The sequence below is a fragment of the Lygodium microphyllum genome, chromosome 21 (assembly GCF_053477565.2).
Source record: "Lygodium microphyllum isolate KBCC chromosome 21, Lygodium_microphyllum_v1.1.10, whole genome shotgun sequence".
NCBI classification, from domain to species: Eukaryota; Viridiplantae; Streptophyta; class Polypodiopsida; order Schizaeales; family Lygodiaceae; genus Lygodium; species Lygodium microphyllum.
In genome coordinates, this window is record NC_141155.1 from 43,423,547 (window position 1) to 43,495,635 (window position 72,089).

The 72,089-nt window shown below is 40.0% G+C and overlaps 1 protein-coding gene and 1 pseudogene across 1 annotated transcript; one reads left to right on the plus strand and one right to left on the minus strand.

Moving 5' to 3' along the window:
* Nucleotides 1-9,404: 9,404 nt before the first annotated feature.
* LOC148017943 (cytoplasmic 60S subunit biogenesis factor REI1 homolog 2-like) lies at nt 9,405-11,580 on the minus strand. Its single transcript, XM_087661527.1, has 3 exons — nt 11,347-11,580; nt 11,013-11,256; nt 9,405-9,601 (listed from the first exon to the last, which is right to left on the minus strand). The coding sequence occupies exons 1-3, from the start codon at nt 11,578-11,580 to the stop codon at nt 9,405-9,407; spliced, it is 675 nt and encodes a 224-aa protein (XP_087517653.1).
* Nucleotides 11,581-22,962: 11,382 nt separating this feature from the next.
* LOC148017944 (putative E3 ubiquitin ligase SUD1) lies at nt 22,963-39,757 on the plus strand (annotated as a pseudogene).
* Nucleotides 39,758-72,089: the final 32,332 nt, after the last annotated feature.

The window sequence follows — 72,089 nt, forward strand, 5'->3', positions numbered from 1 at the left end:
TGCGTAAGGACCTGCCAACCTCATTCCAAGAATTTGGCCATTCCCTTGTGATCCAATCACAAGATCATATGACTCCACACTTGCTGCGCAAGTTTCGCATCAAACTATGAGACTTATTCTACTCATTGAGTGGAGTTACGAAACAATTTGTTCCAAATTACATTGGGCTCACGTCGTTATTCCTAGGGTTCCAAGTTCCATCTTGTAAGATTCTTAGGGACGAACCCTAGTTCACTTTCCAAATATGTTTCACTGTCCCTACATTTCGGTGAAAGTGGACAAGTATTTAGGCCGGGTATAGGAGTTTCAGTTTTAGCAATACGTAAAGATTAGGTTACGTATTAATTCCTAGTGAATTTCTTGGAATTTAACTCATTCTAAACGAGTACTCCGGGGTTTAGGTGTTTAGATTTGTGCCAATTTGTTTAACACTTGAAGATAGTTACGTTAACATTTCATAAACACATGACTCATTGTCTATGCATAAATTGATTTTTCAACCTTAACTTTAATTAAGGCTAGTTATAGGTTAGGTTAATTCAACTAATCTTCCTATAACTTGCGAACAAAATTCATGCTAAACAAGCAAACTTTTACTTGATAACTTATGCAGTTGACAACCGATAATTGCCTAGTGTTATGCATCGTAAGAATCATTTCATGCCTTACACTTTCCTAAGGATTCCTAGCACTTTCCATGGTGATTCAATTTGCGAAGAGGATATGGGTTAATAATGCGATATGCAGTTTATACTTCCATGTTTAAATGAGGTATACTATTTTAATTCCGTTCTATAACAATGGACAATAATCTAATTTTAATTCACTAGAAATGCATTATTGCGGCCTTTATTTTTCTAGTTTATAGAAAATATTAATGACTAAATTCCTCCATCGTGAGCTAATTTTTCTAAAGCATTTAAGATGAACAAATGCATCCTGTTTCCAACAATTATCCTTTGCACGATTGAGTTATAATGATACCAAATAAAAATGATGAAGGAAAACATGGACTTGGGGTGAGATGTCCACGTGGATGCTAGGAGACGATCCTCCTGCGGCTGCGCCTTGGGTTTTCTTAGGAGGCATCGCGAATGTAGCCTTCCCGTCGTGGATGCAGCTTTACAACTCCTTTTTGAAATTCCACCATGGCTCCCTTTTGCAATAACTTGCACCGTCAGCCGAAAGCAGCTTTAGAAGGCTTCCTTCTTGAAGTAAGGATTTCGAAAGGGGGTGTTTCAAAATCTTTTGCGAACAAGACCCATTAAAGCCATGGGAAAGGCTTAATGGCCTTAAAAAGACTCGCATGAACAAGGAATAAAAGGGTGTAGAATCCCTTACGAGGGCTTTTGAGTAGGAAAGGAAGGTGTTAAAAGACCCTCATCATTCTCTTTTCTTTTATGTGTGGGGAAAAAAACAAGGTATGGGAGAGCAAGATGGGTTATTTTTGCAAGGCCTAAGGGGGCCCTTAAAAGGATTTAAGATCCGGAAAGGATGAGACTGTAAGGCAACATCTTTTGGTGGAAAAAGGACTTATAGGCCTTCAAGGTGAAATTTGAGGGGGAAAAAAGGGCTAAGGGGGGCCCTTAGGGGGGAATTCCAGGGAGAAAAAGGGGTAGCCTTAAAGGCTAAGGGAAAGGGGGCCTAAGGGAGATTTAAAACACGAGGGGGGGGGGGGGGGGGGGGGGGGGGGGCTGGAAATAAGACCTTTAAGGTCAACTTTTATTGGGGGTAAAGGGAGCTTATGAAGCCCCTTAGAAGCTTCCCCTCAAGAAGCTTCTAAGCTTTTGAGCCACATTGGGGGGGGGGGGGGGGGGGGAGGGGAACACAAACGCCGATTGGGCAGCGTTTGACGGTTGGGGGCGCAGACTGCGAGGGCAGAGGGAGATGCTGTTCTGGCATTCGGCGGCAATCAGCACCTCCTCTCCACTCACGGCAGGAGCAGCGAATCACCGACCTCGATTTCTCTCTCCCTTCACGATGCTACAGAGCCTCCTCCTATGGCATTGAGGCTAGCCTCCTCTCCTTTCCGCTTGCATCCCCCCCTCCCCCTCCCAATTTAAATAGGTAAGGGGAGGGGAATCCTCCCTCTCGTACGTGGCGACGTGCATGGCTACAAGCTTTGGCAAGCTCCAGCAAGGAGCTTGCCCACCTTACTAATCCTCTCTTCCTCCAGCTCGACAATCGACTGGAGGAGAGGGAAAATAATAAAAAAATTTACTTTTATCCAAAGAAGAATTTCATTATCTTTGTTGGGTAGTTCACGCATGCCTACGCCTTGGAGATATTACATAGTAGTAGTAGTAGTAGTAGTAGAAGAGGAAGTAGTAGTAGTAGTAGTAGTGGTAGTGGTAGTGGTAGTGGTAGTGGTAGTGGTAGTGGTAGTGGTAGTGGTAGTGGTAGTGGTAGTGGTAGTAGTAGTTTTTCTTATTTTCTTCTTTGTTGTTGTTGTAGTAGTAGTTATAGTTGTTGTTTTTTTTTTTCTTCTTTTCTTGTTTATATGTAGTGGTAGTGGTAATGGTAGTGGTAGTAGTATAGAGAGAGAGATGTTTTGTTCAAGGAAATTGGTAGTAGAGAGAGAGAGATGTATTGTTAAGGAAAATGAGAGAGGGAGAGGAAGAGAAAAAGAGAGAAGGAACGAGAGAGAGGGAATAAACATACAACATAATGAAGAAAGAGAAAAAGAGAGAGAGATGGAAGGAGAGAAGAGAATGAATGGATAAAAAACAAAGAGAGAGTACTGGCGAGGTCTGATGAGGTCCGATGCGATACCACGAGATGGAAAACACTCCGACATATTAATTTGTGGGTGGGTGGAGACTTTATATACGTTAATTTTGTTGAGTTACAAGAGAAGAAATCCCTTCTCAAACAATTTAAGAAAGAAAAAAAGAATGATAACAAAAACTAATTGTTTGTCATAACGTTGACCAAATGGAAAATGATGAAGGTCATGATGTTCAAGATCGCGAGGCATATCTTAATCAATGTGTCCCATGTCCTTGCTCTCAATGTAAGCTAGAAATTAGACGAAAACATCGATTGTCTATAGAACACGTACGACGCTTCGGTGAGTTTCAATCTTAGATCATTGATCAGGCAATCTCAAATTTTGAGCAAACGGTAAGAAAAGTGTATATCAATCATGCATTTTATTCGCAAGCTAATTGAATACCATATATAAAAACATGTACAAAAACATTGGGTGTGACTAGCAAATTTTCTATCTAGGGAGGTGACGTCTCGTCCCAAGGAGGAGTGCACCCTTTGTGGCCTTAGAAGAGTTCGTGGGTGTGCAATGGATGGAGTGCCTAAGCCAATCCACCACTTGGAAGGTACTACCCAATCTATACCATCAATACTAGAGGAGATAGGCACTACAAGAGAAAAGCCCTATAGATGCGCATTGTACACGTGAAAAAGCAGGCGCGTTTATAGGCGCATGTATCAGCACGTCTATTTATGCTAGTATACAGAACGTGTCTATATATCCGCGTTTATAAACGCGCCTATAGATGCAAAAATAAACACACATATTTTTCATTTCTCATAAATTCCCTAAATATATGACCGAACCTCTTAACAGCTAGTATTTGTTTGAATACATTACCAACTTTACTTCTTTTTGAGTATTATAAATATACATCCAATCATTCAAAGCTAATTATATATGTGTGATTTCATGCCCTACATACATCCAATCATGCCCTATACAAATGTGATTGGATTGGATGTATATATGACATAATTACACCTAGATCATAAGGACATGAGATACATGTATATGATCATAAGGACATGATATACATGTATAGGGCATACATGTATAGGACATGATATACATTACCAACTTTACTTCTTTCTGAGTATTACAAATATACATCCAATCATTCAAAGTGAATTATATATATGTGATTTCATGCCCTATATACATCCAATCATGCCTATACAAATGTGATTGGATAGGGCATGATAATTGGATGTATATACGACATAATTATCAGAGAAGTGATTGATACATGCACATGTTGCATCTATTGTGCACTTAACCTAGCCATGGCTAAAACTTATAGATCAAAGGTTGACTTGTGCATGTGCTATATATATATATATATATATATATATATATATATATAGAGAGAGAGAGAGAGAGAGAACTGATCAATACACTCACATGTCTCATTTGTTGTGCACTTAACCTAGCCATGCATAAACTTATAGATCAAAGCTTAATTGGTAATTCAAGGGAGTACCCTCACTTTTTAGGGTAAGCAAGACATGCATGTCAATTCATAGCATGAGTAGATTGATGTAAATCAGTTGGCTTGTGCATGTGCAAGATAGTCCAATCATGTCAAGGTGCACTTATAGCTCACATATAATTTTAGATAAGGTGGACCACATGTAGCCAATGTGCACATGTCCTCTTTTCATCATCTTTAGCCAGTGTGTCCACTTGTTGGTGACTAAAATAGATCACTGTAAGGATACTTTGCAATACCAACAAGCCAACTACAAATCTCTTATCTATGAAATGTATAAGTAAATTAACTTGGTTAATTTAATGAGGTTAAGTTTTCCTTCCATGGACAGTGTGGTTGGCTATCTACTTCAAGGTTATGGGAACTTGCAGAAGTCATTGGAGCATCCTAAAAAGGACGATACTCTAATTACTATATCAAGTCACTTCATGTACATATCTTTGATTGATTGATGGATAATATGCCTTTCTCTATCTCTTTCATATACACCTTCATTGCATTATCTCTCTCTAGCTAAAAACTATTCGTGCTTTATCCACCTATTGATACTTGCATGGAATTGCAAGTGGGATGGTCCCACATATGTGCCAATTGACTTGCCAATGTGTTATCTCTTATCCTCAAGCTTTGTTGTATATGTCACCACATAGGTCAATTGATTTGCTAGTGTACCATCTCTTATCCCAAGATTTTCTATATATTTCACCAGTATTCTCAATCAAAAACATCATAATAAGCATATCTTGCATTAATCAAGTAGATTGGTCAACCCAACATAAATGAAATTGTATGAATAGCAATGTAGATCAAGATCTTAGCTTAAATCAATGACACCTTTTTGCACAATATAAACTGTTAGAGTTTAACTACAATATATAATGCCTGCAAATAAGAAAGAGGCTTGATTTGTTGGACCACTATGCACATACAATCTATATATGTCATATTCCCTAAATGCATGCATTGATACTTACAACATGGAGGCAAACATTTTGATATTGAAAGACTAAGAAAGTCATGTCATGTTGATCCAAAAACAACCAAAAGCTAGCATCTAATCAGTTTAATTGTTCCTGTGCGTATGTCAACGCGTATAATAGGTATTATCTGCGCATATATACGCGCAATTACACGCGCTTACAGACGCGCTATGCAAATATTAAAAAAAGTTAAAAAAAGTTGTGGCTTTCTTTTCAAACCTGTGCTTTCCTACGTTTTTTGCACGTTTTCTGCAGTTCGAGCTCGACATCACTACTCATGTCTATCTATCACTTCATGAAGACAATGAGGGAAGGAAATAAGAGTAAAAAGAGAACAGGAGAAAAGAAGAGCCAAAGAGTAAAGAACAAGAGCCAAACAACAAGGAAGAGAAGAAGATTCAAACAACTTACCAAGGGAAGGGAGAAGGAGGACAAGGAGCTTACAACCTAGCCGCCACACACCGGAACAAGCAAAGAAGGTGAGTTCTACTTCTCTCTCTCAATCTTGTTTGCTTTCTCTATCTGTTTGTCTCTCTCTCTCTCTCTCTTTACATGCTATAAACTGTCATCTATGGAGGTTTTTTTGCGCGTTTTTTAACCAAGTTTGAAAAAAATGGTCCGACTGTGCGCGTCTGTTAGCGCATCCATATGACAATGTAGACGCAGGTATAGACGCAGAAATAGATGCGCTGACAGACGCACACAGAGACATAGATATAGACGCAGCATATAATATGTTTTATCTGCACAGGGTAATATGATTTTTCTTGTGTAGATGTGGAATCCTAGATCCTCCAGCACTGATCTTGAGTTGGAATGCATGAACAACACCTTAGCTGAGTTTTCTAGAGGTGTTAGTAGCTTTTTTGGAGGTTTTCCAAACAATGAGCAATTCATGGGGGAGATGACCAATTATCTTGGTTGCCCTCCCACTGCAGAAGAGGTTTTCAGTGTGATGTCTGGGATACCTATCACATCTTTGCCTAGCACTGCCGCACAAACACCAAACCTTGGCACACCTCTACTAACAGGTACTCCACGCACTATGCATACACACAGATCAGCTGATGCACAAGGATTAGCTGAAGTCATCGAGTGAGGTAGAGGGTAGTGCCTGTCGAGGGAGGAGGGAGAGTCATGCGGGAGGACGAGGAGGTCGAGGGCTTTGTGGGGGTTGCCTAGGAGGTGGCTCTCGATCACCCTCACCGAGAAATGAGAGAGGTGAGCCTTCACAAATGTACTACTCTGTCACTGATGTTGGTGGTATCTTGCATGACTCTGAGGGGAGGGAAGTGATAGCCTACTTGAGGAGTGTCGTGCATGCCACATACAAAGATTGCATGATTCTCTTCAAGCACAAAAAAAATGGTTTGTGGCAAGAGGTGCTGCGGGTAGTACATAGAAGGTATCCTAATCTCGATAATTCACGATTCTCAGATGATTGGGGACGGTTAAAGGTGAGAGACGTGCTTCATAACAAGAGGTCTCACCTTATGACGCGCGCCAAGGAGTCACTGTGGAGACAAGAGCAGGGGCGCCTTGGATATGGCCAACCACCCAATTGCCACCGTAGGGAGTGGAAAGAGTCCAAGAAGAGAGCAGCAGAGAAAATGACAAGTCACCAGCATGCAGAGGCGCGACGTATCCAGATGGCAACCATGGGATCATCGCATTATGGATTGGGTGGCAGGGAGTCATGGGAGGCTGAGTTTGTAAGTATTATTTGATTTTTTTTAAAAATTGAATTTTGTAATTTGTTTCACTTCATTATGTAGTGTGTTCTAATACATTGTATGTTCAAATTATTTTATAGTATCATATCGTTGGTAGGATGCCTACTCCTAGAGAGGTAGGCTACCATCGAGGTAGGCTACCATCGAGGGACTCATCACGGAGGAGCAATATAATCATGCCATGAGGATTCCACCACCAGAAGAGGTATGTTTTATTTTTTACATGAAAAGTATAGGTAACTCTAATTTATTGTTTGTAATGGTATTTATATACCTTAATCCTTTATGTAGGCGAACCCTGATGCAGTTGAGGATAGCGAAGGGGGGACTAGCAGTAGTGGTGGCGGCAACGACAGCAACACAGGCAGCAGTGGTGGTAGCAATGATGATCCTCTTCTGAGGATCCGTAGAGGAGCCCCATGCATGCATGCCTCCCCTTGGCTTGTAATTTTCATTTTTGATATGTATTACTTTCAGCTAGTGCTTGCGACCATGACCATGCTTGAGGTCACAAGACTAGAACTCATCATGTAAAAACGTTTCATCTATATATATGAAATTTTGTGTTCTATATACATTGTTTTGTTTTCAGTATAAAAATCTTCGAAATAATCTTTCTCTGTTTTCCCTAAGCATACAATTTGATGTTGATGGGGAGAAAAAAACCAGAGAGCATGTGGCTTGCAAAGCCACATGCTCTCTGTTTTTTTTTTCATATCTATGTTTTGTGCGTCTATCAGCACGTCTAAATTGCAGGATAAATGCGCATCTATTCTCATCAAAAACTTGCAGAGTAAACGCTTTTTTAGATGCGTAGATACACGCATATATAGATGCACAATATGAATATATCCACTTTTTTATAAATATGATTATATATTTACGTAGCGCGTCAATACGTGCGTCTATATGCGCGTCTATATGGGCGTGTAACTCTGACTATAAGCACGCTTTTAGACGCAAAATTGTAGACGCAGCAATAGACATGGTAATAAACGCACCCAACATTTTTTATCACAGTTCAAATATTGTGTCTACAAGCACGTCTATGGAGCCTTTTTATTGTAGTGAGGCAGCCCTCCAGACTAGCCTACAATCTTGGAGCCTTAGATGGAGGCAATGATCGATGCATTGATGCCCATGGATGTCTAGACTTCTGATTCCCTTAGAGAGGAAGCATCCATACCATTATATGATGGGTGCCGAGTATCTCGCCTGAAGACACTGCTTGCACTCCTAAGTGTGCAAGCAAAATACAGGTGGAGCAATGCGAGTATGAACGAGTTGTTTAGGTACCTTGTACGTATGCTTTGTTGATTTCTTTTTGGCACTATCATAAAAAATATTTGTGCTTTTTCAAGGTGTTTTATGATTTTTTTTCAGGTTACTAAAGTATCATATATTACCATTTGCAAATACAATGCACGAGTCTCGTAATGATGCACGACATGTTTTACAAAAGCTTGGCATGGACTACAACAACATCCATGCATGTATCAACGATTGCATATTGTTTCGAGGAGAATACGAGACTGTGGAGACATGTCCAAAGTGTGGTGCTCGCAGGTATCGACATGACTTGCAAGAGCAAACCATCCCTCAAAACATTCTTAGACACTTTCCGCTTATGCCCCGCATAAACCACATGTTTTGTACGTCCCGCATGGCGAGCTTGACAATGTGGCATGCGCAGAATAGGTCCACAGATGAAGTTCAACGAATACCACCGGATTCATGCGCATGGAGCCACATTGACTCTACCTTCCCAGGCTTTGCCCGAGAGCGAAGGAATCTTCGGCTTGGTCTTGCTATGGATGGCGTGAACCCATTCAGTCTGCGTTGTCAAAGGGTTTTCGAAAGCAAAGTTGCAACCACAGAGGTTCTTGAGAAATTCCAAGATAGAAGATCAATCAAGCAAGATCAGGCTATGTAGCAGTAAACTCCAGACTCTTCATATTGAATGCAAAAATTGTTGATTTATCATGTATTTGAGAGATTTCTCAAAAGAAGAAGATTTAGGAGTCTGTTCCTAATTATTGCTTGAATCCAAAGTGCAGGAAATCTAGATTTGAAAGCAAAGAGGAGGCACTTTAAGACTCCAATCGTGCAAGATGTTTTGCAAATTTCCTCAATCCCAAAGGTCTTCAAATGCAAGCGCTTACTTCCTTAGGTGTTAGAAGAGATTATGATGATGACAATAAATCTCATGTCACTGTTATACCTTTCTCAATTTGAAAAATTCTCATAGCTCAAGACTTGCTTGACCCTGCATGCACCTTTACTGACAGATTGTGTGGAAGAAAGTATCTTGGGCACAGCCTCTTAGAGCATCAAAGATCCATCAGCACGATTAGCGAATCATAAACACATTCCAAAAGAAATCAATGGAATAATGTATCCTTCTTTTAGAGTCAACGAGCCTCCATACATCAGACCTTTGCCTCAGTTCTTGCCTTTCGATATTCAGTATGTGGCAACAAGACACCTGAATTCTCATGATTGATCGCAATCTTGTGAGAATGCATTTGTTCTTCACAACTAGCACCTGTTATATAGCCCTCATCAAAATCAGATGCAGCTGATATCGGACAATTATAAGTAGCTTTATCGATTTGATCCCAGTATTCTGATGTTAGGAGACATTGGTTTAAACGTCAGGGCAATGTGCTACCGCAATAGCAACCGTTTCAACGGCAAGAGATTAAGCCACCGTTGATCAGAAGTCCAAAATGAGAGCCATATGTTGCGGATTTTATGAGTCACCCTGGCATCAGAGAGGGCATCCACCCACATATTGACAAAGCATTCCTGCCTGTCCTTTGAGCTTGACAATAACCAATCTAGCTCTTAGGCCACCTTGTTTGATTTATGTTGCTGTGCTGCCCGTCTCATGTTCATGTCCTCCACATTTAATGCTGCAGGATATCAATCCTATCAAAACATACATTGACTGTGACTAGTTCACAACTGCCTGGTCTCTACTTCTCACAAGCAAGTCGCCATCATGTTCATGTCCTCCACATTTAATGCTACAGGATATCAATCCTATCAAAACATACATTGACTGTGACTAGTTCACAACTGCCTGGTCTCTACTTCTCACAAGCAAGTCGCCATCTTGTGTAGTGCTATCATCAGCATAATTAGATTACCCATCTTTTCCTGATTAATCTTGCAATCCAGAATTCATTTGCAAGCAAACACCTTCTACACTCAGGACGATTCCTTGACCCTCCAGAAGGTGAATATAGACCTAGAGCTTGCGCTTTTCCCTGGTTGGACTGCAGAAGTCACAGATTATGGACTGCATCTCTAAACTTCCCTTGTCGCAATGATAGAGCGGGCACATCATTTAAAGGACGATTGTGTGTTCCTGGAATATTGCAGAGCATGATCTCCAAGTTAGTTGATTCTTATGGCATTGATGACAGAGACCATCACACACGAAAGCCCACCAAAAGGCCCCCCTTTATCCTACCTGTGCTACCACTCTGGTTTTTCCTTTAGTGAATGTCTACAAGTTTGGTTGGATGGCAGTTGTGTACTCAGAATCCCATTGCAGTGATTTACTCCCTCTGAAATAATAGAACTCATGCACTCCTCCATGCTGCCCTTGTTGCAGGTTGTTGAGCTTTTTTCCTCTCTCACCGACGTTGTTTGAATTGCAAGTTCTACCTCTTCAATGTTTTCCAAGCTGCTGGTATCTCGATTGAACCCCCCGCCTTGAATGCCAAGATGGCCATCTTTATGAAAACCATGTTCTCTCTTTCCAAAAAGCATGCTAACTAAGCATACACATGATTAGTAAAGATCTCTTTCATAAAAGTCAATATCTTCAATAGCTATAACACATGGTAGGCATGCTTGTCCATAATTGAGTGAATAAAATGCATAAAAAAGCCTCCACTTGAGTATTTGCAAACTATGGAATTCCATTTTCCTTGCATCGACGCCATCTGAGTACCATATTGAGATGCATATAACTATTGTCCGGACCCTGTTCCCCCCAGGTGGCCTACAACGCGCCACTTTCTAACCAGAAAAGTGACCCTTCCCACAATAGCAGAATTCCCGAGAGCCTAGAATTTTGGTGGATTGCTTTTCTCCCATATCATGTCGAATGACCAATTCTGAGCTCCCACTAAGTGCCAGGGGAGTAGTGGTTTCATCTATAGCCACAATTTGGGAATCCTCTTGAAACGTATAACTGCTACTGAAATCATAAAAGTCCTCTAACTCCTCATCTATGCCCCCATCCTCATATCGTAGCTTACAATGGCTCTTTGATATCATATTCTTTCAAACTGCCTCCAAACTTTGGAATTGTTTTCCTCAATCATCACAATAGAAGCAAAAAAAACCCCTTCTCACCTTCAAGACAAGATAATTCAGCATTCCACGAGGATCTTTGAGAAATTCTAAATCTGGAATGAAGAAACCATGTTGTTTGTGCATATGCTCAACACAACCTTCTATAGAGCCATCAGGTACAACATCACAAAAGAAACATTGGCTTGCATTCCAAACACCCATCATCTCATCCTCAAGTAACACACTTCTATCCCCTCTATTCTCTGCTGATTCATCAAGGCTCTCATAACCCATCACCTCATCACCATCATCACCAATTTCCTCCCACTCGTCACTTTTATCCTATTCTCTGATAGATTGCCCTTTGCCATGATCTGCCCATACAGAACAAAATACAAACACAAGGAATAAGTATGTACAAAGTAACAAATGTCACACACACAACTTTTTGGTGGATTTCACACCTCTGATGCACAGCAGCATGACAGCGCTCAACTTCTTACAGTGTGTGGTCTATAGCCCTTGTAAACTATAATATCCCTCCATGGCTTTCTATGAAGAAAGGACATCTCATTCTTAGCTTGCTCATTCCCGGCCGCTACAAAGTCAAAAATATGGATGTTTATATTTGTCCATTAGTCGATGAGCTTAAGATTTTGTGGGAGGAGGGGGTCACCTTGCAAAATATGAGCAAGTGGGATGGTTGATGGTCCGCCAATATTCGAGGCATTCTCATGTGGACCATGGATGACTTTCCGAGATTCGGAGAGTGCTCAGGTGAGTAGGCTTCCGTTCTCATTGATAATATCTATCGTAGCTCGTTCAAGTTTGTATTAACTAGATAGAGGTGTTGGGACAGCTCTAGTTACCTCATGTTATTATACATGTCCATTATGTGGGCCACAGTTTGACTCTCGAAGGTCAGGAACCATGAAGAAGATGGTATATCAAGGGCATGCCCCTTTCTTGCCAGATGGTCATGAACTCAGGGAAGTTTTTCTTAGACAACCTCGAGTACGTATGAATGTCCAAAGCTGGTACGAGCTGAAAATGGTCCACATGGAGTCACATCCAAACGGAATGCGACGGTTCTCAATTTTCTACGAGTTACCAGATTGGACCCACTTACAGATCCACCAGTTGTTGGATCACATGCATACTTTCAAGAACGTGGGTAGCTTGCTATGGGACCACATCACAGGAAAGAGAGACACTATAGGGGCACAAATGAATTTGAAGGAGGTAGGCAAGATGGAGGCGCTTTGGCCGCAGTCGAGTGCTAATAGTTGCTTGCAGCTACCTCGCACTCCTTGGGTTTTGTCCATTAAAGAAGAGCACATTGTGAAGCAAATAGTCAAGTCTATCCGCACTCTGATGGGTATGATGCATTCTCTCAACTCCACGTTTTCTAAAGACGACCAATTATTAGGGCTAAAATCCCACAGAAGGAGATTAAGACATCCTCTATTGAATCAGCAAGGTGGGGAGCAGTGGAGACGGTCTATCTTTTTGAGAAACACCTGCCTACCAGCATACTCACGATACAAATCCACATTCTTGTGCATCTTGTAGATGAAGTGGAGATTGCTGGACCTATCCATTCGTGATGGATGTTCTTCTTAGAGTGCTTCATGAGAAAGGATTTGTGCGACAATGAGCTCGGCTAGAAGGTTGGTTAGTGTCTGAGGCGTTAGTGCATATTTCACAATGGCTACCAATGGTGGATTCAAACAACAATATGCTATAGTCATTGAAGGACGATGATAGACTGACCGGAGATGTGGTGGTTGAAAATGAGGTAGAAAAAAGAATGGATGCTGCAATGGACGAGAAAGTGAATCACTTTTGTATGTTGCACCATGCCTATATGGAGACGTGGCTCGCTAGGTACCAGCAAGCTAGGAAAGATTGAGAGGAAGAGCGATCTAAATTTCGACATAGTACATCCCTTTGACCGATTCAATATCCCGAGGGCATGGAGGAGATGCCACAGTTTATGTCAACGCGATGGTTGCATGAAGCTTTGACCTCAGCGTCTTGCGAAGGGGTGGAGGTCTCAATCGAGGAGTAGGAATTCTCAAGGGGATATAGTCGAAAGGTGATGACATATTTAGGGTTTGTCATATCTATATTTTATATGCAACAACTAATTGAGTGTTTCAATGTATAGTACAAAATATATAGTACGGCATGGTCGCGCGGATGGCATTTTTGCATGGAGCGTATTGACAAAATGCGCTCCACAACAGATTGTGGTATCATGGCAAGGTTCGAGCAAGAGAGTTGACGACGAGCAACAGATCCAAACACAGTTATAGTTGAGATGGAGTATTTTGGGAAGTTGCAAAGTATTGTCACGGTGGATTACTGTAGCTTCTCCATGATCCTATTCAATATGCAATGGTTCAAAGTGGTACTTGAAGGAGCTGGAGCAATAGTTTGACGAGGTCCATCTAGATTTCTCAAAATAGATTCTGAAAAAAAAAGGACGGATTTGCACAACACGTTTGTGTTGCTGATCCATTGTGAACAAGTGCATGAGCTCATGTATTTTTTAATTGTATTACGACATGGTACATGTCACAATAGTTAAATCTCTCTTGTACGTGATTGTAAACAGTTAATTTTCTATCCAAACCCCCAACAACCTCGATGGTAATACGTTATACCTTCAGCTCCCTGAAGTGCGAGAGTATATGATCAAAGCAATGTTTTGAGCATAGATGAGGATAATATGCAAATAGAGGGGTCGATATTGCAAGGGGTGGAGGCCACCGAAATCTTGGAGCATATAGAGGAGCCAACATTGATAAACAATGATGAATATACAGGAGTCCAAGAATTCTTTGAGAACGCAATGGACTCATCCTTTTGTGGTGACATGTCTATCGACATTCTAATGTATGCGGAGTTGTGTTAGGAGATTGACATGGGACCATAGGGTACTTCATACTTGGAGCATCCACCTACTCAATTTGTTGACGAATCACTTATAAGGGTACATAAGTTATACATTAAGTAATATCAATTTTTTAAGATTTATATTATCGTGCTTTCTATGATTTATATTGATTATGCTAACAATAATTTTTGCCTATGCAAGTGACCTTTGTGGATATTTAGATAATCACGATGAGTCGAGGGATGAGCGACGAGGAGTCACAGGAGATCTTCACACATATGTCTCCAGATCAGATGGTGAGATTCAGAGATATGGCAGACCAAGAGATGTCTTGGACACCATTAGGTCGTTCTATTAGATCTACTTTGGCATACTTTGATGCTTTAGTTTCTAGCAGACGAGGTCGACGCTCCCGACTTGGGCCAGATGGAGGGAGTGGTTCAGGGGGATGCTACAGAGATCTGGATGTAGTGAGCCCGCAGTCAACTCGGGATACAAGTGCTACTCCTTGCTCTCGTGGTGGTTCGAGAGAGTGTGGCTCAGGTGGTTGCTCTGGAGGTACCAATACAGTATCTCCATCTCGTCGTTCTACTTGAGTTGTGTCACCCGTAGGATTTGTCACACTTGTGGGGACGTCTTCTCTAGTTACTCTAGCTTTTTCTTAGCCGTCTGTAGGTGGCACCCGTATGGGTGCTACTCCGAGAGATACTACCCCCGATGGGGTACACCAGATGTACAGGGGTCTCCTGGATATGCCCAAGAGCGTAGTCGCAGGTGGGAGAGGACCCATCTTAGGCATACACCAGAGGGGTATGCCTACCTTGTAGATGTACAAGGGTCTCCTGGATATGCCCAAGAGTGTAGTCGTAGGTGGGAGAGGACCCATCTTAAGCATACACCACAGGGGTATGCCCACCTTATAGATGATAGAACATGAGCCATCATCATGAATGATGAGGGGAGAAGGGTGATGGCTCGTATGAGAGAGTTATGCCAACAATTTTTTTGGCACAACATCTTGGATCATTGGAAGAACATACCAAAGGGTAGCAAGGACTATATAGTAGTATCCTTGCATGAGGAGTTTCTAGTACTAGCCGCAGTAGATAGGTTTTCCACAAACGATTGGACGCATGCAAGGCACTCAAGAGTAGAGCTTCAAAGCCCAAGTGCCTAAACGCGGATGACTGGCAAAGCACTGCCTAAGGGAGGAGGCTACAGATTCTCCAGGATGTTGGAGATAGCAGCATGAGACGACGAGGACATGACTAGAGGCCAAAGTGGTCCATCATCTTGGGATTGGGGGCCACAAGACATATGTGGAGGACTTTGTAAGTTTTTCTTTTGTTCTTCTTGCTTATTTATTTGCAATATCCTTTGTACTGACAATCCTTTTTCTAACAGTTGTATTTTATTTTCTTTGCAGCACTCCATTACAAACCGCGATCCCACCGGCCTTGAGACTCAATATGCAGAGAGGCACGGTCTCACTACATTGATCAACCGATTCTATGGACGTGGCGGCCCTGAAAGTCACTCATCTTTCTTGTCTGTAGTTACTAAGTTTAATTAAAATGCATTATTGTATAGTGGAATTATGTGTAGTTGTTTCCTTTTTTTGCAGAGTCCATTCGATGCTCCTTTGCGGTGAGTCGAGGTTTCAAATGGCGAGGATCTATAGCTCGCCCTTGAATCCCTGGAGCTCACATACTCTTCTTTTTTGGTCACGTGATCTGTGTAGACATTTTCTATGTGGTAGTAATATCTTGCCATGATTGAACTAATCGCTTTTATTACGCAATCATGTATTTATTTCATGTATCAGTGTTATGATTTAAGTACACTTTGCCTTTATTTACACGAGCATTGTACACATTATTGAGACTATTTTGTATGGCCCAAATAAAGCGCATAGTGCTATATGTGGCAGGGCAGCTTGCTGCCCTCCTGCTACAATTTTTTTTTCATGTTACTCTCGCTATTAGCATCACAAATTTACTACATGCGTTGTTATTAGCATCACAAAGCGTCCGTATCAACGTCCCTATAATCAGCGTCAATTTTTGTGACGCTAATACCGATGCAAATAGCGACATTGATAACGATGCTAATACTGACTATTCTATGGTGTCGTCAATAACGATATTCTTTGCGACGATGGGGGAATTTTTCTTTATGAACATTTTCGTCACTTTTAACGTCAGTATAAGGCCTATATCTTGTAGTGTAATTTTACATTCTAGTTCTTTGCTTGTGTACTAAGGATCTTGTCAAGTTCTTCCCATGCACTCTTTACATCCTTGATGCCAAAGATGTGGTGTAATATATCATCTGATAGACCCCATGCAGTAATACCTAGAGCTTTGTTGTTCATCTTCTTCCATGCCTTTGTTTTAGGCTAGTCTTCTACAGCATCTTCCTCTTTAGCATTTTCTTTCTTTTCATCTGCATCATCTTCTTCAAAGAGATCCTAGAGGTCTTTCCTCATGAGATGGTACATGGTTTTCTCCTTCGAGGTGTGAGAACATTTACCATTAAACTTTGCTATCTTCTCTAGTTCACTCATCTTACAAGGAGGTCTTACTACGAGGACATTCGGGCATTGTCTGTCCTTTTACAATGAGATTGAGACTTATAAGGAATTGGATCAAAATTTCAAATCATTATAGACTCCGAATAAGCTTTGAACCAGTTGAAATGAAATCATAAGATGAGTTACTCTTGATCAAGATAAAGCCCTAAGTGCCAAGAAGCACTAGTTGAGTATTAATAAATACTATGTCTTGAAGATCTTGATATTTGGCTCTATTTTTCTAGATAATTTTTGGACTTCCTTAGGCACTTCCAGATCTGCAATAGGCTTTAGAGGTAATGTCAGAGTAATCAAAGTCACTATTGATGATGGCAGTGAGAAAAGAACAAGATTGCCAAGCTTTTTAAGTTTTTGGCTATGGCTTCCACTTCTAGGATTTCAAACAGCCCTGATTTTTTTGTTGCCGCAGGAGATAGGGGCAGCCATTCACACCAAGACCTGGGTGGAGGATAGTCTTTAGTACAGGATTTTAATGCCCCATATAGTTAGGATGAATCACAGCTTGCATAGGTAGCGCAGAGCGTAGGACCGTCACAGGGCACAACAAAGACAGCGAGGTCAAATTCTTGTAATGTTAGGCTCCAGGATGAACAATGTCACACTTTGATGTGATAGGAAGCTACGATGGGAGAAGAGGAAGAGTTTCCCCGGAAGACACCTCGAACTAAAATCGTCTGTATGATGAGATCTAAGTGCTCAACTAAAGGTAGGTGCAATTTGGTTATGGCTATCGAGCAAGGTAGTGAGAAGAAAGAGTAAGAGATGGGATTCTACACTTGTCTTGAGGTAGACCGAGCTTTGATGCCATGCTAAAACACAGATCTAGAGCATGCCAAGAGTTATGGAGGATTAAAGGTGAATTCAAGACTCATGTTAACATAGACAAAGAGAGACCAACTATTGCACAAGTGAGTTAGGTTCCAAGATAGATTATCTTGGACTCATAAAGACAATCTTGTGTAATGAATTGACACTAACAAGGTACTAAGTGAAAGTACAAAGCATCATGATATTGCTACATTCCATTTTCAAGTACAATGCTTTATAAAAGTTGGGTTGTTCCACTCTCCTCAATATGCATATGGGATTCAAGACATCTCTTCTTGGAGCATACATCATTTGTAAATTCTCAACATCTAGGACTTATTAGAACCTATTGGAGCTATCTTAGGGTATTCTTGAATCTACATTGAGCTTATTTCAAGGAGTATTCACTGCTAGAAATATAAAAATGTTTCTTTAGATATGGCCATTTTCTAGCACTTGTGCTTGCTCAACAACCCGCTGGCATTAGAAAAAGGCTTCCGATTGCTCTAGGACTTCTCTGAACCTATTGGCACTATCTCAAGGTATTCTTGAACCTACATTGAGCTTATTTCAGAGGGTATTTAGCTCAGTATTTATAGTTGGAAACATAAAAACGTTTCTCAGCTATGGCTATTTTCAAGCACTTCTACTTGCCGGCATTGGACAAAGACTTTGACATTATTTACCATTCTTTCTAGCATTGGCCATTAACATTGAGCATTGGTTTTGAGTCATGAATCTTCAACTATTAATTGTGCAAACAAGGCAGCATGCTATCATAAGTAGCCATATCTTCAATGTTTGGAGCTCATATATGCTTCCAAAGATACATGTATATCTATGTTTTATTGCCAAATACTGGGGGGATCATATGTCATTGGTTTAAGATGCTATTGGATTGATTTGAGCACTTTTTAGCTCAATTTTGTCATGTATATCTTTAAAGTCATAAGAAGGCTGAATGCTATTTTTTTGTAAAATTCCATGCTCTTGGCTTATGTTATGCTCACAGGATACTCATTCGATGCTAGACACTTGGGGAATGTTTGGCAAATGTATTAGAATACTTTTGGACTGATTTGAGCCCATATTTGTCTTAGTTTTATTTTCATTTTTACTACTATAATAAGTAGGGGGTTGAAGGCTATTTTATCAGTGAAAGCATATGCATATTGTTTGTTGATGCTTCTCGACTACTTGTTGGGATGGTACATTGATGTGTATGGTTGATGCCACATGCTTGGCCATGTTTTCAAAATGCTTTCGGGCTTCTATTGAGCTCACTTTTGCTCAGTCTTGACTATCATTTTACTAATGTACATATAGTGGACAACAAGCTTTTAGCAACGACAATCTATTTCTAATTCTCTTTCATGCTATTCAGGTATTTTGTTGGATCTATTGGTGCATGACATTGAAGCTCTATGCTTGGTTATGCTATTGAATGTATTTGAGTTTTGTTTCAAACTTAGGACTTTTGGCATTTGTTGTGAGTTACTTCATTGGATACTTCAGAGATCTATGACCTTACGAGCTTGAAGCTTTTATTGGGTCTTATGTTCTTGGCTATGTACTTGATGTATCTTGGATTCTTGGATGCTACTCACATGAGGATTTGAGCTTCTTTTGCTCATTTTTCATTTGAATTTTATTCAAGTGGGATCCACTTACTTGTCACTTGAATGTTACATTGAGATTTGGATTTTATTTGTAGTTGAGCTTGAGCTACTTCAACTTCCACTTGCATATTGCAAGTTGTTTTTTATCACTGATTGCCCCTGTTTGGCATTGATTTCTTAATGATATACCTCATTTCTAGTATGTTGTAATTGTAGAGTATTGTATTATTTATGAGACCAGTACCCTCCATTTGATGTTATGTTGGTCATAGTTTGTGGATACGTCATCATTTGGTCCGTAGCTCTTGTTTTCATCTTATCTTGGCAATGGTTTTAAGGTTATTTGCATGTATTATAGTTGCCTGTTTGGTTTGCATTTTTGTGTCTCTTTTTCGTGTAATATGGCTAGCCATTTAAATGACAATGCCATCTTCAATATTGAAATGCTAGATGGCAGCAATTATGGCTACTAGAAGACCCCAATTTGATAGGATGTGCAAAAATCTCAGATTATGTCGATCAACTGCAAGATCAAGACCAAAATGTATGGGATCAATTAGATGAAATTTGCAAGTCCACAATTATCTTGTTTCTCAATGACCACATTTATTATCATCTTGTCACAAATGGGTAGTCTCCATGGGATCTTTGGGAGAAAAGCTATAATCTCTATGATAAATAGAGCCCTGCTTCTCAAATGTATTGGCTAAAGTAGCTTATGGAGTGTCATAGGAAGGAATATACCAATGTTTCTTAGCATTTGGGCAAGTTTCATGCTATCATTGTCCAACTCTCATCGTAGGGTCTTGACTTTAAGAATGATCTTCCACCTTTGTTTTTATTGGTCACATTGCCTGATTTCAGCGACCCATTCCGTACTGCTATGTGTGCAAATATACCCAAGAATGGACTAAAATTGTCTGATGTAAAGGGTGCACTCCTAACATAAGAGATAAATAGGAAGAATGTGGATGCTTCTCATACTTCTCATGCTTTGACTGTTTCCGATTGCCATGATTGGCAAGAGCAGAAATGACCACTGTGGTAAAGACTTGCTAAAGTCTCATTCTAAGTCCCCTGGACAGTCTCATAGTAAGCTACGTGGACATAAATTTGATTTGAAATTCCATTATTGTGGGAAAGTAAGACATATCAGCCTGAAGTTCCATAAAATGTGCAATGACAAGCACAAGGAAAATGGCAAAGAGAAAGTGCATGACAAGTGTGATGATCACAACATTATCCCTACTAAGTCTAGTGTTAAGATCAAAAAGATTAATGTAGTGCAACAACTTGACTCTAATGATGATTATAGACTTATAGCTTCTTCTTTGGATGAGTCAGAAGTGACTAATTCCTTGCCTAGTTTACTCAGTGTTGGTTGATGCATTTAGGGGATTTCTTACATGTGACCGCTCATAGACAGTGGTTCCGCTCCTATCGCAGTATCACTAGATCTATACATTTGAGGGATGACTAGGAATTGCAAATAGTTGGTATTGGTAATATCTAGCTATAGTTTCAGATAATATGTTTACTTCGCATAAAGTTTCACATGTACTGACTCGAAGAGTCTTATCTCCACTGGCACACTGGATGATGAGGGTTACTTTGTTTCCTTTGGGGATCCTTCTTGGAAGATCACCCATGGGAACCTTGTTATCGAACTTGGTGCTAAGTTTAGCACACTTTATATCCGTTGATTGTATGTGGATCCATAGACTATGTTTTGTATGTAGGTGTAGTTCCACATGTATCCTTTGGCACCATCACCTTAAGCACATACTCTTAAAGGGAATGGAAATGCTTACTCATAGTATATTATGCCCCTTGACTATAAGTATTTTGAGTCATGTGATCATTCGTTGTATGGCATGCAGACATGTAGTGTGCATAAGAAGTCTAACACTCTGTGCATGGGTGAGCCTTTGGTTCTTGTTCTTTTTTATGTCTATGGACCTATGCCTTATCAATCATTAGGAGGCATGAAGTCATTCGTCACATTTATTGATGATTACTCAACTAAGGTATGGGCATATCACATAAAGTTGAAATCTCATGTTTTGGCTACCTTTCAATGTTTGCTTACATTGGTTGAGATCTAGTCTAGGTATAGGCTAAAATGCCTACTGTCAAATAATACGGGTGAGTATGTCTCTAAATCCTTTAAGAGATTTTCAATGAGAGGGATAGTAAGCATTAGTTCACCATCCCGTATACCCCACCCCAAAATGGTATGGCTGAGTGCATGGGTAAGACAATACACGAAAGTATCCATAGTATGCTTAGCCAAACAAGCTTACCACAACAATTTTGGGCTAAGGAAGTGAGTATTGGTATACACTTGATCAATCAATCTCCTTACAATATTATTAACTTTCAAGTTACAAAGGAGGTGTGGTCTAGAAAACCTCCCTCATATGCTCATTTGCATGTCTTTGGTTGTGAGACTTTTTGCCATGTATCCAAGGACAAGTGCACAAAGTTGGATCCTAAGTCCGTGAAATATATATTTCTTTGTTATGGGGTTGCAAGTGAGATGGGCTATCACCTATGGGATCCACATGCTCGAAAATTCATCCATAGCCATGATGTAGTTTTTCATGAAGAAAATATGCATAAAAATTTGAGCGGATAGTCGAGATACATAGAGTTGTATTTTAGGAGGACGGTCCTCTTCCTGTATAGCTAGCTAGATAGCCTACAATAGCACCTAATGCTCTAGAATTCCACAACCATGATGTTAGAAAAAATGTGTAGGCTTCTAAGCGTGCCTTGAGACACTGCCTTGAGATGCTTTGCTAGAGCTAGACATCCTGTTGAGGGGTTTTGAGCCCTCCATTGATTATGTGATGGTGACAGATGCAAGTGAGTCTCTCACTTATGATGAAGTCATGCACCATGGTGATAGTCACTCTTGGGAGAGGGCCATGCAATTAGAGTTTGACTCTTTACAAAAAAAAATCATACGTGGGAATTGGTTCCTTCTTGGTGGAAAACGTACATTGCCATGCAAGTGGATGTGTAAGTTTAACATCACCCTTGGACACCCCAAGCCTACCTATAAGGCCACATTGGTTGCTAAGGGTTTAAATAGGAGCATGGTACTGACTTCAAGGAAGTCTTTTCTCATGTAGTCAAGATGACTACCTTACACTTGGTATTAGTATTGGTTTCTCAGTTATATCTATACCTTTATCAGATGGATGCCAAGGTGACTTTCTTACATGGAGACTTGCATGAGGAGATCTATATGCAACAACCTAAGGGCTTTGAGAAAAAAGGCAAGGAACACCTAGTGTGCAGATTGAGAAAAGGCCTTTATGGCCTTAAGTAGGCACCTAGGGAATGGTACAATAATTTTGATGTTTTTATGCATTTACAGGGCTATACATGCAGTGATATGGATTCGTGTTTATACAGAAAAAGGCTCATGATGACAACCTTTTGATTTTGGCACTCTATGTGGATGACATGTTGATTGCTGCGAGTGTTGTTGATGAGCTAGATCCTCTGAAAAGTCAGGTCAAGAAGAGTTTTGGGATGACAGGCTTGGGCAGACCTCATATTTTCTTGGGATTGGCATTATATGTGACCTCTCTCAAGGGCTTTTTTACTTATCATAGAAGGAATATATCCAAAAGGTCCTTGAGTGATTTCATATGCAGGATGTTAAGCATATTGGTCATCCTTTGCATTCCTATGCCAAGGTAAGCCAAGTCAATTGCCCATTGTCTAATGATTAGAAAACTGAGATGGCCATGATCCCTTATGTATCCGCAGTGGATGGTTTGATGTATGCCATAATAGCCACGCCTCCTAACATAGCTTTTGTAGTGAGAGTTGTGGCATGCTATATGGCTACACCTAGCATGTGGCATTGGGATCCCATCAAGGGTATCATGAGGTATGTGAAGGGCACAATAGATATGTGCATATGTTATGGTGGCTATGATACAAGAGTTGTGGGGAACACTGAGTCTCATGTATAGGGTGCAGAAGTACATGGCCCTCTCTACTACTACAGAGGCTGAGTATGTTGCAACCACTGAGGCTAAAGGCTCTCTTGTTAGGTTGTTTAACCTTGGTATGACTGAGGTCATCTCTACACTATATTCAGATTCTGTGAGTGCTATTCAATTAGCCGAGAATTCAATCTTTCATACGAAGACGAAGCACATTGAGGTGCAGTGCCACTTTATCAAAGAGATTGTTGAGGAGACGTTTGTTGACCTTGTTAAGATCTCAACTGACGTGCTCACGAAAAGTCTCTCAGTAGAGCGTTTTGTCTTCCTTAGGAAGATGATGAGTATTGGCTGAGATAATCTCTATTCCTCATCCTATTGTACTCTATAACCACCTTGTACTTTGTCTTTTTTTTTTTGTTCCCTCTTCACTCAAGGCATGTTCACCTATATGTGGGAGGTTTTTGGAAATAAAGGCACTTGTGCCTAGCTACCAGTGTATTCCTACAGTAATGACACTACTTGCACCTGCATATTGTAGAGGCCGAGCATCCATCACTATCATTTCATTATTTATTTTTTTAGTGACATTTGAATAAAGGGAAGGCCAGTCACATATTGTGATTGTTAGAGTTTCCACATCTTGAGTCTCTCTCCCTTGCTCTCTTGCTCCATCCACCATAGCTCACACCTCTCTTGCTTCTACTTACTTGTGCTTCCACTTGGGTTTCTTCACCCTTGCTCTCCCTTTCTCTCTTACTCCATCCACCATAGCTCACACCTCTCTTGCTTCTACTTACTTGTGCTTCCAATTGGGTTTCCACATCTTGAGTCTCTCTCCCTTGCTCTCTTACTCCATCCACCATAGCTCATACCTCTCTTGCTTCTACTTACTTGTTCTTCCACTTGGATTTCTTCACCCAAACCTCATGAAAAGTCTATGAAGTGTATGGAGGACAAAGAGGAGCCGTTGTTGCAAAGAGGAGGCGCCGAATCCATCCAGGGGCCTTTGTAGTGAGTGCATTGTTCCCTCTTGCTTTGTTTTTATTTTTTCTCATTTTCTTTTACTTTTTTTTGTTAAACATCATGTGTATTGAGAGAGAAAGAGAGGAAATGAGAGAGGGAGAGAAAGAGAGAAAAGGAAAGAAGGAACGAGAGAGCGAGGGAGAAAGCATTAAACATAATAGGGAAAGAGAGAAAGAGAGGGAGAGGGAGGAAAGGAGGGAGAGAGAGAGGGAGAGAGAGGTTGTTGTTATTATCGTTATTGTTTTATTTCTTCATTTCTTTTTTTCTTGTTTATGGTTGTTGTGATAGTAGTAGTAATAGTAGTAGTAGCAATGGCAGTGGCAGTGGCAGTGGCAGTGGCAGTGGTAGCAGTGGCAGTGGCAGTGGCAGTGGCAGTGGCAGTGGCAGTGGCAGTGTAGCGGTAGTGGTAGTTGCTATTGTTTAATTTCTTATTTTATTATTTGTTGTTGTTGTGGTAGTCATAATAGTATGAGTGGTAGTGGTAGTGATAGTAATAGTTGTTGTTTAATTTTTTATTTTCTTGTTTGTTGTTGTTGTGGTAGTCATAGTCGTGGTCGTACTCATCGTAATTGTGGTTGTAGTAGCAGTACTACCAGTAGTAATAGTATTTTACTTGTTTGTTGTTGTTGTTGTTGTAGTTTTTCTTTTCTTTTCTTGTTTATTGTTGTTTAGTTTTCTTATTTGTTGTTGTTGTTGTAGTAGTAGTAGTAGTAGTTTTTTCTTCTTTTCTTGTATGTTGTTGTTCTAGTAATAGTAGTAGTAGTTGTTGTTTTCTTTTTTCTTCTTTTCTTGTTTATTATAGTGGTGGTGGTAGTGGTAGTGGTAGTGGTTTGTTGTTGTGGTAGTCATAGTCGTAGTAGTAGTAGTAGTAGTAGTAGTAGTAGTAGTAGTAGTAGTAGTAGTAGTAGTAGTAGTAGTAGTAGTAGCTTTCTTGTTTGTTCTTGTTCTTATTGTTGTTGTTGTTATAGTAGTTTCTTTTCTTTTCTTGTTTATTGTTGTTGTTGTTGTTATAGTAGTTTCTTTTCTTTTCTTGTTTATTGTTGTTTAGTTTTCTTCTTTGTAGTAGTAGTAGTAGTAGTTGTTGTTGTTGTTGTTTTTTCTTCTTTTCTTGTTTTTTGTAGTGGTAGTGGTAGTAATAGAGAGAGAGAGAGAGATGCTTTATTCAAGGACATTGGTAGTAGAGAGAGAGAGATGTATTATTGAAGAAAATGAGAGAGGGAGAGGAAGAAAAAAAGAAAGAAGGAATGAGAGAGAGGAAATAAACATACAACATAATAAAGAAAGAGAAAAAGAGAGAAAGATGGAAGGAGAGAAGAGAATGAATGGATAGAAAACAAAGAGAAGTACTGGTGAGGTCCGATGAGGTCTGGTGCAATACCACGAGACGGAAGACACTCCGACATATGTTAATTTGTGGATGGGTGGAGACTTTGTATATGTTAATTTTGTTGAGTTACAAGAGAAGAAATCCCTTCTCAAACAATTTAAGAAAGAAAAAAAGAATGATAACAAAAACTAATTTTTTATCATAACATAGACCAAATGGAAAATGATGAAGGTCGTGATGTGTTAGCTATATATAGTCTGTCTATATATAGCGCCCTAGGTCCCCTCTATATATTCCTATCATGTGTGCTCAGTTGACACACTTCTGGGGTTTCACTTCCGGTGTCTCATATCTCTCTGTTAGCTATATATAGTCTGTCTATATATAGCGCCCCAGGTCCCCTCTATATATTCCTATCATGTGTACTCAGTTGACACACTTCTGGGGTTTCACTTTCGGTGTCTCATATCTCTCTTCTCTCCTCTCTTCCTTTCATCTCTCGTCTTCCTCGCAGTTTCCAACAATGGTATCAAAGTGGAGGGTTAGGCTCCCACGATCTAGTCTCAGTCACGATGGGAAATCCCCCGTCGGGAGGACAACCCTGCCGAGTTTGCATTTCTGCATGCAAGCCTCATTTCGCAGAGGCCGGACTCGGGGACTTTTGCTCAGGTGGTAGTTCTAGACATATGCCCAAAGCATCCCATCCTTCCTTACCCAGTGAGGCTTCCCTTGCGCGAACGAGTCAAATAGAGACTCAAGCAGGAGCAGAAGAAGTAAGGGAAGCAGAAGACGACACCGCATAGTCAGACTAAGAAGAGGAGGAAGAAGATGAGTAAGCGAAGGAAGGGCGTAAGCAGGAAGACGATGATGAGGAAGAGGAAGAGGATGTGTGTAGAATTTGTCGCACTCCCGGGGATGCGGCCTCTCCTCTCTATTATCCTTGCGCTTGCAGTGGTAACATGAAGGAAGGGCGTAAGTAGGAAGACGATGACGAGGAAGAGGAAGAGGATGTGTGCATAATTTGCCACACTCCCGGGGATGCGGCCTCTCCTCTCTATATTGCCTTCTTTAATGGCTCACTCACAGTAATGCGCGGCAATGCGAGGTGTGCAAACATCCCTTTGCTTTTTCACCAGTTTACGCAGAAAATGCACCAACAAGGTTATCATTTCAGGAGTTTGTGGTAGGGATGGCACTCAAGGCTGGCAATAGCATGCATTTCTTTCTGAGATTAGCTTTTGTGCTTTTGCTATGTGGCTGGTCTTTATACCTTTCACAACATACTGGATATGGTGCTTTACATTTGTCAGGAGTATTTCTGAAGGCCAAAAACTGTTCTTTGACTGCTTGACTCCTGGCTTACTTTTCACAGACTGTCTTCATGGATTTTTATTATCAGCAGGGATTGTGTTCATTTTCCTTGGTGTGACTTCACTTAGGGAATGTTTTCGTCACTTGCGAGAAATAGGTGCTCATGGATTTGAAAGAGAGGAGGATGTTATTGACAGAAAGCCTGGTGTTAGAGCAGGGAAACGGCAAGCACAAGGTCATGCTTTAATTGGGGAGAGGCATGGGGTATTGCAGGTGCTCAAGAAAACCTTGGACTAGCAAACAGAGAAGGTCAAGGTTTGGCTGCAGGTGCTGGACAAATTCTTCGGAGAAATGCAGAAAATGTGGCTGCACGCCTGGAAATGTAGGCTGCCCGATTAGAAGCACATGTGGAACAAATATTTGGTGGAGCAGATGATGTGGATGGCGCATAAGATGTGCCTTTTGATGAGCTGGTTGGGATGCAGGGTCCTGTTTTCCATTTAATAGAGAATGCAATTACTGACATGGTTCTTACATTGACAGGTTTTGGCAAGCAATGCTATATTTCTGGCTTTGGTGGCTTTTGTTCCATTCACATTGGGTCCGATAGTCCTCTCTACTATAACTAAGATGATGGCTCCTTAATCTCTTAGCACAAAGCTTTCAGCTCCAACCTTTCCTAGTACTAACTATATTCCTCCATCAGTTAATACATCCCAGGCTACCAATTATGTTCAGTTTGTTAGTGAAATTTTTAGCTCAGGAAATATGAGCTTTGGTGCATATCCGAGGCTACCAATTATGTTCAGTTTGTTAGTGAAATTTTTAGCTCAAGAAATATGAGCTTTGGTGCAGTAGTTGAATCCCTAGCTGCTTTCCCAAGTATGGATGGAGCTGAAAAGTCCACAAGCACTCTAGTTGATTCCCTAGGTTTCTCTAATGCTTCTACTATCACAGTAGGTTATGGTGTTATTCTCCTCTGTGTCAGTTGTTATCTTTGCCTAATGGCTTTAATCAAACTCAGTAGAGGGGAGCCATTGACAGTAGGGCGGATTCACGGTTTGAGCTCAATGGTTGAGGCTGCTCCATTTGTGGCAAGACATGTTGTGGGAGGGCTGAATTACTTGATGACATTGTTCAAAGTTGCTTTCCTGTTGCTAATTGAGCTTGGAGTCTTTCCTTTGATGTGCGGGTGGTGGTTGGACATATGTACTCTAAGCCTGTTGGGTGGGAATGTTGCAAATTGTGTTGCATTCTTTTGGGCTTTACCTCTCACAAGTTCTCTGCTACATTGGCTCTTATCCTATCTGTACATGGAAAAATATTGGTGTGGCTCTTGCTTGCCATTGATGAGCGTCTATATTCTAGCTGATGATACATTGTTTCGTTTATATTAATTCCAGCTGATGAGGGTCTATATTCCAGCTGATGACATATTATTTCGTTTATATTCTTTCCAGCTGATGAGTGTCTATATTCCAGCTGATGAAAAATTGTTTTATTTATATTCTGTTCATGGGGCCCCATATGTGTTATGTTGTCTACAGAGCGGCGTCGCAAACTGTCTCTATAGACCTTGTGTTTTTCTAATGTCACTGTAACGTTTTTCTTTAAGTTTAGATGTGACAGATATACTGCTTATATCCCAAGTTCAGTTGAAGGAATTTCTCGGAGATTTTATCTTTTGCAGTGATGTCGCTTATCCTTATTTTACATGTTGTATATTTAGGAGTGATAAAGCTATATTGATGCCTCTGAATAGGCTGTTGTAATTCAGGAGTGATGTAGCTCCTGAGTAATGTAGCTCCTTTGATGCCTATGAATAGGATCTTGTAAGTTCAACTTTGTAATTTTATATTTTGAATATTAATATAACAGTAGGCCTATATAGAGCTGTGGGTTTTTTCTTTGAGCCCTCAAGGGTCTTTTCATCCATAGTAAGGGATCTTTATTTGAGCGGGGGTGTTAGCTATATATAGTCTGTCTATATATAGCTTTCCAGGTCCCCTCTATATATTCCTATCATGTGTGCTCAGTTGACACACTTCTGGGGTTTCACTTCAGATGTCTCATATCTCTCTTCTCTCCTCTCTTCCTTTCGTCTCTCGTCTTCCTCGTAGTTTCCAACATGATGTTCAAGATCGCGAGGCATATCTTAATCAGTGTGTCCCATGTCCTTTCTCTCAATTTAAGCTAGCAATTAGACGAAAACATCGATTTTTTATAAAACATATACGACGCTTCGGCGAGTTTCAATCTGAGAACATTGATTATGCAATCTCAGATTTTGAGCAAACGATAAGAAAAGTGTATATCAATCATGCATTGTATTCACAAGCTAATTGAATACCATATACAAAAACATTGGGTGTGACTAGCAAATTTTTTATCCACGGAGGTGACATCTCGTTTCAAGGAAGAGTACACCCTTTGTGGCTAGTTAGAAGAGTTCGTGGGCATGCGATGGATGGAGTGTCTGAGCCAATTCACCACTTGGAAGGTACTACCCAATCTATACCATCAATACCAGAGGAGATAGGCAGTCTTCCAGACTAACCTACAACCTTGGAGCCTGAGATGGAGGCAATGATCGATGCATTGATACCCATGGATGTCGAAACTTCTAATTCGCTTAGAGAGGAAGCATTCATACCATTATATAATGGGTGTCGAGTATCTCGCGTGAAGACACTGCTTGCACTCCTAAGTGTGTAAGCAAAATACGGGTGGAGCAATGCGAGTGTGACCGAGTTGTTCAGGTACCTTATACGTATACTTTGTTGATTTCTTTTTGGCACTATCATTAAAAATTTTTGTATTTTTTCAAGGTATTGTATGATTTTTTAAGGTTATTGAAGTATCATATATTACCATTTGTAAATACCATGCCCGAGTCTTGTGATGATGCACGACATGTTTTATGAAAGCTTGGCATGGACTACAACAGCATCCATGCATGTATCAATGATTGCATACTGTTTCGAGGAGAATACGAGACTGTGGAGACATGTCCAAAGTGTGGTGCTCACAAGTATCAACACAACTTGCAAGGGCAAACCATCCCTCAAAACGTTTTTAGATACTTTTCGCTTATGCCCCGCATAAACCACATGTTTCGTACGTTCAGCATGGCAAGCTTGACAACGTGGCATGTGCAGAATAGGTCCACAGATGAAGTTCAATGAATATCAGTGGATTCATGCACATGGAGCCACATTGACTCTACCTTTCCAGGCTTTTTTCGAGAGCGAAGGAATCTTCGGCTTGGTCTTGCTATGGATGGCCTGAACCCATTTGGTCTGCGCTCAACTTCTTATAGTGTATGGTCTATAGTCCTTGTAAACTATAATATCCCTCCATGGCTTTCTATGAAGAAAGGATATCTCATTCTTAGCTTGCTCATTCTCGGCCGCTACAAAGTCAAAAATATGGATGTGTATCTTTGTCCATTAGTCGATGAGCTTAAGATTTTGTGGGAGGAAGGGGTCACTCTGCAAGATATGAGCAAGTGCGATGGTCGATGCTCTACTAATATTCGAGGCATTCTCATGTGGACCATGGATGACTTTTTGGGATTCAGAGAGTGCTCAAGTAAGTAGGCTTTTGTTCTCATTGATAATATCTATCATAGCTCGTTCAAGTTTGTATTCACTAGATAGAGGTGTTGGGACAGCTCTGGTTATCTCAGGTTATTATATATGTCCATTGTGTGGGCCACAGTTTGACTCTCGAAAGTCACGAACCATGAAGAAGATGGTATATCAAGGACACGTCCCTTTCTTGCTATAGGGTCATGAACTCGGGGAAGGTTTTCTTGGACAATCTCGAGCACGTATAAATGCCCAAAGCTGATACGAGCTGAAAATGGTCCACACGGAGTCACATCCAAATGGAATGCGACGGTTCTCAGTTTTCTACGAGTTTTTAGATTGGACCCACTTACAGATCAACCACTTGTTGGATCCCATGCATATTTTCAAGAACGTGGGTAGCTTGCTATGGGACCACATCACAAGAAAGAGAGACACTATAGGGGTATGAATGGATTGAAGAAGGTAGGCAAGATCGAGGCGCTTTGGTCACAGTCGAGTGCTGATAGTTGCTGGTAGCTACCTCGCACTCCTTGGGTTTTGTCCACTAAAGAAGAGCACATTGTGAAGCAAATAGTCAAGTCTATCCACACTCCGATAGGTATGATGCATTCTCTCAAATCTTTATTTTTTAAAGAAGACCAATTATTAGGGCTAAAATCCCATAGAAGGAGATTAAGACGTCCTCTATTGAATTCGCAATGTGGGGAGCAGTAGAGACGGTGTGTCTCTTTGAGAAACACCTACCTACCAGCATACTCACGATACAAATCCATCTTATTCTGCATCATGTAGATGAAGTGGAGAATGCTGGACCTATCCATTCATGATGAATGTTCTTAGAGCGCTTCATGAAAACCCTAAAAGGATTTGTGCAACAATGAGCTCGATCAGAAGGTAGCATGACTGAAAGTTGGTTAGTATCTGAGGCGTTAGTGCATATTTCACAATGGCTACCAACGGTGGATTCAGATAACAATATGCTATGGTCATTGAAGGACGATGATAGACTGACCGGAGATGTGGTGGTTAGAAATGGGGTAGAAAAAAGAATGGATGCTGCAATGGATAAGAAAGTGAATCGCTTTCGTATGTTGCACCATGTCTCTATGGAGACGTGGCTCGCTAGGTACCAGAAAGCTAGGAAATATCAAGAGGAAGAGCGATCTGAATTTGGATGTCGTATACGCCTTCGACCAATTCTATATCCCGAGGGCATGGAGGAGATACCATAGTTTATGACAATGTGATGGTTGCATGAAGCTTTGACCGCACCATCTTGCGAAGGGGGGAGGTCTCAACCGAGGAGTGGGAATTCTCAAGGGGATGTAGCTGAAAGGTGATGACGTGTTTAGGGTTTGTCGTATCTATATTTTATATGCAACCACTAATTGAGTATTTCAATGTATAGTACAAAATATATAGTGCGGCGTGGTCGCGCGGACGGTATTTTCGCGTGGAGCGTATTGACAAAATGCGCTCCATAATAGATTGTGGTATCATGGCAAGGTTTGAGCAAGAGAGCTGACAACGAGCAATTAATCCAAACACAGTTATAGATGAGATGAAGTATTTTGGGAAGTTGCAAAGTATTATCACAGTGGATTACCATAGCTTCTCCATGATCCTATTCTATATGCAATGGTTCAAAGTGGTACTTGAAGGAGCTGGAGCAACAGTTCAAAGAGGTCCATTTGGATTTCTCAAAATAGATTCCGAAAAAAAATGGACGAATTTGCGCGACATGTTTGTGTTGCTGACCCATTGTGAACATGTGCATTAACTCATGTGTTTTTTAATTGTATTATGACATGGTACATGTCACAATAGTTAAATCTCTCTTATACGTGATTGTGAACATGTAATTTTCTATCCAAACCCCCAACAACCTCGATGGTGGTACGTTATACCTTCAGCTCTCTGAAGTGCGAGAGTATATGATCAAAGAAATGTTCTAAGCATAGATGAGAATAGTATGCAAATAGAGGGGTCGATATTGCAAGGGGTGGAGGCCACTGAAATCTTGGAGCATATAGAGGAGCCAATATCGGGTAACAATGATGGAAATATAGAAATCCAAGAATTCTTTGAGAACGCAGTGTACTCATCCTTTTGTGGTGAGATGTCTATTGACCTTCCAGTATATGCGGAGTTATGTTAGGAGATTGACATGGGGCCATAGGGTACTTCATACTTGGAGCATCCACCTACTCAATTTGTTGACGAATCACTTATAAGGATACATAAGATATGCATTTTAAGTAAGATCATTTTTTAAAGATTTATATTATCGTACTTTGTATGATTTATAATGATTATGCTAACATCAAATTTTGTCTATGCAAGTGACCTTTGTGGATATTTAGATAATCATAAGATCTTCATGAGATTTATATTATCGTACTTTGTTGACGAGTCGAGGGATGAGCGATGAGGAGCTACATGAGATCTTCATATCCATAGCATAAAACTTCATAAGCTTAAAGTTAAAGCTTAGAACTAAGCTTTAAAAAATCTTAGTATCTTTAAACTGAAAATCGGCGGCAGCAGCGGCACATCAACGTGAATTTCGGCATAAAAAACGGCCCCTCCCCCCTCAAAATTCGTCGATCAGTTTAATCCTCTTAAGCTTAAGTCACTTAAGCTTTAAACAAGCTAAATCATTCAAGTTCTCCAAGTCTTGTGATTACTGCAAGTCACAAAGATTAAACAAGTCACAGAAGTAATTACAGACTAATTCCAATTACTCCCATAAAGGCTGTTCCTACGCAGAAGCACAGAACTACAAAATTGTTCCTGGAAGACTCTGTTTACATACGCAGACTTGCTGAACCAATTTCAGCACACGCAGAAGGTCATACACAGTTTTTACGAAGACCAAAAATCCCACAACCGCAAAGGACAAAGACCATGAAAGCCAAACAAAAAAAATCTATAAGCCTTGTATTCCCAACTTTGAGCTACGCTCATCTCGCTAATTGGATTTTGAGAAAGTGAGGTCTTTTGGATTTTTATAGGATGACGAAACAAAACATGGATGATTTAATGGCTGAAGGCGACCTTCCTGAACCTACAATGGAACAAAAATTGGATTTAATTATGATGCAGCTTGATGAAGAACAAAGAGCCCGATAAGCTTTGCAAGTTCAATTGGCCAATTTGCAATGATCTACCACTGACAAAGATGGACCATAACTTGAAGATCTTATCCGACGTACCATCGATGCGACGCTCGAAGCTCAATCCATCCGCAAAGAAACAAAGATAAGTAAAAGAAACTTCAAATTCCATACTTTCAATGGAACTTGAGATGGAAAGACTGTACTTGTATTTATCAGTTAGTTTGATGATTACTTTAATGAAGAGACATACGCTGAAAAAGACAAAATTAAATGTGTCACTAATCATTTAGTCGATCGAGCATCTCTTTGGTGGATTGTGGTTCGCAAGAGCATTGATTGTCCCACTACTTGGGAGAGTTTGAAAAAGAAGTTTTTGCAGAATTTCCTTCCTCCTCAATTCCATGAAAAAGCCACAAAGCAATGGGATCTTCTACAGCAAAGAGATCGTGAGCCTATTTTCCAATACATCGAACGTTTTTGGAATGCCCTATTGCAACTCCGTATGCTCGAAGATGTACCAAAAGCGACTCACAAACGCAAGTTTATGTCTGGCTTACTTGGACATTACTATGCTGAAGTCAATATGTTCAAGCCTACAACCCTTGAAAATGTAAAATTTTTGGCTTATGACACTAAAGACAAGATTCGAGGAAGAGATAAGCGTCCACAACAATTTCAAGCAAATGGTAACTATGGTTCCAAGCAATTCAATTCAAATTTTAGAAGATTTAATCAAAGTCGTTTTCCTTCATCATCTTTCCGTAAATCTTGGAAAAAACCACCTGCTTTGCCATCAAATACCAATCCAAACCCTAAGCCATCCTCACAGCCAAATCCTAATATTCCTAGACTTTTTGCAATTGCCAACAATGTATTTAAAGCTAAACTTATAGTATGTTACAAATGCCATCAACCTGGACATCTAGTAGCCAATTGCCATTCAAAGAAACCACCTGTCCATATCAATTATCTTGGAGCAATGGATAAAGAAGAACGTGAGAAAATGCCTGACTTTACGGAAGATGAGGACGACATTGCTACTCCTTCAGATATTTTACCAGGTATGCCAACTCCACATTCTTTGTTGACAATGAAATGTTTAGTGCATGGAAAAGAAAAGATTATTTTGCATGATGATGGTAGCACACATGATTTTATTTCTGCAAAGTTAGTGAAAGAATTGAATTTACAAACTGTTTCTACACATTATCGCATTAAAGCAGTATTCTTAGGCACAAGATATAATGGAACACAAGAGGTGTATGACTTAGAAATTAAAATTGGTGAATACACTAAAAGAAGGAATTTCTTAGTTGTACCTTTGCAGTCTAGTGATATTATCCTAGGTATGCCTTGGCGTCATCAGTATAATCCTGATATAGATTATTCCACACATTCAATTAAAATTCATTTTCAAGGAAAACAAATTACATTGTATGGTATGCACGTTTCTAATAATTTTCCACTGCTTACTCATACTCAAGCTAAACGTGCATTACGTAAAAGTAGTGAATCTTATTTAATTTGGGTGAATGAACTTCAAGCAAAAGAAAAATATATGTATCTTAGGCATAAACAATTCCTTGCTCAATTTAAAGATTGTTTTGCTGATGATTTACCACCTAGACTACCACCTTCACGTCCTGAATATCACAAAATAGATTTAATTCCTGGTACACAACCACCCTGTAAAGCACCATATAGGCATAATCAAATTGAATAGAAAGAAATTCAAAATCAAGTAGAGGAATTATTAAACAGAGGATTAATTAGACCTAGTAGTTCTCCATTTGGCGCACCTATTTTGTTAGTAAAGAAGAATAATAATACTTATCGCATGTGCATTGATTATCGTGCTCTAAATAAGATTATTGTAAAGAATAGATATCCGATTCCTAGGGTAGATGATCTTATGGATAAACTACAAGGTTCTGCTATATTCAGTAAGATAGATTTTAAATTTGGTTATCATCAAGTGAGATTGGATAAATCTGATATATTCAAAACTGCATTTAGAACACAATTTGGACATTATGAACTAATGCACTTGCTACATTTAGTCGAATGATAAATCACATATTTCTGAAATATCAGCATTGTGTTATAGCATTCTTTGATGATATCTTAGTATTTAGTAAAACCGGGAATGAGCATTATGAACATCTGTCTTTAGTTTTCAAGTTGTTGAAAGATAATCAATTGTATGCTAATCCAGAAAAGAGTGAATTCTTTCAAACAAAAATTGAATATCTAAGTCATATTGTGTCATCAGAAGGTATTAAGGTTGACCCTAAGAAGATAGAAGCAATATTGAATTATCCCATACCAAAAAATGTGCATGCGTTACATTCTTTTCTTGGTCTTGCTAGTTTTTACAGGAAGTTTGTGTGAAATTTTTCATTACTTGCTTTGTTTTTGACTAAACTTTTAAAGAAAGGTATTGTTTATAATTGGTCTGATAATCAACAAAAATCTTTTGATTTATTGAAACATGCATTAACCCATGCTCATATATTACAACTATATGATTTCAATAGACCATTCTTTTTAGTAGTTACTGATGCTAGCGGATCTGGAATAGGAGCTGTACTTATGCAATATAATTATCCCATAGCCTATTTTAGTTGTAAACTGAAACCATCTGAACTTAAATATTCTACATATGATAAAGAATTGTTAGCTATTGTACAAGCCTTACGTCAATGGAAACATTACTTAATGGGTTCTGAGTTTATGATTAAGACTGACCAATAAAGTATTAGACATCTCCTTAGTCAATCCCAAATATCTGACCAACATATCAAATGGGCAGCTTTCATTCAGAGTTTTCATCCCCTTATCCAATATCAACCAGGAAAAGAGAATGTAGTAGCCGATGCTTTAAGTAGAAGACCGACCATTCATAATTTTTCTCTCATATCATTTGATTCTCTTATCCCTATGAAAGATATTTATCATTAGGATATTACTTTTCAAGCTGATTGGAATAAATTAGTTGGAAATAACTGGATTCCTATCGATTCATTGTCTTACAGTAATGGATTCATGTTTTATGAAAAGAGATTATGTGTTACAGTTCCATTTAGATCTTTTGTTTTGAATGAGATTCATTGTCTTCCATATCAAGGTCATAGAGGTATTATATCTACTTTGCGTACATTGACTGAAGATTTTTATTGGCCAAATATGGATACTAATGTATCTAACTTTGTTTCTGAATGCTAGTTTGTTAAAGAGTTAAGAGACATCATGGTAAACAGTATGGTTTACCAATGCCTTTATCTATTCCATCACGACCATGGAAACAAATTTCTATGGATTTTATTACTATTTTACCTAATACTAAAGCTAACCATGATATGATTTGGACTATGGTAGACAGGTTTAGCAAACAAGCATATTTCATTCCATGCAAGAAAACATTAACATCATCTCAAGCAGCTCAATTGTTTTTGAAAACTGTTTTCACTAACCATGGATTACCAAAAGTTATTATTTCTGATCGTGATTCTAGATTCTGTAATAATTTTTGGATTACTCTATTTGCTAACTTAGGAACAAAGATTGATTTTTCATCTGCATTTCATCCTGAAACAAATGGTCAAACAGAAGCTACTAACAATACTATTTTAGATCTTTTATGTGCTTACACTATTTCAAAACCACATACATGGGATACATATCTACATTTACTTCATTTTGCATATAATAATACACCACACACAGCTACAAAGAAAGCACCATTTGAAGTTATTTATGGTTATAGATTGTCTACACCTGTTGCATCATTATCAAATAAAATTCAAAGTGCTGATGATATTGCTAACATGCACGCTACTATTTTTTATAAAGTTAAAGACATGATTGCCAAATCCCAGCAATCATATACAAAGCAAGCAAATAAGAAAAGACAGGCCATGAATTTCACAGTTGATGACTATGTTTAGTTAAGAATAGAAAAACGTAGATTACAAAGGGTAGATAAACATCCAGTTGTGAAATTAGCTCTTAGATTCTATGGACCATTCAAAATCATTCACAAAATCAATGACAATGCATTTAAGTTAGAACTACCACCACACTGAAAAATTCACAACACCTTTCACATTAGTTTATCACGACCTTTTAGAGGCCAATTACCTGTACACCCTGTCTATGAAAACCCACCTTTGTTAGATGAAGAGATGGAAATCCTTCAGCCTGAAGCTATCATAGATACTGACTTTATGACAACTAGAACTGGCTATAGATATTCTAGATATTTGGTCAAGTTTAAAAACCATCCTGTTGAAGAGGCCCAATGGATGCACACTAGAGACTTAAATGCTTTCCCCACTCTGTTAGCTCCACATTGAGCTAATAGCAATTGAGGACAATTGCTATTCCACCCCGGGGGTATGATGCCAGGAGGCATATTACACGGTGGAGCCACGGTGTATTCCGTGCCACGGTGGATTTCGTGAGGTTTTACGGTGGATTCCATAAACTTTTATTATCGGGGATCATATACAAAGTGGATTATTTGTGCGAGAAGTCGATAGGGACGCCTATCCTTTTCGGGCGTTTCATTAATTTAGTATGTACATGGGTGATTCCATAGCAGGTGATTCTGCAAAATACATATTAAATTAGTAAATGTTTATGAGTTTAGAGTGCACACTCATGATAAATTAAGGTTAGGATTTATTTCTAACTAATTGATTTATTTATGTAGCTGAAGACTGCTAGGTATTCACTTTTGTTGGTTTAATTGTATTATTTTACTAGCGATTGTGAATGCTTCAGTTGATGTGTAGAGATAGCAGCAGTGGCGGTGGAAAGCATTGGAGGATAGTGTGTATTCAAGTTATCATCTATATTTTGATGGGCGCATACCTTAAGCATGGCGTCTATATTTTGTCGCACCTATTTATTAAGGTATTTGATATTTATTTATTATTTTTGTATGTGCATGGGCGTAGGATTTAGATATTTGTATTTGGACATTATATTGGTATGCCTGACTTCTTGGGCACCCTCCCATTAGCTTTATTTCTATTTGGCACTAAAGCAAAATCAAAAGCCAAAAGCATGCTATTTTGTAACTTGGGTTATTATTTAAGCTTGAAGATTATTAATACATAAAATACATGCTTTGTGGAGTGCTCACACAAGGCATGGGGGGAGATTACACCTGATTGGTCTCTTGTTCATGTCATGCATGCTTTTTACATTGAGTTTTGTGCAAAAAGTAGAGTTCTTTTGTTCTTGAGGACCTTCTGACGCTCACTACGCACGCTTACGGTATCCGATCTGTGCATCACTTTGGGAATGTGTTGAGGCGTGAGGTGGAGGATAAATTTGATGGGGAGGATGTGGAAGTTAAATTAAAGGCTATGGGGTCTAAGTTGTTGTGGTTTAGTGCTAGTAGGGCCATGTTGACTTCTACGGCATAGTAGCCGTATTGATGGGGAATGCAGAGTATGGATGGAGGGGGTGACGTGGAGGCTGGGAATGGGATTATGGATGGAGGGGGTGATGGTAATAAAGAAGAAGATGGAAGCGAAGGAGAGAAGGAGATGGAGATGCACAATTTGGACTTTAGATAGTTCGAAGGCTGCTGATTTTTCTGACATAGTGCGAAAGCATACTTCAGCAACTTTAGCAACAACCCTCGTCCCATTGTATTGGAGCTATCAAGAATATGAAGCGACGTAGAGTGAGGAGGGAGATTCTTCTTGTCTTCTCGCATTGCACTACGGGCGGGGAAAATACAAAGCAAGGGCATGAAAACAGAAACAATGAGCTCGTGCATTCGCGTTTTGTTGGAATCTCCCATTATGAAGTGATAAGGGCAAAGAAGGAACTCAAATTCTCACTATCACATTGTATTGGGCCAACCTTTAGTGCGAAGCGAGGATCAAGAGTTCAAGGCCTAGCATTGTTTTGGCTTCCATCAAGTCTCTGTTTCAGTGCGATGGAAGTTAGTTGTCTTCGTATTTAGCTTCCTTATCGTGTTGTGTTAGTTTCAATGGTGGCCAGGACAAAAAAAAACTGCAAGGAAGTTCTTGGTAAAGAAATATTTTGAAGAAGGTGCTGAGAAAATTGTTGAGGAGATAATTGAAGAAATTGTTGTCCCTGTTACACCAGCTGGTAAAGTATGTGAAGGTGAATCCTCAGAGAACAAGTCATCTGGTAAGGTTGAGCCCTCAACTTCTTCTCAACTTTAGCTTGCCAAGGAAGCCCATGTGAGGAAAAAGAAAAAGTCAAGATGGTTTTGCATGTAGAGGTGTTTTGCAGAGATCAGGAAAGCTTAAAAGGCAACTAACCACCTTATTCCTAAGGTTGCATTTTTTAGATTGGTCAAGGAGATATCTAATAGGTTGTCCTCTATTGCTTCTAGGGATGGCCTCAATAAGAGATGGCAACTATCTGCCCTAGTATCCTTGCAAGAGGCAGCATAGGATTTTGTAATAGATTTTATGATTGATGCTTATATTGCAATTGCCCATGCACGTCCAATTACATTAATGAAGGAAGAACTTAGTATGGTTAGTAGACTTAGATATAGGCTTGACAAAGTTTTGAAGCCTCTTCCTCTTTGATTGATCAAAAGGCATTTGAAATCCTCAATGTTCCACCTAGGAGAAAGTAGAAAGAGCCACCAACACCCAAGATTGAAGACTAGGTTACCTATTTGTATTGTGCAAGGGTTGCAAGTGAGTAGGAGGTTGCCTCGGAGGAGAAAAGGAAAAATGTAATAGAAAATGAGGATCTGATCTGGCAGAGAAAGATTTTGTCTCTTAGCCCAGTGAACTATGAGAGGATGGAAAAAGTGCACGGCCAAATGGTTGTGAATGTTTCTGTTAGTCATGCGAAAGAAGACTACCTCAGCATTTCTCCGGAGGATAAGATCCTATTTGAGAAAAAGGATACTCGACTAATAGATTCAATAGTTTATTGTTGTTTGAGTTAAGTTTTTTTGCTTCTCTTTATTGATAATGAAATTTTTCAAGGATCCTTATATTGCACTCATTCTCTTATTCATTCTTTACTTTGTATATAGGGTTGTATATAGGGCTTATGTTGCTTCTCTTAGCATCGATATTGCTTAGAGTATATTTGTTATTGATCCACTTCTCTCTATGGATTCATTTTCAGAATATGATTCAAATATTGCAAGGGTTTTTAAGCACTTTGATAGTGCCACAAACCACCATATTTTTTTTCCATATATTAAAAGGCACTTTCTTCAACATTCTATCTCTTGATGATTTGTCTTTAGGGTTATTGCTTGCTTGTGTTTTGGTTTGGAGAGGATATTGGAGCCTAATCTATATCAACATTCCTACAAGAGAGGTCATTTTTATGAATTCTCTTTCAGGAATCCATGGCCAATCAAAGATGTATTGTCAATAAACACTCTTTAGTTAATCTTTTATTGGATAAAATTTATAATATTCATTAATAAGTTAATATATGTAGTGCTGACAGACTTGTTAGTACCCACTTGGACACCAACTTTGAAAGCATTTTTGATCCTCAGAGACCTTTCAAGTTTCTGCTTCAAGAGGTTCCATTGCAAAATGACGTAGTTGTGGGACTGGAGAGTGGTTTCAAATGCTTCAAGGATAATAGATTCAAAGTTACTGAATGTGGAAGGGTGAATGTAAGTCTCCTATGCTTTATCCTTTTTATAGTGAAAGTCTCTTGCTACTTCTAATAACTTGTGTGCTTTGTTACAGTGTAGAGACTACCTTAAGTCGTACATGTGGTGGATACGGGAGAGGTGTATTAAACTAGTTTTAGATAGGGCAATTACATCGGTGGACCCAGATTTCCCTCTCCCAGCTAAAAATTCCAAAGGAAATGCAACAACAAAGGGCAAAGGCAAGAAAATGCCAACCACCAAGAAAAAGAAGTCTCCAAGGTCCAAATAATAGGGGCCTAAAATGAAGGGCGGCATGCCTAAGCTTTCTCCTCTAAAGCCCAAGAAGAAAAGAGTTCATAAGGTAATTAAGTTATTCGGGCAACCAAAGAAAACACCTACTAAGAGGAGCAATATTTTCTAAAACTCTCCATTGTTGCTTCATCAGGCATGCTTGGTAACTATAGATCTTCAAGGTATCCATACACACCTATTCTTCAAAAAACCACATATTATGCATAATACAAAAAATTCCACTTTCATGAAAAAAAATCATGGTTTGATCAGCATAAATAATGTTTGAAAATTCTTTATGAATGGCATGGAATGTTCCATTGGGGCTATCCACAGGTTGCCGCTCGAAACTTGTTGATGGAAAGATATATACAACCAACAATCCATTTTTTAGCATATGGCGCTTCAAACAAAAGCATATACTCACATATATTTTACAACTCAAACTTACAGTGTGCTTGCTGGAGGAAAAACATTCCCATGGAGCCAAGTGCATATCTCTAGCCATGTAAACAAGTTGCACCAAAGCAAACCAGCCTTGAGGCATGGTTTTGAAGGCAAAGATAGGTCCCTTCCAATGATATTTGATATCCCCTTTTTTGTTTTTTTCACTCTGTGAGAGCCCCTGCAAGATGGTAGCATTGTAACCCAATCATTTATAGTAAATGTTTTGGGCTCCCATTCTCTAGTTGTACTCTTGATATACATGGTGCAAGAGTTTATGGAATGAGAAGGATGCCTTGTGGACACCATGTAAAAGACAAGGAGTATGCAGACAATGTTCAAACAAAGAAACCTAAAGAGAGAGGTTAAGGAGACAAATTAAAAATACTATGAGTACCAAGAACTTTGAAAATTCTTTTGATTTTCAAAATGGTCTTAATGAAATGAACTTTGTCATGTCTTTGTTAGAGGTTTTGTTAGCTTTTATTAGTTAATAGGGGCCATTGGGACTACCAAAACTTGTCAGGGTTTGAAGATTTTAGCTAAATAGGAGTGGAGGATCACAAAATTAACTCTACTATATCAGAAGTAGAGTAGAAGCAGAGGAGACAAGAATACCATATTTTTTTCCACATGGAAAAATCTATTTGGCCCTTTCCTTAATCCATGGATTAACAAAAGTGCCATTTTTAACAAGTTTCGGTCTTAATGCATTGTTTCTTGTTGTTAATCTAAGAAACAAGATAACCAAAAAACAATTTCTACTTGTAGAATGCATAGATAAGTGAGAGCTTGCCCGATTTGCATCTCCATAATCCAAAAGTTGAAGTGAATGTAGAGAATCAAAGTCTTGTTGGCACCAATAATCCAACTCAAAATCTTTAGTACCTTTCAAATACTTCAAACCTCGTTTAGCTATAGCCCAATGTTTAAGGAATGAAGAACTAAGATGTTTTCTAATTTGCAGCAAAAAGAAGGTCATGACAAGAATTTAAGCCAACAAATTGAAGATATCCAACAAGATCAGCATAAGTTTAATGTAATGCTAATTGTCCATCATTCTACAGAAAGTGAGAGTTTTTGGTAGAGCTCACATCATAATGAGTACTAGCATGATGTGCAGAACCCAAACTAAATTTTTGAACAATATCTTCAATAAACTTTGTTTGACACAGTAATAAAACGCCCTTTTCTCGATAGCATTGAATCTGAATACCAAGACATGAGTGTATGTCTCTAAGATGCACCATGTCAAATGTAGAAGATAAGACCTTCTTTACTTGTTTAAGGAGGTTAAGATTGTTAGAAACAAGTATGGTATCATCCACATATAGAGAAAGTATAACAAAACTATCATTGCTATGCTAGACATATAAATTAGGATCTAAAGAATAAGAGATAAAACCTTGTTTTGTAAGAAAGAGATCAATATTTTGATACCAAATACATGAAGATTGTTTGAGACCATAGAGTGCTCGAAGAACTCTGCAAGCAAATTTTTCCTTGTTTTTGACTAAAAATCCCTTTGGTTGCTCCATGTATATCTCTTCATTGAAATCACCATCAAGAAAAGAAGTTCTCACATCCATTTGGTGAACCTCCAAATCAAACTCAACTACAAAAACTAACAATACCCAAATAATGGTAATATGAACAACGGGTGAGAAAGTTTCTTGATAATCAACTTATGTAGTTTCTAAAAAACCTTTGGAAACTAGCCTTGCTTTGAATTGATCAAATGTTCCATCTATTTTTGTTTTAGTCTTATAAACCCACTTGCATTTAATAGTAGTACGTCCATGTGGTAACTTAGTTAGAACCCATGTACCTTCAGAGAGAAGAGATTCATACTCAACTTCCATGGCCTCCTGCCATTGTTCCTTTTTGGGGGATGACATGGCATCACAATAAGAGATAGGGTCTTCACAAATATTGAGAGCATTCTCAAGAATATCAACATCATAAACATGATGAGTATCATGCTCATTAACAATTGAAAGATCAACATCAAGATCAATGCCAAGGTCATCATCAGTGATAACACGTGTAGGTTGTAAATCCTAATTTGAAATATCAACATCAAGATCAATGCCAAGGTCATCATCAATGATAACACGTGCAGGTTGTAAATCCTAATTTGAAAGATCAACATCAAGATCAATGCCAAGGTCATCATCAGTGATAACACGTGCAAGTTGTAAATCCTAATTTGAAGAGTCAATATTATCCCGTCAAGGAGGTTCATGAACATATAGAAAAGGAAAAGAAGTGAGTAATGACTTTGTATCATCAACATCCTCTAGTGACCACATTCGCCGAGCATTGCTATATGTAGCTCCAACAGGGGTCACTCATGAATTTATGTGTTTCACGTGGATACAAAGTAAGGGATTTTTAAAAGATTACTTTTATACATTTTTTACATACAAAACGTTGTCATATAGAGGGGTTATTTACATATTGAATTAAAAAATGTTGTGTTCTATTCAAGGAACATTCATAGATAAGGATATTTATAAATAAGCTTTGAGTAAACATTATATATATATATACACACACACACACACACACACATACATACATACATACATACATACATACATACATACATACATACATACATACATACATACATGCATGCATATGCATGCATGCATGCATATATAGTGAACCCCTCAAGAGGACTATGGTGGTGGAATGATAGATCCCTCCTTTGAATACCACACACGCACACACACATACACACACACACATAGATATATATACATATATATAGTGAATCCCTTAAGAGACGACTATGGTGGTGGAATGATAGACCCATCCTTTCAACAAATTATTTTTAAAATTGAATAAAAGATGGAGTTTCTCATAGAATAGGTAGCAATGGACTTAGTCAACCTATCTACAAAAATAACATTTATCTTGAAGCCTCCTGCTTACTATGGTTAATCATGTAAAAAGCAATGTGGACAAACAATATGGCTCAAAAGATAGGCATAGGGCACATGCACTGAAAGTGCAAGATAGAAATAGAGACTGTGCCTCATCTATTTCTTTCTTGTAGAACTAACACATATATTGTGAATATATTACGAGTAATGATAGCACCCTTGTATCTATCAACAATTACATGGAAGTAAGTGCTTTTGGGAGAGATTTATGGTGCGGATCTAGTAATTTGGAACTAGTTAAGGAGCATATCTCTATGGAATATATCGATATGGAGAGAAACAAACTAATATTTGGCCAAATTGTTTTGGAGCCAATGTATAGTTTTAATGCATAATTTTTGTGGCAGGTTATAACCATTAAAATAGAATCTAGAGAAGGACTTTGGTAAAAACCAAAAGAAGGAGAAATAAAAACATTTCTCATTCCTAAAGGAAGAAGAATCAAAATATCTTAACTTCAAGAAATTTCTGGTTCATTAGCGAAGATGATTGAAAATGGAGATCAAAGAAGCCATGTTTTTAGAAATATATGACTCAATAGTGCCTAAAGATGTGCTAGACAAAATGAGACTAAAAGCTCTTTAACATCTCAAAACCAAAGGATGAAAATTTCCAATGTTGTTACTTATGAAATACTATTGACTTAAAGTAGCATATACTATCATATGGTTGAAAATGGTTGTATTTTGACAAAACAATCCTAGGATGGACCTCTTGCACCATGATCCACTTTTGTAAACTTCATCTTTTCTTCTTACTTTTAATATAACTTTACGTTCACTCCCCCCCCCCCCCCCCAAAAAAAAAGTAAACCAACTCCAGCACACATGTACGGAATACCAAACCTCACACCAATATGAATTTTCTACAATTCAAACAGGTGTGTACTATCATGATTTATGGGCAAGAGCATTGCTCCTTTTTTTTCCCACAAGATAGAGAGAAGAGAGAATACCCTTTCTCTTTAATTTTCTAAAATGTTTTTTTTTCCTTGCAAAGGAAGATATCCATACATTTCAAAGTTTAACTAGACCACTTAAATGGGTTAACAATAGGTAATTTTTTTAGACCTTCAACATCTTGTCACTACACCACTATACAAGAATATGCCAACAAAAAAATGGGCCATCCACAATTTTTGTAATCCAACTTTCACCAAATCGATAAAAAAAATGCCTTTTGGTTGTTTATTTCTGACTTCATTATACCTTGATCCATGTTATCAAAATGTCTTTTTGATAGATCCATATATCAATTAAATCCTATTACTTAAAATCTAAATCATTGGGATGAAGCTAAGAAGAAAAAGGCACAAAATTTCAACCTATAAGATCTTCATTGATCAACTAGGCACGTTCTCCAAATGTTCATAGCGTGCAACATAAATACAATCACTAGGGGGTGGTTAGAAGTAGTGCTCTATAAGGCCCATTGCAACTTTTCAAATTCAGCTTCTCTCCTATTATTTACATTTTCTTTTGTTAAAATGTGAACTTGACAAACAATGGCTAGCATTTGCACTCACATTATCTATCTTAATTATAAAAATGAATACCATTTATGAAAGAGGTTGACTTGCAACCATCCAAGTGCCAAGAATTGCATGTTGGGGAGACTTACTTGAGATATTGCTACACCAAACAAACACCATATACATAAGAGAATGCTTAGTCAAGAACACAAGAAGAGAGATGGAGGTAAAAATATTTCTTGTTGGTTTCTTCTTCTCCTTTTCACATAATACAATGTACAAAAAGTACATATAAGATGCAACATAAATGAAAGTGGCCTACTAAGTCAAATAGTACATAGCAGACTATACTAATCCACTAGTGTCAAAAATTGTGTGGTGGGGAGACTTGCTTGAGCTACTATGCCAAAAACACACCAAATACACAAGAGGAAGCTCACTCAAGAACACAAGAAAAGAGATGCAAACCAATATTTTTTCTTGCTAGTTTCTTATTTTTCTTTCTTATATTACAATGTACACAAATTATAGATAAGATGCAACATAAAGGAAATTGACTTGCTAAGTCAAACATTGCATAATTGACTATACTAATTGACCGGTGCTATAACTATGCTAGCAGATGTAGGTTAGATGCAACAAACTAAATATAATAAGTGACAAGTTAGTGACCATGTGAGGATTATAATGATCACCCATGTTCTAAGTGTAGATGTGCGGACCCATCTAACCATGTGATCCATCATCAATATCCATACATGTTAAGCTTGCTATCTCAACACCAAGGTCTTATAGATTGACTTTTTTGAGGGTGAGAATGTGAGGACTTCTCTAGTAATCTAAAGTAAAACTCATGTACTTAACCACATTGAGAGATAGTAGAAATGGTTTTGTGCCGTAAAAAGGTAACAAGTAATCAGACGATGTTTGCAACCACAACTTCATATAGATTTGATTGGAGCTGAGGATCATTGATATTTTGGAGGAGAGAAATCTAGAGTGAGGGAAAAAAGCCTATCCATTTTCTATGCTCTTTGATGATCCTAATGATGATATCACATGTGTTTCGTGTAGGGGAAGGGAAGTTGAGCTAGTAGGCATCATCTTAAAGTAACCTTTTTACAAATGGGATGGACATGAGAAGGGGTTAATTTTAATGAGGGTAGGTACATCTATTAAAATTATTTGTATACATATGTTTCTTGGCCCATGATGGGGGGAGGGGTGGTTGGGGGTATGCACTTCCTTACATAAGAACACATCTTCAATGCCTAGATTCAAGTTAACATCACTTTACTCATAAAAAATCAGTGGTGTGGTTTTGAAAAGCATGAGGTTAGAAAGGTGTTGACAAAAAGATAATGATGAAGGGGATGATGTAAATGTCTTTTTGTTCTATTTTTTTCCATGTCTTTCTTCTTTCTTTGAAAATGGAATCCAATAAGATATATAACCTTTTATGAAAATGAGGGTTTATATACATTTTATGTAAGAGAGACATCTAGCTCATTTTTTATAACATGGCTATGGTTTAGGATATATACATTGTCAAGATTGTGGGAGAGAAGGAAGGAATCTCACTTGTAGCTTTCTTGCTTGCACAATGGGGGAATACACACACAGGTGGAGGCTGAAAACAGTTTTCCTCTTCTTAGTTGTGTAAGCCAAAAGAACTCTAGTACAAGGAAATAGAAGAACCCTATATATGGGTCTCAAAACCAAACTCAACTAACTAAGGTGGCATACTAACTGAGCCACGAACTAGAGTAGATAAGGATAGCTATCATGTAGCTATTATTCATGGGCGGTGTACCAACGACATCTGCAACAACTGACAAGTCGGTGACATAAATGCACAACGGTCACCCTGGCATATCATGAGTGGAGCTCGATATCTCAATGTAATATTCCGCGTAAAAAAAAAACGAATTGGATAAATGAATTTTTTAAAAAATTTCCCCCTATCCCCCCAGCCGACTGACGAGCTGGAGGGGGAGGGAAATAGAAGGAGCCATTAAGCTCCTTGGTGGAGCTCGGGATGAGGAGGGGGAACATGCGTGATGACACGCAGGGGAGGGAAGATCCCCCTCCCCTCCACTATTTAATGAGGAGAACGCTGCAGGCCGAGAGAAGGTGGTAAGGCTGAAAGAAAAGGAGGAGTCGTAAGGCCTGAAGGGAGATTCTGAGCGTGAGGGGTGAGAGAGGGAGAACGACGTGCTGTGCGCCAACTGTCGCCATACGAGAGGAGCCACCGCCTACAACCTGAAGCCACCGCTGCCAAGATTAGGCGCCGCCGAGTTGCCAATCGACTTGCCTTCATCCACGTGGCCAACTCAGGCCCAGAAGCTTCTTGAAAGCTTCTAAGGCCTCCTCCAAGGCCGCCTTTCCCGTGGGTTCCACCGAAGTTCATTTAAACCCCTTCCCATGATTTGTTCCCCCCCCCCCCCCCCCCACTCCTCTTAGCTCTTTAGGCTAATCGAGTCACACCCATAGGCTACTTTGTCCTTAGGCTACCTTGAAGACTTTCATTCTCTTTCATTGATTCCTTCATTCACTTTTTAGATCTTTTTGTGCATGTGCTCTCTTAGCTGAGCTTTGTTTTCTTAGTTTTATCAAACAAGCCAGTGTCCACACAGCCCCCATGTCCTAAAATCCCCCAAGACCCCCTTCATATACCTTTCACCCCCGGGTCTTAAAATTTTCCCCCAAGACCCCCTTCCTATACTTCCCCCCCCCCCGGTTTAATCCCCCCTAAGCCCCTTGTTCCCCCCCCGATTTTAAACCCACTAGGATTTTTAAATTCCCTTTTCCCCTTAAGCCCCTCCCTTGACTTTGGGAACCTACTCCCCCCCCCGGTGTTTTATTCCCCTAAACCTTATCACCCCCTTATAACCCTTTTTAACCCTTTTTCAACCCCCTCATAACTCTTTTCTTTTTTTTTCCCACAACTCCCTAAGATTTCCTCTTAATCCCCCGTATCCCCCTTATTATTTTTCCCCCCTGAACCTAAAAATCCAAATCATCATCATGGCCTCGGATGGTATCCCGTAAGGGAGAAATAGCCGTGAGATAAAAGATAGGGAGGGAAAGTAGAGGGAGTGAAAAGAAGGAGTGAAGGAGGAAGAGTGGGAAAAAGATAAAAGAAAGGGAAGGAAGGAGAATAAGTGCTTTCTATTCCTTCTACCCCAAGTCAAAATCCTCCAAGGGTTCTTGTGGTTGCAAAACCACACTCTTTTTTTTTCAAAGAGACGGTGGAATTCCAGAAGAAAGTGAAAAAGGCTATCTCACATTCGAACTACGATGCCACCTAAGAAAGTCCAAGGTGTAGCTGTGGGAGGGTCATCTCCCGGTATCCATGTGGATATCTCACCCCAAAACTAGGTTTTTCTTCTTGTCTTTAGTTCGGTTTTTAAGTGGATCTTGCAAAGAGAAATTGTTAGGGATAGAATATATTTGTCCGAGTTATTTGTAATAAAGGAGTTTAGCTTAATTGAATGAATGATAACGAATAGAACTTAGTTTCCTTCAAGTTGCATCAAGCATTATAAATTATGAGCAAGATTATCCATTTACTATAGTAGTATATTTTAGTTAAATCCTAAGGTGTAGAAATTATATCTTGCACCATTAGTCTTATTCCTTTCGCAACAAATCGTTATAAATGGCTAAATTCATGAAAGGTTTCTTTCGATGCTCAAATTACTAGAAAGTTATCTTTGCTAATTGCACATCTTAGCAAGGCAAATGTTGTTATTTGGCATGAGTTCATCTGTAAGGAAAACGGAAGTTAGAATTAAACCGTATTGACTGGAAAGTAAATTGTCACAAGGATAGCAAAACCGTGACAAGACGATTAATATTACCTCCCAATTTTTTTTAAAAATCCAAACCAATCTAAACATAGAAATATTCATACCCTAAGCACTTGACTACTTTCCTTACTGTAGGGACAATAAATTCGTAAAGATAAGGAACTAGGGTTTGTCCCTAAGGTTCTTAAAAGAAGAAACCCTAGGCCTGACATACGTCAGCTTAAAGGATCTGAACAGATTATTCCACCGCAGGACTTACACAACAAGTATGAAATCATTTAGTCTTGTGATTGATTCACAAGGAGGAAAGGTAAAAACCCTCATCAAGGATGGCAGATCTCTACGCAAGTTATCTTGCAAAAAGACGTATTTTTGGATATCCTTCTAAATAAGGAAAGTTGTAAACCGGAAACTAGCATATCTAAGGAACTTTAGGGTTAACCAAGTTGGGTATGCCCTACACTAGAATGTAAAAGATCTTGCCAAGTTACAAGACACCTTGGGGACGAGTGCTGATACACTCAAAAAGGAAAGAACACTTCCTTAGCAGTTTGCCAAATAACTCGGTTGATTAACGGAAATGTTTGTGCTTGCTAGAGATTTTAGGGCTCTGTTTGAATTATGAATTACAAATTAAATGAGTACCTATACTTCAGGTTAAAGGCCTGAAGGGAGAGGCAGCTTCAGTTACCCCCGACTGCCTGCCTGACCCTAACTAAGGGGCTTGTTGACCGCGCTGGGAACATGGACCAAACCCGCCGCGAGAGGTCTCTCTGTTGAGTTCTACTCGGAGCAGGAGGACGCTTGGGTGCCAGGGGGGGCTCTGGCCATAAACCCCTCGCCTTCCGGGTCCTGCACAAGAGGCTAACGTGACTTGGGATTGGATCTCGAGGCCCGCATACTAGTTCACGGGCGGAAGCTTGAAATAGTGATCCTTGGGGATTACTGGATAGCCTTCGGGCAGATTATGGACAAGCCTACGGGCGGAAATCATTGTATTTCAAAGATAAAATGATGAAATGTTAAAAGAACTTGCTTGATATTGTTTTTCTATGTCACGTGATAAGATTACGTGAAGAAACCAGTGCTTAACAGGGTTAATTAAAGAAGCTGATTGTTATATGTCAAATTAATGCATTAGATAATTACATAACTAAAACAAACCGAGGAAAGTGCAAAAAATGGGCCATGGGTCTGTCCTATGGTTGGGTGGTCCCGGTTAGCTGGGAACTTTTCTCAAAATCTCGAAGAACAGCTTGATGATCATCATCATCAAAACAAATAACGAGAACGATGACCTAGAATTACGTCTTACCTGATTTACGTTGTTTTAGGGGAACGGAATGGGACTATGCCTTATGGCAGAGAGGTTGATCCTTGCATCCCTCTCGTTTCCCATTCTCCTTGAACCAAGTGCAGCGTGAATCCGCTTCGGACCTGGCATTTCTGCGTAAAGTAGTTCGCTCGGGTCTGACGCCAGTTGCTGTTAGCTAATGACCAATCAGGAAAACCCTAGTTCCGGTCGATCCTAAGTGGGGAACGGCCAGGATACTTCCGCTACGTGGTAGACGCGGGAAGACCTAGATCGCGAAACCCGTAACATTCCATGGGAGTGCCGGGTGGAGTTTTCTAGACATCCTTTCCGATGGACTGCTAAGACGTGTCCTAGAAGATACTAACGGACACGTTACAAGTTGGTATCAGAGCCGACCAACAACAAAATTATTTTTATGAGATCTCAATAAAATGAAGTAAAGAAATTGTTGCTGTCCAAACATTTTCTCATCTTCAATGCTGTCTTGCAGAGTTATGAAGCGTGGAACAAATTTTTGGTATTTCGGGTCATGTTTATGACTGCAATGCATTCTCCGCTTTATAGACAAAGAATTGGGATGATGAACATCCTGGAGCAGATTTATAATCCATCACCTTTATATATAGAACGAAGATGGACGGGGTCTTCAAGAATCTACTTTATAGCCGCCCACTGGTTTGCTTATCTACAGACCAACCTAAAAAGGATCAAGTGGTTGGAAGACTTGAAAGTCGTGAAGCTGTTCATTTTTGTGGAAGCTCACGTAAATTTGACTTTACATATTCAAGGTCGGAGGGTTGAAATGAACTCATATGTATATGATGAAGTAACCCGTGTAATCCCAGCCGACAGGATTAAAGTGTTGGGCCGCCATGAGAAGTATGGATTCCAAAGGAAAGGGTATCCTGAACTTCCAATGAATTATTGATCCTAAAGATCCATGATCCAAAACCCTACTATTACACAATTCCTGTAGACAAATGCAATACAACGTTGTTCTCCCCAAACTGAATGTAATGATTGGATTATCATCACACGGAACATTGTATAAGGCTATGCCCATGTAAATACAAATAAAGACTTCTTTTATCAATATCTAGCTGTGCATAAGAGATGTTAAAAAGTTAAGTAGCTACATTGTTTACGAGATAGCTAAACTAAAAATGAAAGATAAGCTAACATCGATTATCATATAATAACGTTAAGAAAACTTTTATCCAGGCACAACCCCAGGTACAGGTTCCAAATTCGCCCCTACATCAAGTACTGCTGTGACCCAGGAGAAGAAGTTCATCCTCAAGCAGATAAAGCCACCCGAGTTTGACCGGAGAGGCAGATTCGTCCAGTCTGATGTTGAAATTTGGATTGAATCCATGGAGGATTACTTTGAAGCAGCTGGTACTGCACCTACCAATCAGGCCATGCTCGCCAAGTTAAAACTCACCGGCGAAGCCAGACTTTGGTGGAAGCAATGGTGCAGGGATCAAGGGACTTCAGAGGGGTCCGTTACCTGGGAGAAGTTGAAGAAAGCCGTGCAGGGAAGATATTTACCACCTGCATATCGTATGCAAAAAATGAATGAGTTCTACGAGCTAAAACAGCTAGGACTCACTCTTGATGCATACTACTCTAAATTCATCTCACTTTTAAAGTATGCACCACAGATGGACATGATGCAGCAAGTGTCCAAATTTTGTGCGGGCTTAAATCCGCCCATAAATACCCATCTCGAATCTATGCGTCCATCAGATCTTCAGGATGCACTCATTCGAGCGGCGCCTATAATTCAGGAGGTGCAAGCTAGACCAAGGGGTAACAAAACTTGGTCCTATAGTGACCTGAATAGAGGAGCATTCAGACCTCAAATGAAGAGAGTTCAAGGTCACAATCAGGGACAAAGGAAGAAAGCAAGAACAAATAACATCAACAACTTTGTTCCTACTCAAAGTAACGACCGAAACCTCCATTGTTTCCACTGCAACGAACCCGGTTACTTCAAGAGGCAATGTCCCAAGCTTAGCGGAGGACATCGTCAAACGCCTTTCCAAGGAGGAGGTCAGGGTCAAGGAGCCGCCACCCCTGGAAGAGGAAGAACTGCCTGCATTGCCAATAGGAAAAGATGCGAAGAAGAAGAAGAGGAAGATCCGACTATGGAAGTAGAATTCGAAAGAGCAACAGTCCATGCCGCTTTACACAAGAAAGGGCCGAATCGCCAGTCCTCGATGATTCAGACACCGTCAGACTATCAAGATAAAGGCTTCAAAACCTTGATTGATTGTGGCAGTACACATTCCTTTATCTCACTAGCATGTGCAAAAAGATTAGGAATAGCCACAGTAGAAGCACCTACCCTGCTTGTGGAATTGGCAAACGGTCGTGAGGTAACTTGTACCAGGCAAACTGCTAAGGTGGAATTCTTTCTGGGAGGAAAGAAGACTTCAGTCAAATTCAGAGTCATGAATTTAGGTATCCATGAGTGTCTACTCGGGATGGATTGGCTTAAGCCTAATGACACCCACATTCATTGCTATTTCCTTTCGAAACTCTGAAAGGAAATTTGTCACAACTCAAGGTGAGGCAGGAGTGCCAAGAATCCAATTGGCCAAAGTATCTCGGATCATAAAAGGATTACGTGAAGGAACCAGTGCTTAACAGGGTTAATTAAAGAAGCTGATTGTTATATGTCAAATTAATGCGTTAGATAATTACATAACTAAAACAAACCGAGGAAAGTGCGGAGGATGGGCCATGGGTCCTTCCTACGGTTGGGTGGTCCCGGTTAGCTAGGAACTTTTCTCAAAAATCTCGAAGAACAGGTTGATAATCATCATCATCAAAACAAATAATGAGAACGATGACCTATAATTACGTCTTACCCGATTTACACTGTTTTGAGGGAACGGAATGGGACTATGCCTTATGGCAGAGAGGTTGATCCTTGCATCCCTCTCATTTCCCATTCTCCTTGAACCAAGTGCAGCGTGAATCCGCTTCGGACCTGGCGTTTCTGCGTAAAGTAGTTCACTCGGGTCTGACGCTAGTTGCTGTTAGCTAATGACCAATCATGAAAACCCTAATTCCGGTCGATCCTAAGTGGGGAACGGCGAGGATACTTCCGCTACGTGGCAGACGCGGGAAGACCTAGATCGCGAAACCCGTAACATTCCATGGGAGTGCCGGACGGAGTTTTCTAGACATCCTTTCCGATGGACTGCTAAGATGTGTCCTGGAAGATACTAACGGACATGTTACAAGTTGGTATCAGAGCCGACCAACAACGGAATGGTTTTTATGAGATCTCAATAAAATGAAGTAAAGAAATTGTTGTTGTCCAAACATTTTCTCATCTTCAATGCTGTCTTGCAGAGTTATGAAGCGTGGAACAAATTTTTGGTATTTCGGGTCATGTTTATGATTGCAATGCATTCTCTGCTTTATAGACAAAGCACTCCCCCTCGAGCTCAATCCCAATTCCTGCACACCAAGCAGGTCTCTGAACTTGTGCAGCTTCTCTGCGCCCAATGCCTTCGTAAATATGTCAGCTACCTGATCCTCTGTGCTGACATAAACTAGATCAATAAGACCTAGTAAAACCCTCTCCCGTACATAGTGATAATGCACCTCAATGTGCTTTGTTCTAGCATGATAGACTGGGTTATTTGCCAAGTGTATACTACTCATGTTGTCACAATAAATGACAACTGGCCCATCTGTAGGCTGATGCATATCATAAAGTAGCTTATGCAACCAAGCTATCTCACATGCAGCCATTGCTGCACCCCTGTACTCAGCCTCTGTGCTGGACAAGGCAACTATAGGTTGTTTCTTGCTACTCCAAGTGACTGCAGCACTCCCAAAAGAGAACACATATCCACTGGTAGATCGTGTATCAGAAATGCTACCAGCCCAATCAGCATCAGTGTATCCATGCAACTGTATCTGAACCCCAGTCTCATAAAATAGTCCATACTGCAATGTGGACTTCACATACTTGAGTATGCATCTAGCCGCATCCAAATGCGGTTTCCTTGGAGCCTGCATAAACTGACTTACCAATCCAACAGCATAGCTCAAATCTGGCCTGGTAATAGTCATATAAACCAAGCTTCCTACTATGCGTCTGTACATAGTAGGGTCTTCCAGAAGCTCACCTGCATCTGCGCTCAGCTTCACATTCTGCTCCAAGGGAACTGAAATAGGCTTACAGCCTGTCATCTCATATTTGGACAACATGTCCAATCCATACTGCCTCTGCAAGAGCTGTTTCCCACTTGGTGACCTAATCACCTCAATGCCCAAGAAATAACGCAGCTCTCCCAAATCCTTCGTCTCAAACTTCTGCTTCAATAGCATTTTCACATGAAGGATATCTTCATCATTGTCACCTGTCATAATCAAATCATCAACATAAATGACAAGCAGCATAATACCTTTCTCTGTTTTTCTCACATAAAGTGAGAAATCTGCCTTGGAAATCTGAAAGCCAATAGTGACAAGATACTGTCCTATCTTGTCAGACCATGCTCTAGGTGCTTACTTCAAGCCATACAAGGCTTTCTTCAACCTGCAAACAAACTTAGGATGAACATCATGCACATAACCTGGTGGCTGCTCCATATAAACCTCTTCTTGCAAATCACCATGCAAGAAGGCATTCTTTACATCCATCTGATGTAAAGACCATTCCTTTGATGCAGCCATAGCAATGACTGCTCTTACGGTTGCCATCCTTGCAATCAGACTGAATGTTTCTTCAAAGTCAATGTCATATGTTTGTGCATATCCCTTGACTACTAATCTTGCCTTGTATCTGTTCACAGAACCATCTGCATTGTGCTTCACCTTATAAACCCACTTACAACCAATTGCATTCTTACCTTTAGGCAAAGGTACCAATTCCCATGTAGCATTTGCTTCCAAGGCATCCATTTCTTCATCCATGGCTTTCTCCCATTTTTCTTTTCCCATGGCTTGCTCAAAAGAAGTGGGCTCTGGTTCTTGTATCACTTTGACCATATATGCATAGTGAATGGCTGTAAATCCATCATATTTCAGCCTATCCACAGGATACCTAGCTTTGGTAGACCTGCGCAAAATAGGTTCACTCCCAGGTGCTCTCAAAACATCCCTGGTCTTCCTTACTCCAGGTGTAACAATAGAAGGAATACCCAACTCATCATCAATGCTCTGTTCTGAGCCACTGGATTCACCATCCACATAAGAGTGACCTGCATTCACATCAAACATGGGCTGATCTACCTTCTCTTTTCCTTTTCGTGAAACCTGCATACCACTATCTGCATTGTTTTGAGAAGATTCTCCTGATCTCAATCTACCTGTCCATGGCGAAGAATATGAACCACTGGTAGAGGACACTCCAAGTCCACTAATATTTTGTGACTGCTGCTGTGAATTCTGTGCAGCATTACCATTTTGTGCATCTACATCATCAATCACATTTACTGGTTTATACCAGCTACTCATCTCATCAAAAACAACATCTCTGCTCACTGTAAACTTACGAGTAGAAGGGTTATAGCATCTATACCCTTTCTGCTGCAGAGAGTAACCAATAAAGATGCACTTCTCAGTTTTTGGATCCAACTTGGATCTCAACTCATCTGGCATATGAACATAGGCAATGCAACCAAAAATCTTCAAGTGAGAAATATCTGGTTTCCTATCAGTATACCTCTCCTCTGGAGTCATCCCATGTATTGCTGCAGTGGGAGTCCTGTTCATTATGTAGACTGTTGTAGCAACTGCTTCAGCCCAGTAAAAATCTGGCAAATCTTTTTCATTGAGCATGGCATGAGATACCTCTCCAATATGCGTGTTTTTCCTTTCTGCAATTCCATTTTGTTGTGGGGTATGATTGCATGAATATTGCTACTTTATGCCATGCTCCTGCAGGAACCTTGCAAAATCATTTGAGAGATACTCTCCCCCTCCATCTGACCTTAGGCATTTTATTTGCAGGCCTGTTTCTTTTTCAACCATAGCTTTAAGAGTTTTGAAATGCCCAAACACTTCACTTTTCTTTTTCATAAAATACACCCAAACTTTTCTGCTATAGTCATCAATAAAAGTGACAAAATAATGACAGCCTCCAAGAGATGCAGCTTTAGTAGTCCACACATCAGAGTGGATTAATTCCAATGGCTTCTTACTCTCTTGAACATGTCTAGGAAATGGTTTCCTTGCCTGTTTTCCAAATTGACAGGCTTCACATACCTTATGCATTTCTGCAACCTTGAATTTAGGCAATCCTACAACAATATTTTGGGCCTGCATTGATTTTAGTTCACTGTACATTAACATGACCAATGTGTTTATGCCATATATCAATATCTGCAACTACACCGGTCCCATGTGTAAACATTGCTGCACTCAATTCAGACATGTCTACATCCAACGTAAACATTCTGCCCTTCTTCTTTGCTTTTGCTATCAAGCGACCTTTATTTTTCATATCCTCAACAAAGTATCCATGAGGATTAAATCTGACCTGCAAGCCCTGCTCAACCATTTGACCAACAGAAACCAGATTCTTGGTGATATTCGGGACATGAAATATATCGGACAGGTATTTCTTTTTCCCATCCTGCATAGACAAAGGAATTTTTCCAATCTGCACAATAGGATGTGCAGTATCATTACCAGTCTCCAAAAATCCTGGTTTTTCCATTTTCCTTGCATCCTCCATCCATTCTGCATGACCTGTCATGTGGTTTGATGCACCTGAGTCAACATACCATACATCGTTGCTTTCTTCTGCACTTGTCACAGAATTGTTCATGTGCTGCACCATGAACAAATGCTCATTTCTATCATCACCCTGTCTACTAGAAGATGCATAATTCCCTTGTTGCAATTTTCCATTCATGATGTCATTCTGCTTTTTATAACAGTCTTTAGCCATATGACCCATTTTACCACAGTAGTAGCATTCAACATTACTGTTTGCATTTTGGCCTCTTTGCCATCCACCACGATCTCTTTGGCTCCTCCTGCCTCTAGTGTTACCACGTACTCCTCCATAGGACTGGTTTTCTTGAGTTTGCTGCATATTCTGATTTCTACCATGGCCTCCAGATCGGCCTCCTCTACCTCTGCCTCTACCTCTTCCAGCATTTGAGTAGAAGACAGCTTCTTTTGAAGTTCCTCCCGAAGAAGAAGCACCACCATTTCTCTACTCCTCAGAAATTAGAAGAGCAATCAACGCCTCAAAATCAGGAAATCTTTCACGGACGGAAATGGATGTTTGGAACTGTGCATAATCCTTTCCTAGACCATTCAAGGTCACAAAAACTAAATCATCATCTTCCACTGGCGACCCAATGGAAGCAAGTGCATCTGCAATCTTCTTCACCTTCATGTGGTAGTCATTGATGCTCATATTTTCTCTTTGCACATTATGCAACTCTTGCTTGACCTGTATTTTCCTGGCTTGCGTATTTGTGCTATACATTTTTGACAAAGTATCCCATGCCTCCTTTGGCGTACTAGCATCCTGAATATGCACAATCATAGAGTCTGAAATACTGATAGACAGCTAGTACATAACTTTCCTGGCTCTCTCATGGGCTTTAAATGCCTGCATTTGTTGTTGATTGGGAACATCAGGAAGAACTGGTTCTTCTTCATTTCCTGCAACAAATTCCCAATATCCTTTTCCCATAAGGAAATTCGTCATTCTAAACTTCCATGCTTGGAAGTTGTTATTCTCAAGCTTTTCAGTGACAATCTATGAGAGAGAATCAGACGCCATTACAGAATACTGCAAAAAATTCTGTCACTGCAAAAAACACAGCTTCAGCCTCACAAGGGCAAATCTGCAAAACTGACGAAAGTGGTATTTGACCACACAATCACTTCCTAGTGACGATTTTGCATCAATAGGCAACAAGGATGATTCTGTAACTTCCAATGTCTCTGTGCACAGGCATACGATCCAATTTCTACAGTTATTTTTCACCGACCTGTAGAATAGTGGTCGCACAACATAAAACTGGGTCTTTTCCTAAGTGCGTGCAGAAAACTTCCGCCTCCAAAACAGGCCCCGAAATGGCCTCAAATAAAAAAAACAGGGTCGCCACGGGGCAAAGCCCTCTCCCGCAGCATATCCTACCCTCTTGCTTCACCGCGAAGGGCGTCTCAACCTGAGACAATGCACTCTTGCAATTTCCGGCTGTACTACCTGCAGAAATCTGCTCCCAAAACAGAAAATGAAAGCAACACTGCTCCTCTTACCAGAACACCGCGAGCTTGGCTTGCTTTCTTGAGCTCCTTACCATGAACAAGGCTCTGATACCATGTCAAGATTGTGGGAGAGAAGGAAGGAGTCTCACTTGTAGCTTTCTTGCTTGCACAATGGGGGAATACACACACAGGTGGAGGCTGAAAACGGTTTTCCTCTTCTTAGTTGTGTGAGCCAAAAGAACTCTAGTACAAGGAAATAGAAGAACCCTATATATGGGTCTCAAAACCAAACTCAACTAACTAAGGTGGCATACCAACTGAGCCACGAACTAGAGTAGATAAGGATAGCTATCATGTAGCTATTATTCATGGGCGGTGTACCAACCGCATCTACTGACCAAGTCGGTGACATAAATGCACAACGGTCACCCTGGCATATCACGAGTGGAGCTCGATATCTCAACATACATAAGGATTCCAATAATTAGAATTTTCGTTCTACTAGGGTGTAGTCTCTAAGAGCAATGAAACTCAAGTAATACCCCTCTAGGGCTTACTAAAGCTATTGATAGTTAAAGATTTTCTTTCAGTTTCTATGTCTTGAAAGAGGATCGTATGTATCTTCCTTTTATGGAAACTTTAATGTTATCCCAAGCTATCAATTCTTCTTAACGAGAGAGAGAGAGAGAGAGAGGGGGAGAGAGAGAGAGGGAGAGAGAGAGAGAGAGAGAGAGAGAGAGAGAGAGAGAGAGAGAGAACTGAAAGAAATAGTAGTGATTAGAGAGTAAACAAAAAGAGAAATTAGAGTAGAGAGGGAAAGATAGAGTAGAGATAGAGAAATTATAAAGAGTGTGTGTGGAGAGTAGATAGAGAGAAATGAGTGATAGTAGACAAAGAAAGAGAGTAGACAAGAGCAAATAGAGGAGAGAGAGAGAGGGTAGAAAGAGAGAGTAAAGGGAGAGTATAAAGAGATAGTAAAGAGATTAGGGAGAGAGAGAGAGAGAGAGAGAGAGAGAGAGAGAGAGTAGAGAGTGAGAGTAGTAAGAAAGAGATAGAGAGAATAGAGAAACATAGAGAGAAAAAAGGAGGGAGGGACAGAGAATAGAGAGTGAGAGTACAAAGAAAGAGATAGAGGGCATACAAAAACATAGAGAGAAAAAGGGAATAAAGAGAGAAAAGAGAGGGAGAGAGAAAAAGTTAGTAAATAGAGATGAAAGAGACAGAGTAGAGAAAAAGAGGGAAAGGAAACAAAAAGGGCAAGAAGCTATGGTAAGTGGACAGAGAGTATGAAGTTATGGTATGGTAAGTGGACAAAAAGGGCAAGAAGCTATGGTAAGTGGATAGAGAGTATGGAGTTCAGAAAAGAGAAGAGAAATTTTGAGAAGTTGAGAGAGAGAGAGTTTTGAGTATAGCGTGTACATTACAAACTAGAGTGAGAATACAACATGCTACAACTAGTAATGTATGTTCAAAGGTGACACACTATGACAAGTGGAGATTTACATACATCAAGAGAACAAAATCTAGGAATGCATATTTAAACTAAGAGAAGATTCTCTTATCTAAGAAGATAACTTGTAGTACCAAGCATTAGTTATACCTTGACATACTCAAGCATGAGCTCAATATACTCACGCACATAGCTAACTCTAGAGCCAAGTCCATCCTCAAGTACTTTCATGATGTGCACCCCCTTGAGAATGCAAGTATTTTAGGAATTACTACCTCCACAGTATGGTCTGTGTCTTAATTGAGCTTCTGAAGCTTACAGTTCAGGATATTGAAATAGGGTGGACATTTGGTATAGTATGCTTTTATCTTTTTTGACATGATCTTGTGTTGGAGAACTTTTGAACTTGATGCCAAACTTTATGGAATTGCTTATTTCTTCAAGTGCTTTGAACAATGCAACTGTGGCTATCTCTCACAAATATCATAGTGAGCTCACTGATTTACCTCTTCATTGTAGGTGATCTACAAAGGCTCATGATGGCTCCATGATCAAAGCAATGCTCCTCATATGCACTCCACTACCTAGCTCCAATCCCTCCAAGATTGCTCCACAAATATGAGGTATTTATCCTTAGATTTGCTAGGAGAGAGGACATTTGGTAGTCAGTCAAATGTCTATCATCAACAGTGCTATCGAGACCCATTAAGGTTGATGGACGTAGCTAACCAAGTGATTTTTGAGATTTCCTCACAAAAGAATGTACATCCTCATCCCAGTAGGATCGACTCAAGTACATAAGACCTAAGAGTCTCCAGTATCATGCTAGCTCCTAGCTAATAAGATCACATTGTAATCAATCAAGACTAAGAATAGACTAATTGTTGCACTTAGTTCAAAGAGGGTTATAGAGGAGGAGTTGAATTTACCCATCTTCATATAAAGCAAAATATTTCTTCCAACCTCTAAAATGGCACTTAGACAAGACCTAGGATATTGTCCCTAGAAAACAATCATTTGATTCTATTCCTATAGCTTCTTTCGAGAATCACTCAATTAGTTGAGTCCATCCATCGATCAAACAATATATTCATGATGACCATCCATCTGCTCTCCATGCATGCATCTAAGTATGCTTAATTACCTAATTAGGTCCTGTCACATTGCGAGAGACATAAAATAAAATTTCTTACTTAGCCTATTACACAAGGTTTGTTATGATCTTTAGTCACATACATAAAAATAATGAAAATAATAATTTTTAGAGCATCTTCATTTTATTAAAATAATTTACCTAGTCTCTAAGGGAAACTTTTGAGATATCCCAATATCCCTCCTTTGTCTTGGTATTCGTCTTTTAATACTTGACCTAATCTATGTCAGATACACCATATGATCCCTCTCTTCTAATCAGAGTTCATCACATGCCCATCATCATGCACCATTGTCATGGAATTTTTGGTTCAAGATCTAAAACTTGATGACTACCCATATCTTGTAGAGTTTTTTGCACTGCCTATAGAACATGAGAACACAAGCTTATGGGAGATTTACTCAGTGCACTAACATAGTCTACAAGAAGTTTTAAGTGTTAGGAGGTGGTCATTACAATTAAGTTAGGAAAAGAATTTGTGAGGTTCGTTTTGTAAGTGACATGATGTATGACTTTGGGGGGGGAACAACTTGTGAAACTTAGGCAAAGGGGGTAATATAGGAAAAAGTGGTAATCTAGGCTAATCTTTCCTACAACAAGCATGGATAACAACAAAAGAGATGGGACATGCAAACTCAAGTGAATGCAACATGGGGGGGGGGGAGGGTCACTCAGAAATATATGTGTGTATCACATGGGTTCAAAATAACGGGTTTCTAAAATATCATTTTTTTATATTTTTTACACACAAAAGGATATAATATAAAGAGGTTATTTACAAATTTAATGAAAAAGGTTTTTTTTTAAAATTTTAAAAATGTTCATAGATAAGGATATTTTAAAAAAGGTATTGAACATATGTGATGTAATGGATATATATAGTGGACCCCTTCAGGAATGCAAAGGGCAAAGAAAGCTCCATCACTAGGAAGAGTAAGTCTTGTGTCTTGGCAAGGGAGAGGAGAGATCTTTCTCTCCATCTTACTATCTATAACAAGTAATTATATGGAATGGAATAGAGAAGCTTATTGTACACAAAGACTTAGCTTCCTTTTGTCGGTTCCGAAACAATTTAGGCAAAGGGTCCCACTTCTACTACCAAGGAATGATTTGTACTTGTGAAAGGCATAGAATCGAGAGGAAAATTTGGAGTATGATATAAGCATTTACTTGTTGATATAATGCAAAGGGAAAAAGGGCTAAAGTATAAAAAATATATCCATATAAGGTCTTTTTCAGGGCTGAAGTATAAAAAATAGATCCATACAAGTATAATACATAGGGAAAAAAGGGCTGAAGTATTAAAAAAAGATCCATACGGGGTTTTTTTCATCATCAACTATTTCTACCGATTGGTATTGCTTTTGGGTAAATAGGGAAATTTTTTTCTTGTTAAAGACATATTTTTGAAAGATTTTGGAGCAACTTATGAGCATTTACATGTTGCTATAATACACACTCATAGTAGGGATAAAGAACAAAATTGAGGCTCATACAAGCTTTACTTCATCAGTAATCATTCCTATCGATTGGTATTGCTTTCAAGTGATGGGATTTCTTTCAAGTTCTTGTAGCGAGATTTGATACTTTTGCTTATCATATAGTCTACTGTATAGTAGGATTCCAATCTTTTCATATTCAAAGAATTAGTTCCTTGAGAAAAGGGGATCAAATAATGTACCTAAGTGTACAATCACAAGCATTTTGGAGGCCTTTTGCACAACCAACTGCTAAGGTGTGAATCCTTTTTTTCCAGATGCTCCCAGCATTCGATCGTGGGTCCTTTTCCCGGATGCTCCCAGCATCCGATCCTGGATCGTTCGTGACTTAGCGAGATCCTAATAATCTCAAACAAGATTACGCAAGCAAATGTTCTTGGTAAGTTAACTTATTTTGACTTACCCTTTCCCTTGGGTTTTACCTTATGGTATCTTAATCCTAGCTCAGGCATTAGCTGGTCAATGAAGGCAACGGACATGCCTTCATTCGCAAAACAACCAAAGGTTTTTTTATTCTTCCAGTTCTAACCACGTTTGATTAATACACTTGGCAACACAAAACTCTTCATTTAGGCCTTCAAGATACATCCTAGATACATGCGTTCCTTCCATTTCTCTTAGTGCGGTTCTATGCAAAGTTTTCCAATCAACCTTATCCATTATACACATGGTGCATTTAGTATAGTTGTACATCCTAAATGACCTTTATCTCTCTTCATTCTTGGCAATGAGTACCTATTTCTAATGCACCAGATCAGATGTGACTTGTGTATATGAAAGTCTAGGTTTTTATCCAATGGTGCAAGTGTATCTCATGAACGGAAACTAACATTTCATGTGTTTCTTTTAATCATGATTGCGAAACATGAATTCTAAATGACTATTCATGCACTGAACTAGTTAAAAAGCTATCATTTTATGTGAAGTAAGGCGATAACATTATCATTTTATGTGTGTAAAAGCTATCATGCATATAAACTTATGTGAATTCCATACTCTACCATTTCACGCATGCAACCTAGCACTTAGAGTAAACAAAAACCCTAAGACTCGTTCTTTTTCCATGTACGTAGCTAACCCCTTCATTTCTTCCATGAAAAATAATACATAATTAATTTTAAAGCTTAGAACTTGGTTTTGATTCGTGATCGTAGGGTCGTTTGTTGCATTGGTCACTCCGCTCGCCTCTCCAACATTACCTGTACCAATGGTAGCTTTGGCACCTACGCTTCCCACGACTTTCTTCTTGGGAGCCATTTACCTCGTAGAGATTGGACAGTCTGGACCTTAACGGTTTTCAGGACGATACGTTCGGGTAGGAAAGATCCTTAGATGGGAGTCCTTCGCCGAGGGGGTGGTTTGAGTGTGGCTCCTTGAAGTTCTCACCAACTCTCACTCCCTCTCTTTGTTTCTCTCTCTCTCTCTCTCTCTCCTTCTTCTTTTTCTCTTCTTCTCTCTCTCTCTCCTCTTCCTCTTCTAGTTCTTTCTCTATTCTTCTCCTTCTTCTCTTCTTCTTCTCTCTCTCCTTCTCTTCTTCTCTCCCTCTCCTCTTGTAATATTCCCACCCGTGAATATTGACGTCCCGCACATGACGTAAACCTTGTGCAAAGGTTATCTCTTGCATTGAAATTATTGGCAGTGTAATGTGTGACCCGCACGCGAGAAATGGGGTCCTCCGCATTGGTAAATTAAAACCGAGGTTCAAAAATCGAAACTCCCGCAAAAACACCCTCAAGGGAGGGGCAATATGAATAATTCAAGGCAATTTTTTTTAATTTTTTCCCCTTTTTCTCCAGCCGATGCATGGCTGGAGAAGGGGGAGTGTGGGGAGGATGGGGATATGACAGTCGTGGCCTGCATGGGAAGGGGGGAACCCATGCAAGGGGGCCACGTGGTGGAGGCCTTCTCCCCCCCCCATGCCTATATAAACACCCCCTAGCTAGAAGGGGGGGAGGCTAGAGGGAGGGCCGTGCTGGAGAGAGGTCGCGGTGCTGAAGAGGTCACCGTGCAAAGAGAGGCCGTCGTGCAGGAAGTCGCCGTGCTGCCGCTGCAGTCCACCAGTCCGCCATAGCCGCCGCCACGGCCCGCCAGACTGACATGGTCCGCCGCCCGCCTGGATCACGACCCCCCCCCACCCCGACGTTGCTGCAGAAGCTTAGAAGCTTCTTAGAAGCTTCTTAAGAAGCTTCTAAGGGGGCTTTCTTAAGCCCCCTTCCCACTAGGTCCCATAAGTCCAATCATACCCCGGGACTTTGAAGAGAAGAGGAATAAGCTATAAAGCCCTCCCGCAAGATCCTTCGTAAGAGGCTTCCCGCAATTAGAATTCAAAGGCCACAAGCCATCCGTGAACCCATTCCTAGCCACTCGGGTTTTTCCTAAAGAATTCATCCGCAAGCACCATTTATCCAAAGTCCCGCGAAGGAATCTCCTACGTACGAGGGAAAAAGGCAAAGGTCTGGAGGCTGCATACCAAGGCAAGTCAATTCATAGACCGCAAAGGCAACCCAGAAGCCGAAACCACGCCTACGATGGCCCCTAAAAAGTCACAAGGTGCGCCTGCGGGAGGTTCATCTCCGAGCATACAAGTGGACATCTCCCCGAGCCCACAAGTCCAGGTTTTTTTCAAGTTTATTCTCGCATAAAGAAATATTTAGGCACGCTTAATTCCATAAGGAAGAACGCATTTTACGCATTGTGGCAGCGTTAAAAATACATTTGATAAATTATCTCTTTAAACATTAGATAAGGTTGATGCATGTCATGAAATTGAAACGGTTGCATTTCGAGAGTTGTCCGCCTTAGAAGACTAGTTGCATGTTGCTATTTTGGAACATTATCAAAGTAATGAGTCTAAACATATATTACTTAGGGCAAAGAAATGAAGTTGATAAGTGCATTTGGTTACTAGACATGGTAGGATTAAGCGTGTGCCGCATTTTAGGCAACATCTTCCTTGTAATGATTCATGAGGAAAAGTTAACACCCATAAGATATTATCCGAAAAGAAATAGAAGAGTACGAAAATGACATTATGGACTTGCAAGTAGCATGTAACATGGAATAAGTTAACACTAGCTTTAGTTTGGTATGAACTTCATTAACTACATTGTAGCTAGGGGAAAGTTGCATGTTGCATAGTCATCATGCAGAAATTTCATTCATCAGGAGCCGTATTTAGGAAAGGTCGCATGGTTTATCAAAGCACGAGATTCTAAAGTGTAGACAACAAGGTTGTAGGCATGATTATTTGATGTAACTCCTAGTAGGTCCTAGGAAAGTTAGTACCCAGATTATCATGCATTTTTACAATACAAGGAAAGATAGAGTCATTGTGAACCATGTGATGCGTAGAGGCGATGAATCACATGTTTACATGTATTGTGGTAGTCGCAACTATTTTTCCTCTTTTAGATCTAGTTTATTGTCTCTAGGAAGGATTCATCCTTGTCGCAAGACAAGCATAATGAATTACCCAAATCACCTAGCCACAAAGGATTTCATATGAGCATGGTTCAGTCAAGACATTAGATACCCAAACACTAGCTAGGGGTTGGCGCGTTAAGGATTCGGCCAAGTTTTCCCATTGTCGCTAAGTCAGAACCTTCAAACCCAATAGTCCTGACCATATTCCCAAAAATGTTGGGCTAATTGGATGCCCATGTAAACAATAATTCTAGGATTCCTACCTTATGGACCAAGCGTTCAAGATGATGAAACTCGATTTGAGTTGGACTAAACGCTGTCGATTTAGTGAAATTAAGGATGGGTGGGTAAAATGACACCCTAAACCCTCCTTCTCGTCTGAAGTTAATTCCGTGACCTGAATACACCATTCATTAGGAGAAATGATCTCTTAGAATGGAGGCGACACTTGTGCAATACATTGCAACGTCACTTAGCTTTGCGGTTTGATCGTAAGAAGTTTTGCCATTCCGTGGATTAAGGTTGGCAGGTTCTTGCGCCAGTTTAAACTCGCAAGGGGAAAAGGGTAGTCGTCCTTTTACTCTATCCTCATTAGGGAAACTTTGTCAAGTTAAGGGAAGCTAGGTATTTGCTTGGACGCAAATGATTAGTCAATAAACTAAAGCGACATGGTCGCCGAAATCTACCATTAACAAAACCTAAAAGTATTGACAGGGTATGACCCTAACCCAAAGACGATAGGAATCTTGCCATGTTGCAATTGATTCCGGATCGAATGCGGGATGCATTCGGAGAGAAGGAGTCACTCCTTAACAGTTTGCCAGCTAAAACAACCACTGGAATTGATTGTGCTTGTAACAGTTTAGAAAGCACTGTTTGCATTGTTTGCTCAATGAACTAAAGGATGAAACGATATCTAAATACTTCAGGTTGAAGGCCTGAAGGGAGAGGCAGCTTCAGTTACCCCCGACTGCCTGCCTGACCCTAACCAAGGGGGTTGTTAACCGCGCCGGGGACGTGGACCGAACCCGCCGTGAGAGGTCTCTCCGTTGAGTTCTACTTGGAGCAGGAGGACGCTTGGGTGCCAGAGGGGGCTCTGGCCGTAAATCCCTCGCCTTCCGGGCCCTGCACAAGAGGCTAACGTGACTCGGGATTGGATCTCGAGGCCCGCATACTAGTCTACGGGCAGAAGCTTGGATTAGTGATCCCTGGTGGATTACTGGATAGCCTTCGGGCGGATTATGAACAAGCCTACGGGCGGAACTCCTTGTATTTCAAAGATAAAAAGATAAAATGATAATAAAGAAGTTGTTTGACATTGTTTTCTTTATGTCCTGTGATAAGATTACGTGAAGGAACCAGTGCTTAACAGGGTTAATCAAAGAAGCTGTTTGTTATATGTCAAATTAATGTGGTAGGTAATTACATAACTAAAACAAACCGAGGAAAGTGCGGAGGATGGACCATGGGTCCGTCCTATGGATGGGTGGTCCCGGTTAGCCGGGAACTTTTCTCAAAATCTTCGACGAACAGAGGGATGATCATCATCGCCGAAACAAATAACGAGAACGATGACTTAGAATTACCTATTACCCGATTCACGCTGTTTTAGGGGAACGGAATGGGACTATGCCTTATGGCAGAGAGGTCGAGCCCTGCATCCCTCTCGTTTCCCATTCTCCTTGAACCAAGTGCAGCGTGAATCCGGTTCGGACTTGGCGTTTCTGCGTAAAGTAGTTCGCTCGGGTCTGACGCTAGTTGTTGCTAGCTAATGACCAAACAAGAAAACCTTAATTCCGGTCGATCCTAAGTGGGAAATGGCCAGGACACTTCCGCTACGTGGCAGACGCGGGGAGACCTAGATTGCAAAACCCGTAACATTCCATGGGAGTGCCGGGTGGAGTTTTCTAGACAGCCTTTCCGATGGACTGCCAAGACGTGTCCTAGAGGATTCTAGTGGACACGTTACAGTTGGTATCAGAGCCGACCAACAATGGAATTGTTTTCATGAGATTTCATTAAAAATGAAGTAAAGAAATTGTTCCTGTCCAAACATTTCCTCATCTTCAATACTGTCTTGCAGAATTACGAGGCGTGGAACAAGTTTTTGGTGTTCCGGATCATGTTTATGACTGCAATGCATTCTCCGCATTATAGGCAGAGAATTGAAATGATGAACATCCTGGAGCAGATTTATAATCCATCACCTTTATATATAGAACGAAGATGGACTGGGTCTTCAGGAATCTACTACATAGCTGCCCACCGGTTCGCTTATCTACAGACCAACCTGAAGAGGATCAAGTGGTTGGAAGATTTGAAAATCGTGAAGCTGTTCATTTTTGTGGAAGCTCACGTAAATTCGACTTTGCATATTCAAGGTCGGAGAGTTGAATTGAACTCATATGTATATGAGGAAGTAACCCGTGTAATTCCAGCTGATAGGATTAAGGTATTGGGCCGCCATGGGAAGTATGGATTCCAGCGGAAAGGATATCCTGAGCTTCCGATGAGTTATCGATTCCTAAAGATTCATGACCCAAAACCCTACTATTACACAGTTCCTGTAGACAAATCCAATACAATGTTGTTCTCCCCAAACTAAATGTAATGATTAGATTATCAACACACGAGATGTTGTATAAGGCTACGCCATATAAATATAAATAAGGACTTCTTTTTATCACTATCCGATTGTGCATCAGGGTTGTTGCAGAAAGTTAAGTAGCTTCATGAGTTACGAGATAGCTCAACTAAAGATAAGCTAATGTCAATTATCATATAATAATGTTAAGAAAACTTTTACTCAGGCACAACCCCAGGTACAGGTTCCAAATTCACCCCCTACATCAAGTACTACTGTGATCCAGGAGAAGAAGTTCCTCCTCAAACAGATAAAGCCACCCGAGTTTGACGGGAGAGGCAGATTCGTCCAGTCGGATGCTGAGATTTGGATTGAATCTATGGAGGACTACTTCGAAGCAGCTGGTACTGCACCTACCAATCAGGCCATGCTCGCCAAATTAAAACTCACCGGTGAAGCCAGACTATGGTGGAAACAATGGTGCAGGGATCAAGGGATTTCAGAGGGGTCCGTTACCTGGGAGAAGTTAAAGCAAGCCGTGCAAGGGAGATATTTGCCGCCTGCATATCGTACACAGAAAATGAATGAGTTCTATGAGCTAAAACAGTTAGGACTCACTCTTGACGCATACTACTCTAAATTTGTCTCACTCTTAAAGTATGCGCCACAAATGGACACGACACAGCAGGTGTCCAAATTTTGCGCGGGCTTAAATCCACCTGTAAATACCCGTCTCGAATCTATGCGTCCATCAGATCTTCAGGATGCACTCATTCGAGCGGCACCTATAATTCAGGAAGTGCAAGCTAAACCAAGGGGTATTAAGAATTGGTCTTATAGCGACCCGAACAGAGGAGCATTCAGACCCCAGGTTAAGAGAGCTCAAGGCCACAATCAGGGGCAAAGGAAGAAAGCAAGGACAAATAACGTCAACAACTTTGTTCCTACTCACAATAATGGCCGAAACCTCCGATGTTTCCACTGCAATGAACTCGGTCACTTCAAAAGGCAATGTCCCAAGCTTAGCGAGGGACTCCGTCAAGGTGCAGGCCGCAGTCAGGGAGCCGCCACCCGTGGTAGAGGAAGAGCTGCCTGCATTATCAATAGGCAAAGATGTGAAGCAGAGGAAGAGGAAGACCCGACTATGGAAGCGGAATTCGAAAGAGCGACGGTCCATGCCGCTTTACACAAAGAAGGGGCCGAATCGCCAGTTCTCGGTGATTCAAACACCGTCGGACTATCAAGGTAAAGGTTTCAAAACCTTGATTGATTGTGGCAGCACACATTCCTTTATCTCACCAGCGTGTGCTAAGAGATTAGGAATAGCCACAGTAGAAGCACCTACCCTACTTGTGGAATTGGCAAACGGTCGTGAGGTAACTTGTGCTAGGCAAACTGCTAAGGAGGAGTTCTATCTGGGAGGAAAGAAAACCTCAGTCAAATTCAGAGTCATGAACTTAGGCATCCATGAGTGTCTACTCGGGATGGATTGGCTTAAGCCTAATGACGCTCACATCCACTGTGGAAAGGGTCAAGTTTCTTTCCGAAACTCTGAAAGAGAGTTTGTTACGACTCAAGGTGAAGCGGGAGTGCCAAGAATCCAGTTAGCCAAAGTATCGCGGATCATAAAAGGGGTTAGGAAAGGATTACCTGTTTATTTGATCAAACTCAACAAGTTAGATCAAAAGCAAGAGTCTCATGAGGGACCCTCTTGGCTAAAAGAATACGCTGACGTATTCCCTGAGGAATTAACTGAACTTCCACCTCCAAGGGAAGTTGACCATGAAATAAGGCTATTACCTGGAGCTGCGCCAATTGCAAAGAGACCTTATAGAATGTCCATTCCGGAAGCTATTGAGTTGAAGGAACAACTCAAGCAACTGTTAAACCAGGGTTACATCCGGCCCAGCAACTCACCATGGGGAGCTCCAGTTCTATTCCAGAAAAAGAAAGATGGGACACTTCGACTATGTATTGATTACCGTGGGTTGAATCAATCAACAGTCAAGAATAAGTATCCTATTCCTAGAATAGATGAGCTTCTTGACCGCCTTCAAGGTGCAAAGATCTTCTCCAAAATTGATCTCAGGTTAGGTTACTATCAAATCAGGATCAAGGATGAAGATATTCCAAAAACGGCCTTCAATACAAGATATGGGCACTTTGAATTCTTAGTTATGTCATTCGGGCTTACAAATGCACCTGCCACCTTCAATAGATTAATGCAAGATATTTTTAGACCATATCTTGATGATTTCGTGCTTGTCTTCTTCGATGATACTTTAGTCTATTCTAAACAGGAAGAAGATCATGAAC

What these genes read in the sequence shown, in the direction of transcription:
- LOC148017943 (XM_087661527.1), bottom strand. Translation starts at nt 11,580, where the DNA reads ATGGGTTATGAGAGCCTTGATGAATCAGCAGAGAATAGAGGGGATAGA. An exon ending in TGAATTATCTTGTCTTGAAG is followed by an intron (nt 11,257 to 11,346) that starts GTGAGAAGGGGT and finishes ATGATATCAAAG; the next exon opens with AGCCATTGTAAGCTACGATA. An exon ending in TGGGAAGGGTCACTTTTCTG is followed by an intron (nt 9,602 to 11,012) that starts GTTAGAAAGTGG and finishes TCCTAACATCAG; the next exon opens with AATACTGGGATCAAATCGAT.